The sequence below is a fragment of the Neomonachus schauinslandi genome, chromosome 6 (genome assembly GCF_002201575.2).
Source record: "Neomonachus schauinslandi chromosome 6, ASM220157v2, whole genome shotgun sequence".
Lineage (NCBI taxonomy): Eukaryota > Metazoa > Chordata > Mammalia > Carnivora > Phocidae > Neomonachus > Neomonachus schauinslandi.
In genome coordinates, this window is record NC_058408.1 from 32442308 (window position 1) to 32514396 (window position 72089).

General features: G+C 38.4%; 1 protein-coding gene across 2 annotated transcripts; it reads right to left on the reverse strand.

Annotated features, from left to right (window-relative positions):
* Nucleotides 1-324: 324 nt before the first annotated feature.
* On the reverse strand, nucleotides 325-28664 carry CFHR5 (complement factor H related 5). Of its 2 annotated transcripts, XM_021682503.1 has the most exons (11): nucleotides 28604-28664; nucleotides 25701-25892; nucleotides 24412-24588; nucleotides 24198-24203; nucleotides 17932-18102; nucleotides 16430-16612; nucleotides 16131-16310; nucleotides 9501-9677; nucleotides 5122-5304; nucleotides 2027-2209; nucleotides 325-695 (listed from the first exon to the last, which is right to left on the reverse strand). In XM_021682503.1, exons 1-11 carry the CDS (start codon nucleotides 28662-28664, stop codon nucleotides 499-501), a joined length of 1710 nt encoding a protein of 569 aa, XP_021538178.1. In that variant the 3' UTR covers nucleotides 325-498. The 2 variants fall into 2 exon arrangements, with proteins under 2 accessions (XP_021538178.1, XP_021538179.1); XM_021682504.1 differs by lacking the exons at nucleotides 5122-5304; nucleotides 9501-9677; nucleotides 16131-16310; ... (1 more) ...; nucleotides 17932-18102; nucleotides 24198-24203 and having other exon boundaries at nucleotides 499-695; nucleotides 25701-25898; nucleotides 28607-28664.
* Nucleotides 28665-72089: the final 43425 nt, after the last annotated feature.

Below are 72089 nucleotides of genomic sequence, written 5' to 3' on the forward strand. Positions count from 1 at the left end.
AGTACTGAGTTGAGGCCCATGCTCACTTTCTGTGGGTACTATGTGTATAGGAGACCTAGTGCTACGATTTGCCAGATAAAATGTAGTCCACTTAATCAGTGAAGCACTGCTCTCAGCTTATAAATTTGTGAAACTCTGAAAATCCAAGTTCAAAATAAAACTGAGATAAACAACACTTGAAAGAATAAGGAAAATAAGTATAGAATTGACTACATAATGCATACTTATACATATAGGATTACTTTTTTTTAGATTTTATTTATTCATTTGAGAGAGAGAGGGAGAGTGAGTGAGAGAGAGCACAAGCAGGTTGAAGGGCAGATGGAGAAGCAGACTCCCCGCTGAGCAGGGAGCCTGATGTGGGACTTGATCCTGGGACTTGATCCTGGGACTCCGGGATCATAACCTGAGCCGAAGGCAGTCGCTTAACAACTGAACCACCCAGGCACCCCATGTAGGATTACTTTTAAAATTATATTCAGCAAAACTATGCTGGTTTCATTCACACATGGGATATTCAAATTTCCCTTCATGACAGAGTACCCGAAGTGACTGCATTGATGTCTTTGCTCTATGTGGCCATTTACAGTCAAATTCAACAAAATCCCCCGTTTTCACATAAAGTTTTTTGATGTCTTTATTTCTTAACTGTATGTTATTTTTGTTCATGTTACCTTCAGAAATTATACAAGCATCTGAAAGAAGAAATAATAAAAAATAAATTATTAATAATATAACTTTTCCTTTCCAAGAATAGTGAAATTTCATCTAAGAATATTTTGGAATTAAATAAAATTATGAAAGAATATTAAAAGCTAATATTTATTGAGTTTGCCAGGTACCGTTCTTAGTACTTTGTATGCATTTTCTCTAAATACTGCACATCATTTCCCTGGGCTACATAAGAGGAGATGGGGACTCAGAGAGATGAGTAATTTTTCCAAGGTCACATAATTTAGTGAGTATTTTGAGCCAGAATATGGACCTGGCAGTTTGACTTCAGAGCCTATGCTCTTAATTACTATGCATTATATACCTATAATCCCAAATAGGATTAAATTAAAATGTTCTATTAGGATCAATGTTATTCACCCTCCTTTCCCAACTCAGGGTCCTCTTTTACATTGTTTCCAAAATATGCACAGTGTGAGCACATGAATATATTAACTTCTTACCAAATATTATAGTAAAAATAAGTTTATTTCCATCTAACAGATATATGGTACAGAAAGTGGGCTGAAGAAGACAACAATATATATAAAAACCAATCATCTCTTTAAGTATTCACTTAGCATATTCTTGAAGGTAACTATAAATGAGACCAAAAATTCTACTAGCTATTATATTGCTTGTTTAGAGCTCCTTTTCTACAAACTAATTATTGATGGTTCTTAACTTTTGTGAAACCTTGATTTCTGTAGAAAAGCAGTGTTACTTTCCGCCACCATCCCCCCCTCCCCGCCATGATCAGAGTCCACTCATTCTTTTTCAAATTCAGCATTCTGAGAGGTAGCATTCCCCTGCGTAAATAGCACACCCTGGTACTACTAAGCAGTATGTTCTCTACAGCCCATAATCTCTGATATAGGAATTATTCAAAGTTGCTGAAATAAGCCCAAGGTTAAATCTGAGGAGCCATCCTAGCAGTGGTAACCATAAGGAACTTCTTTTAGTACCTAGATTTGTCCAAGCCCAGGAGATTGTAAGATACATTACCAAGTGTTTTCCTGGTAACATATGATAGACTAGTCCTTATACTGTTAAGAAGAGGTTGACCTTTTTTCTCCCTGACTTTTCTGTAGACATGAGAGGCCACCAGAGCATCTGGCTTAAATACATGAAATTTGGAACCAGATTGCTGTGTCTGAATCCTAACTCCACCAAATACTCATCAAGTGGCTTGATCAATGTCAGACAGGTTTTCAGCTGAATTCAATTTAAGTAAAAGTCATCCTATGAAATTAGTCCATGAAAATTTTACTATGAATATCAAATATCAGACTCCAGGAGAATATGAAGAACTCACCTATGCATTTTGGTGGTTCTGACCACTGTCCATTTCTGCATATTACATCTATGGAGCCCCGAAGCTCATAGAAAGACTGGCAACGATACTGGACTGTTGATCCTGGAGGATATACTGATAATGGGAATGATGTGATGTCTCCATTGCTAATAGATGGAGGGGGACCACAGTATTGTGTAGACTCTGGAAAATAAATAACATTTATGTGTTGAGAGAAAACCAACATGTACTTTAAGTGAAGTAGTATAAATAAATCTCCTTATATCTTCAATGTCTTATATGATGTCTGAGAGCTCAAGTAACTCATAATTTCTGTGATACAACCTCATAACCAAAAAATACTATAATGCTTCCTTTTACCCTAAAGTAAAATACTCTTAAGTATTAAGTGTATCTGTATTATAAGGGCATGCAAGTATAAGTATTAAGAATAGTTTTTATTTAAAGCATGATGAAGAGATAAGTAAATCTGATCTGGTCTGTTGCCCACCATCTTCATAAAAATTTTTATTTAAAGAGGAAAGGTAAAAATAAATAACTCCCTTTCCATTTCTATTCTCTGGGACTACTGTTATTTTATGCAAATAGCATGTGCCTATCAGTACATGATCATAAACTTAGTTTTACTGAAATGAATTATTGACATACTACTTTCCATTTATTTTTCTGATTCCAAATAATAGCATCTTTCTCTGTCAATAAATGTTTCAATTTCATGTTAAGAATGGCTGGGATAGGGATGCCTGGGTGGCTCAGTCAGTTAAGTGTCTGCCTTCAGCTCAGGTCATGATGCCAGAGTCCACATTGGGCTCCCTGTTCAGTGGGGAGTCTCCTTCTCTTTCTGCCTCTCACCCCACTCTCATGCTCTCTCTCACTCTCTCTCTCTTTTAAATAAATAACATTTTTTAAAAAAATGAAAAAAGAATGGCTGGGATACAGGGGCGCCTGGGTGGCTCAATTGGTTAAGCGCCTGACTCCTGATTTCTGCTCAGGTCATGATCTCAGGCTCGTGAGATTGAGCCCCACATTGGGCTCCATGCTCAGTGAGGAGTCTGCCAGAGATTCTCTCTCCCTCTTCCTCTGCCCCTTCCTCTGCTCTCTCTCTCTCTCAAATAAATAAATAAATCTAAAAAAAAAAAAAAAGGAATGGCTGGGATACATTCCATTGTGTTGATTTGTCTTCCCATATTCACCAAAGATATAGATAAGAAATGACAAATACTCTTATCCCAAATAACTTCTTCTTCCTCTTGTTTCATTGAGTTACTACTCCTGCATTTTTCTCAGACCAACTCTTTCATGTGGGCACAAGATTCCTTCCCCTTTAAATTCAGCAAAGACCCTACTCCATGAATTGTCCCCTTTTGTCTGTATTATCAATTTCTCCTTACCTGCCAAATCACTCATCAATATACAAACATGCTGAAAACGTCACAACAGAGTAAGGTAAAATTTCCATTTATCCATACCCCCTATCTAGCTACTGCCTCATTTCCCTATTCCCATTAGAGCAAAACTACTTGTTCCCTATCCTCCCTGATCTGACTTTATAACCCCACATTCTCTCTTGAACACACCGCAATTAAGTATTCCCCCCTGCTGAAGTACCTCTAAGCAAAGTTACCAATTACTTCAGGTAGCTAAATTCATTGTTCAACTATCACTCACTTTGTCTAGCTCTAGGCAGTCTTTGACATGTTCGCTGTCCTGTTGAACGACATTTTGCAATATGTCCTTGGCATTGCTTCTGGGATACCAGCTCTGGTAATGTGATTTATGATAAATATTTGGTCTTTCTCCCCATTGCTGGCACAGAGATCCTAAAACCCTTGGGATTTCCTAAGTGATGAGAGTGGTACATGTGTCTTTTGTTATGTAATGAGATAAATTTTGGAAAACCCATAGGTAACCTGAGGATAGGCTGGTTGCTAGGACTAACCATGTGATTAGAAGGTGGAACTTTCAGCCCCATCCTGATGTGTGGGGAAGGGAGAGGGGCTGGAGGTTTGAATCAATCACCAATGGCCAAAGGTTTAATCAATCATGCCTATGTAATGAACCCCATAAAACCCCAAAAGGACAAGGTTCTGAGAGTTTCTGAGTTGATGAACTTTTGGAGATGTGGGTAAAGTGTGGGCTGGAGAGAGCATGGAAGCTCTGTGCCCTTTCCCCATACCTTGCCCTATACATCTCTTCCATTTGGCTGTTCCTGAGTTAAATCCTTTTATAATAAACCTGTAATCTAGTAAGTAAAATGTTTCTCTGAGTTCTGTGAGCTGCTTTAGCAAATTAATCAAACCCAAGGAGGGGGGTTGTGGGAACCTCCAATGTATAGCCAGTCAGTCAGAAGCACAGATGACAATCTAGACATGCGACTGGCCTCTGAAGTGGGGGTGCAAGGAGTAGTCTTCTAAGACTGTGTTCTTAACCTATGAAGTCTGATGCTATCTCTGGGTAGATAAGATAGTCTCCGAATTTAGGTGAATTGTAGGACACCCAGCAGGTGTCCTAGACTTGCTTGTTGGATGTGGGGGAATCCCCTATACACACACACACACACACACACACACACACACAATGTAATTGTGTCCTAGAATCATTTTATCAGCCTTCACTAGTTTTCTTCCACAACCCTATCTGGGTGCTCCTCATTTCCCAGAGCTCTAATAATGGAGAGTTTCCAAGGCTGTCCCTTTGACCTCCTCTCTTATTTGGCCATTTGAATTCTCTATGTGGTCCCATCCAGTTCTATAGCTTTAGATATCATCTGTATACTAGCAGTTGCCAAATTTACATCCTAGCCCTGACCATTTCCAAATTGCCCATTATACGTCTTAAGCTGCATATCAAGTAAATATACTTAATAGAAGTGGGTATCTCAAGTATAAACTTATTTCTTCTGTGGCCACTGTTGGAAGTACCCCATAGAGAAACAGTTTTTAAAAGTGAGAGAACTGGGTTACTAGATGACAATTTAATGCTTTAGAATACAGTGCAATAGATAAATCATAAGTTCTTTTTCCTGTTCTTTAGATAAAGCAAAGAAGATTAGTAAACACTTTTTTGTAGCACTATTTAGAAAAAAAACTACTAACCAATACACTGTGGTAATGACTGCCATTGTCCATTTTCACACACAATTTCTCTTGGTCCGTGAAGTAGATAATTTTCTTTGCAGAGAACAGCTACTTTTGCTTTATCCCAATAATTCACTGTGGTTAGCATATTCTGAGCATTAGGTATCTGAGGTGGAGGTGGGCAGAATTCTTTCCGTTTTTCTAAAAAAGTTTGGAATTAAATTATTTCATTAACAAAAGCTAAGGAAAGCAGCTCAACAACATAATGCTGTTATAATTTCAGTACAGTGGAACATCAAATAACTAGTAACTCCTTCTCTATGTGTGTGTGTGTGTGTGTGTGTTTGTGTATGTATACATATGATGGTATAGTAAAAATATAATTTACCTTAACATAGTTTATGGTTTGCAAAGCACTTCCATGTTATAACCACTGGATTAAAATTTGTATTTAAATAAAAATATTTGAACACATAACAAAAATTAATAAATGACACTACAAAATTCCTCAACAAAGAGGAAATGAGACACTGAAGTAGGAAAATTTCTGCATAATAAACTGCCCCATCTATCTACTGAATGTGCCTGGTCTTCTTTTCATGTGCTAACCATAGCTTGTCCTCTAGCCTGTGATTCAGACTTCACTAATTGAAAATGTACAATAACAGTAATATCAGGCTAATCTTTTTTTTTTTTTTTAAGATTTACTTATTTATTTGAGAGAGAGAGAGAGCACAAGTGGGAGGGGCAGAGGGAGAGGGAGAATCCCAAGCTGACTCTGTGCTGAGTGTGGAACAATAAAACAATAATTCCATTCTTTTTTTCCCAAGATTTTTTGTGTAGATTTTGCCAAGATGAAGAACCTGACCAAGAAATACTGTATGGAAAGGGAACTCAGGACTCCAAAGAGAATGCAAGGGGAAGAGAGGTGTGCGACCTGAAGTCATCTCAACACTGAGCGTGCGGTAGACAGACTTCCTGGATGCTTTATTTAGATTTTCTTGCCCTAACATCAGATGTTAGCAGGGCACTTGGAAAAGATAGACACGTTTTTTTTTGTTTCTGAGCTCTTAGAAATTTTAACAGTCATGCCGGCCTTCATTCCACCTGTAAATATTCTTTAAAAACTCTGCTATTTTATTTACGTTTAAGTTTCTGATGGCTATCTCACCCTCTCACCATTCTAGGAAGGATGAAAGCAGCAACGTGACTTTCTTTTTTCCTTGGAGAGAAATTTCTGGAATTTCATTTATTGGTTTCTTAGCTCTCTGATGGACTTTTTTTTTAATACTGTAATTTTATAGTTTATCTTGATTTTTCTTGTTTTCAGGGTATAAGTAACATTATCTTCTTCCTTTTCTTAATAAAAGAAACTAAATTCTACAGCTATAGTAAAGTTACTCTTGTGGCCCAGCTTGTTTCATCATTTTTCCTTTTATCCTACCACATATATGTAATTTCCAGTTTTTATTTTCTACTCTAAACACACACATATGAATCCACATTTAATATATTATTAGTGTCTGTGAATTTATTTTTTTAGCATTTATAAGGGCTATGCTATAGCATATTGTAAGGCAACCTGCTTTTTTCATGAACTATGATGTTTTAAGACCCATATATGTTTGTATATACAATACAGAGCATTAAAAGAATATTCTTATTTCTTTTGCCTAGTCTTCCAAATTCAATTATACCAAGATGTAAAGTGAGATGATAGGGGCGCCGGGATGGCTCAATCAGTTGGGTGGCTGACTCCTGATTTCAGCTCAGGTCATGATCTCAGGGTCCTGATATGGAGCCCCCTGTCAGGCTCTGCTCAGCACAGAGTCTGCATGGGATTCTCTCTCTCTCCTTCTGCCCCTCCCCCTCCCCCATCCCTGCTTGTGCTCTCTGTCTCCAAAAATAAAATAAAATAACATAACATAAAATAAAATATAAAATAAAAAAGTAACATGATAAACAACTTTTATAACACATGCCAAGAGATTATAAAATATACTCTGCCACCTTTAAACTAGTATTACAGACATGAGAAGCTAAAGAAATGAGTTTTAAAGAGCCAGTAGTGAAGGTTTCTTTAAGAAGTGCTGTCTGTATATCATGGGAGAGAGAAGGGAAAACTCCCATTGAACTTAAGCCAAGTGAAAGTAGAAAGCTTCTAAACAACTGTTATAGAATTAATGGTACAGGGAATAGTCTCTGACCCACATAAAATTTAAGATGAACTGAAGTGGTCTGTCTGATAAAACTCCTAAAGACATAGCCTCAGTGGCTAGAAGTGAACCCATGGGAAAAGGCCAGCTGTGGGTTGTCTTAAAAGGGCTCTCCCCGAAAAGTCAACTGTGGGGAGTAAAATAATTCCAATGGAGAAATGGACTCAAAATCCAGGGCTGGTAGAGTTTTGCCAAGGCAAATACTCCTGGATGAGGGAAATCTCCAGAAACATCATTCTCCCAAGATCTGTAAATGCCCTTTTCATGGTATTTTCCTTTTCAATTATGTTTTTAATTTATTTTCAAAATTGTATTCTTATATTATTTTTCTTATATTTGTATTCTTGTCTGCTTTTTGGTTATAGAAATGCATATTTGGACCTGTCCACGATTCTTCTTGACTAGAGTAGACTTGATTAGAAGGTCTATTTATTAATCTTTTCCAAAATTAGTATTATTTCATGGATCAGCTATAAGTAAAATATTCTATTTCATTCACACTGCTTTTACTTTTATTATCTTACCTCCTAATATCTGGAGTTAACTTTTCCTAACTTTTGGGGAGATAGATAGATATCTCCAAGGCTATGATGTCACCCCAAATTTTGGGTAGGTTGCATCTCATAGGTTTTACTATATGTTCTTACAACTATCATATAGTTCTTAGTATTGTAAACACTGTATTATCAAGTCATTTGGAAGTGCATTATTTCACAAATTGAAGGGTAGGGGAGTAGATAAATGTTATTATTTTAAATATTATTTCTTTGTGGTTATAGAAAGTGATCTATAGGGTATTAATATTTGAAACGTGTGAGAATTATTTAATGCACAGTAAGTGGTTGATTTAAGTAAACATTCCAGAGGCATAGAAAAGGTTTTAAAATTCTTGAAACTCTCAGAACAATATTTCTTCCTTACATAAAAATAAAAATATATTCAATAAAGAAATTTAATAAAAATAAAAACATTTTACTTCTTTTATTTTTTTAAAGATTTTATTTATTTATTTGACAGAGAGAGACACAGCGAGAGAGGGAACACAAGCAGGGGGAATGGGAGAGGGAGAAGCAGGCTCCCCGCAGAGCAGGGAGTCTGCTTCTCCCTCTGACCCTCCCCCCTCTCATGTGCTCTCTCTCATTCTCTCTCTCTCAAATAAATAAATAAAATCTTAAAAAAAAAAAAAGAATTAATACTTCATCTTGCTGATTGGTATATATTTTATATGATTTCTTTCAAAGGATGATTTCAAGTGGTAAATTCTCTTGGTCTTTCCTATGTTTAAAAATTTCTTTATAATCATCATAATCACATGTAATCATAAATAATTTGGTATAGAGAACATTTGGTTGCCAATTACTTTCTCTAAGCACTTTGGAGATATTACTGTGTTTATTCTGGCTTCTTATATTGCTGGTGAAAAGTCTGAAGTCTACTCTGTTTTTTCTATTTTATTGTCATTTCTCTGTAAGAACTCTATCTTCTCTATGTCTGGTTTATTTAATTTAACATGGTGCCCATTTTATAATTGTTTGTAATTTATAGTCCTGTTACTCAAATAATTTGAAAATAAGCCTTTGAGGAATGTGAGATTTAATCTTATGAAAATAATTTCTTAATCAGATCATTTTTCTTCCCTATTTTCTACTTTTGGTCCTTCACAATGTCATTGGGTTTTAGTTGTTTCCTAATGTCATTGAAGGTTGAGTTTTTGTTCTATTGTTACAGTTCTTTTTTTTTTTTCTTTTATAATTTCAAGAGTTTGTAATAGAGTAAAAATGGGCTTACTCTATCATCTTTACCAGAAGGCAAGGGTTTTTAAATGATAATATTTGTCTGAAAATAGTGTTATGAGTTGTCTCGAACTTCATCAACTTAAAAATTACATGTTGGAGCACCTGGGTGGCTCAGTTGAGCGTCTGCCTTCAGCTCAGGTCATGATCTCGGGGTCCTGGGATTGAGCCCCGTATCAGTCTCCCTGCTTGGCAGGGAGTCTGCTTCTCCATCTCCCTCTGCCTCTCCCTCCTACTTGTGCTCTCTCTCTCTCAAATAAATATATAAAATCTTTTTAAAAAATTACACATCACAATAAATAATTTAATTTAAAAACATACTGATTACAAGAGATATTTTCTGATAAAGATGTAACAAGGTCTACAAAATCTTTAAAACAAACCTTACCTCTGCAGTCTGGTTCAGGATACCATTTCCCATTTATGCAGACTGATTGCATGTATTTGACCTCCCCCAAACATCTGTAATTTATTCTGGCACTATGATTATATTCACTCATATATGGTTTCATCAGTACTCTTCTATGAAGCATTGGTCTTCTGCAACTCTTAAGTTGGTTTGTTGCTATAAAAAATTCATATATGATAAGAATATTGAGCAGAAACTAGCAATTATTTCAATAAAACATCTGAAATATTAATGGTATAATTAAATTATGTTTGATGCCTTCAAGCAATATCACATAAAGCTGTTCTTAATTTCATTGCATGGACTATGCTGTTGAAAAAGAAAAAAGGAAACAAAAACCTGTATTCCATCTTTGAATGACAGAAAAATATGTCGAAGTCTTTTTGGGAAATGGGAGTGCAAGATGGATTAGTCTGGTCCAGGGTCTTGACTAGTGGACAGTCCTTATAAACTTCATTCAGCCTATTTTTTAAAGGCCATGAAAAGGCATACGTATGTGATTGTTTTCCACTAAACTATGTTAAATAAATGTTCTCAAAACATTTCAATAATAAAAAGAGCTGATGCATGAGTAAGTCTGTGGGAAGTACAATCTCAGGAGAGAGAAATCTGGATGTCTGTTCAATTACTCCCACATTTCAGAAGCTTAGTAAAGACCCTGACTTAATAAGGCAGAGTAAGCTCAAAGGAAGACCACCCTGATGACAACACTCAGAACAAGCATTTACAATGGGCCACTTGCTTGTCTAGGTAGTTTTTATTGCCGTAATTCTTCCCTATTGTCCATAAATATATAGATCATTAATGGAAACTTTCCTGAGGGTGTCAAAGGATGGGATAATGAGACATAGATTGCTCTGCTACTTCTCTCCATTTATGTGTTTTTCTCCAATAATCCCTATTTTTACATTTACTCTATGTGATGCTAGTGATTGGATGTCTGTATTCCCCTTATATAAAAATTGTTGACCATGAACATACCTAATTTACACCTTCTTATAACAGAGCCCAGGCTCTTGGGGTTGGAGAACATTCCCTGCAGATCATCATGAGTGAACAGTGACCAGGTATCTGCAACAGCTATAGTTTTCATCCCCTGGAGTGGGGAGGCCGGTTGATAATCCAACCGGCCTCCCCACTAGATGGTGGGGAAGAGAGTGGTCCTGGGTTTTCTACTTTAGAATCTTGAAGAATAGCAACAGAGTCTGCTAGTCTTTAAAGCTTAAAATTAAAGGCTTGAATATATTGGGATTGCTGGACATAGGACAAAGGAGAACAGTAGCTGAGGACATCAGGAGAAAACTTGCAAACACTTATGCTTTATGTCTGAAAGCCCAAGGACTGCTAGAATGCAGGGTGAAAGAGCAGATCACACAGGCTGGTGGACTGATAGAAAAACCTGAAATGGATTTTACTACGTCTGTGGAAGAATCATGTAGACAAGCTAATCAGAAAATCTAGAATAGAGTTAAAAGAATTAGAGGAACAGGAAGAGCAAGGATCAGGTCTAGTTCCTAGATCATGTATCCAACTCTTTCTCTAAGAGGAGACTCCAAACACCCCAGAACATAATGGGACTTAGGCTACATGACTATTGTTTTGGCTGTTATTTCTGGACCAGGCAGAGGAATTTTTACGAGCTAAAGCAATAAAATAAAAGAGATTAAACTGTAATTATTTATAAAAATAAAACATCCAAATTAATTATTAGAACTAATATGGCAATTCAGCAAGAATTGGACCAATATACAAAATTAAATTATAATCTTGCATGTAGAAAGTATAACTCTTCATATATATAAATTAATAGAAGATCTCATTTGTTTTATCAATAGAATCCCAAAGGACTTAGGGAAAAAAATTATTTAGAAATAATTTTCATGAGGTTTGATATAAGACCTGAATAAATAGATTAAAGCATTATATTCATGAGAGGAAGAATCAATAATAAATAAAATTGATTACAGTTAGCTGAATTTATAAATTTCATACAACCCCAAACAAAATTAAACCAGAATTATCAGAGAACTTGGTTTTAAAATACAGATGGATTGGGATATTTTAAAGAATAGCCAAGATGATTCCAATAATTAAGTAATAAAGGTTGTTATAATAATAATGACTTTTCCATATTAGCATAAGAATAGACAAACAGGTTAAGGGAGCAGAATAGATAATCTAGAAATAGATATATTTATAAATAGGGTACTAGTAAATGACATATGGGGAAATAAATATTAGTAGAAAATAGAACAGACAATTCACTTAGTATTGATATAGTTTTCCACATAGAGACAAACAAAAGCACTCTAATATAATGTAAATATATCAGATAGATTAAAGAAATCTTAGTAATGAGATCATAATGCTTAGAAAAAAAGGGAGTGTCTTTATGCACCTAAAAAAGTAAGGGATTCTTCAATAAGATACATATACATATACAATTGAAGATAGGAAGATTGATAAATGAGTTTAAACAAAACCTTCCAATGAAAAAGACATCACAGAAACATTACAATAAAACAAAAATACTTTAAAACATTTATAATATAATTATGAGAATATTCAGTTCAGAACTCAAATAAATCTTAAATCAGTAAGAAAGTACAAAATAAAAGAAAAATGCTCATTGCACAGAAGAGAAAATCCTAGCCGCCAACAGATACTTGTATTGATGCTCAATATTACTATTATTCAGAAAAATAAAATTAAATATGAGATCATGATTTTGACCCATTGACCTAGAAACAATTAAAAAATATTAAAATATCAAGTGGTGACAAAGAGGAGTAAGGTCTCCGTATATATTTGGCAGTACCTTGTAAAGTCAAAAGTATCTACAACCCAAATCCATTAGCTCCACTTGTAGATGTATACTTAAGGAAACATTGAAGCATGTCTTTTATACCAGGACAAAAATAAATAATTTCCATTTCCAGTAGGGTAATGAAGTAATAAAACAAGGTACATTCTTAAGGTAGATTACAACACAGTAAAATTACAATGTTGAAGGAAAGAGCATTTTGCAAGTAGACAATAATTGTGTAAGTTTAGGAAAAAAACACAAAAATCTCATCCTACAGGTTTAAAAAAATAATATATATATTACTTATATATATTTATAAATAAGTACAAATTCTACTCAATTGGGATTTCCTTCAGGAGGATGATAGGATAATGGATACTTCCCTTTTTCTTCAATGCTTTTATTTAAATGATTTATTCTATTGCCAAGTATTTGAAGAAAATAATGTCAAAATGTAAATTCTGAATAGTGGAACATGAATTTTTTACAGCATTCTCTTTGTTTTTTCCCCATTTTTTTCAACTTTAAGCAAAAATTAAATCAAAGTACCTCAGCTATGTCTTCTCATCTAGAACCTCTCTGGGTCTACAACTTGTGTAGGCTGAGGAGGAGAGATATGAGGACGAGTTTTGAGACATTAAAAATGTCAAATAAAGCCTATACGGACTTCCTATGTGTATGAAAAAGTCTAGACCAACAGAAAGTAGAGTGTAGGCATGTGAGACGAGAAAAGAAAGCTGTACCAAATGGACCATGCCCCAGAGGAGGAACCTATGGAATAAAAACCCAAAATAATTATGAAATAAGTTACTGACGCAGAATCTTAATACTTTATGTAAACTTAAGTGAATGATTACTAAGGCAGTGAATTAGAGATTGGGTCCCTACAGACGGGCCCTGCCGTTCTGACACTATACAATCTAAGTGGGAAGACAAGTATCTAACAGGTACAAGACAATGTGACGTGATAAATGTACAGTCAGCACCATGGAGAGACTATCTCGTTCTACTAGAGTTTTGAGATCAGAGTGGGTAGTGGAAAATGAACCCAGAGAGGTTTCAGAAGTGAGTGAATTTTGAGTTGAATCTTGAAGGTGAATAGTTTTACATGTGATTAAACTGGAGAAAGATAGGAGGGTTCCCCTTTCTCTGCATCCCCGCCAACATCTGTCGTTTCCTGACTTGTTCATTTTCGCCATTCTGACTGGTGTGAGGTGGTATCTCATTGGGGTTTTGATTTGGATTTCCCTGATGCCGAGCGATGTTGAGCACTTTTTCATGTGTCTGTTGGCCATTTGGATGTCTTCTTTGGAAAAATGTCTGTTCATGGCTTCTGCCCATTTCTTGATTGGATCATTTGTTCTTTGGGTGTTGAGTTTGATAAGTTCTTTATAGATTTTGGATACTAGCCCTTTATCTGATATGTCATTTGCAAATATCTTCTCCCATTCTGTCGGTTGTCTTTTGGTTTTGTTGACTGTTTCTTTTGCTGTGCAAAAGCTTTTTATCTTGATGAAGTCCCAATAGTTCATTTTTGCCCTTGCTTCCCTTGCCTTTGGCAATGTTTCTAGGAAGAAGTTGCTGCGGCTGAAGTCAAAGAGGTTGCTGCCTGTGTTCTCCTTTAGGATTTTGATGGACTCCTGTCTCACATTGAGGTCTTTCAACCATTTGGAGTCTATTTTTGTGTGTGGTGTAAGGAAATGGTCCAGTTTCATTCTTCTGCATGTGGCTGTACAATTTTCCCAACACCATTTGTTGAAGAGACTGTCTTTATTCCATTGGACATTCTTTCCTGCTTTGTCGAAGATTAGTTGACCATAGAGTTGAGGGTCTATTTCTGTCTTGATGATGACAGCTTTGTAATAGAGCTTGAAGTCTGGAATTGTGATGCCACCAGTTTTGCTTTTCTTTTTCAACATTCCTCTGGCTATTCAGGGTCTTTTCTGGTTCCATACAAATTTTAGAATTATTTGTTCCATTTCTTTGAAAAAAGTAGATGGTATTTTGATAGGGATTGCATTGAATGTGTAGATTGCTCTAGGTAGCATTGACATCTTCACAATATTTGTTCTTCCAATCCATGAGCATAGAACGTTTTTCCATTTCTTTGTGTCTTCCTCACTGTTGGTGGGAATGCAAGCTGGTGCAGACACTCCGGAAAACAGTATGGAGGTTCCTCAAAAAGTTGAAAATAGAGCTACCATACAACCCAGCAATTGCACTACTGGGTATTTACCCCAAAGATACAAATGTAGGGATCCGAAGGGGTACGTGTACCCCGATGTTTATAGCAGCAATGTCCACAATAGCCAAACTACGGAAAGAGCCAAGATGTCCATTGACAGATGAATGGATAAAGAAGATGTGGTATATATATACAATGGAATAATACGGAGCCATCAAAAGGAATGAAATCTTGCCATTTGCAACGACGTGGATGGAACTGGAAGGTATTATGCTGAGCGAAGTAAGTCAATCAGAGAAAGACATGTATCATATGACCTCACTGATATGAGGAATTCTTAATCTCAGGAAACAAACTGAGGGTTGCTGGAGTGGTGGGGGGTGGAAGGGATGGGATGGCTGGGTGATAGACACTGGGGAGGGTATGTGCTATGGTGAGCTCTGTGAATTGTGTAAGACTGATGAATCACAGACCTGTACCTCTGAAACAAATAATACGTTATATGTTAAAAAAGAAGAAGAAGAAGAAGATAGCAGGAAGGGAAGAATGAAGGGGGGAAATCGGAGGGGGAGATGAACCATGAGAGACTATGGACTCTGAGAAACAAAGTGAGAGTTCTAGAGGGGAGGGGGTAGGGGATGGGTTAGCCTGGTGATGGGTATTAAAGAGGGCACATACTGGGCGCCTGGGTGGCTCAGTTGGTTAAGCGACTGCCTTCGGCTCAGGTCATGATCCTGGAGTCCCGGGATCGAGTCCCGCATCAGGCTCCCTGCTCGGCGGGGAGTCTGCTTCTCCCTCTGACCCTCCTCCCTCTCATGCTCTCTGTCTCTCATTCTCTCTCTCAAATAAATAAATAAAATCTTTAAAAAAAAAAAAGAGGGCACGTACTGAATGGAGCACTGGGTGTTATACACAAACAATGAATCATGGGACACTACATCACAAACTAATGATGTAAGGTATGGTGATTAACATAACATAATAACAGAAAAAAAAAAGCAGCTGTACCATTATACATCCCCACCAGAAATTTATGAGGTTTCTAATAGGTATCCTAGTGGGCGGGAAGTGATATCTCATTGTGGTTTTGATTTGTATTTTCCTAATGACTAATAATGTTGAGAATCTTTTTATGTGTTTGTTATAATTTTTATTATGTCTTCTTTGGAGAAATACATATTCAAATCCTTAAAAAAAATGGAGAAAGATATTTCAGGAAGAAAGCAAAGGCACAAATGAGGAACGGCATGGAGATTTAAAAGAACATGGCTTATCCAGAAGCTAAGGAAAATCAGTTTTGCATAGCTCCATCACATGGTGAAGATGAGATGCAACAGTAGATACCTGGAAAAAAGCAATCTGATATTATTCTGAAGCAGAAGTCCCAAACTCTCTTGGTTCACAGAGCCCTTAGCATCTCAGTAATTTTGCACAGTGTACATAAGTCAAAGAAAATCTTTAACAATTCATTTTTTAAATAATTAGGAGCAAAGAATTTAACATCTTATATCCTAATTATTTAATACCTTATGGGCACCAGCATGTGCTGGTCTAAATATATTTATTGATTTAAAAAATTATGAACAATCAAATACAAAAGTAAGAAATGTATTCTCACCAACACACTTAGGAAGTTCAGTCCATGTTCCATCAATACAGGTAATTACATTATTTCCAATCATTGTATGTGTATCTCTGCAATTCAGCTCCACAGAAACACCATGTTGAAAGGGAATAATAGAGAACCGGGCATAGCCATTCTTGAGGTGAGGTATGGAGCCACATGCTTTAACTTGTCCTAAGAAAATGTAATAAAAGATCTGCTTGCTTTTAAAATATTTTAAATCGTTTTATATATGTATTTATATATAAGTGCAAAGTTTAAACTGTTCTGTTTAAATATTAACATCTATTTACCAACGCAAGTGGGCAAATTTGTCCATTCTCCATCGATGCACTGTATTTTCTTAGGCCCTGTCATTAGAAAATAGGGAGGGCACTCATATTGCACCATCTCACCGTGTCCATATTCTTCTTTCCGTCTCTCTTTTATTGTACCATTGGGGAGTTGAGGTGGTTGACCACATGACTGTACTTTTCCTATCATTAAAAAAAAAAACTATTTAAATAATGCTTAAAGAGTCTAATGAATCTGGCAAAATGTGGAATTACTGTTTTGGTTGACCTAGAACTAAATTACATTTTTGCTAAATTCCTATTTTTTTTAGGTTTGCTTTTTACCATGTACATAGTGTAGTAACTATTCTTTTTCTCAAACATTGACTTTTTATTATAAATAATTCTGAACAAATTAAAGAAAAATGAACACATATACTGATCACCTAGATATATATTAATGTTACATTTTGCCCAATTTATTTAATTTTTTTTGCAAAGTAATTTATTTAAGATTTTACTTATTTGAGAGAGAGAGAGAGTGCACAGAGTGAGAGAGAGAGAGAGAGAGAGAGAGGGCACAAGCAGGGGGAGGGGCAGAGGGAGAAGCAGACTCTCCACTGAGCGGGGAGTCTGATGCCAGGCTTGATCCCAGGACCCTGGGATCATGACCTGAATGGAAACAGACACTTAACCGACTGAGCCACCCAGGTGCCCCAAAATAATTTAAAGTAAATGACAGACATAGTAAAATTTTACTTCTAAATTCTTCAGAATGCCTATCTAAGAAATAAGGACATTGACCTGCATATACAAAACACCTTGTTGCATTTCTTTAAATTAACAATAATTTTTAATGCCATCTTACATTTTTTTCTATATGTAACTATCCTGATTGCCCCAACCCCCAATATTTTGCAGGTTATTATAACCAGGATATTAATTGTGCCCTGAAGATTTTAAAGTAGTTCAATAATCTGGATATCGTATAAAAGTAAGTAGTTATTGAATATGTGGTATGATATATATATATGCAATTATATTTATCACATATGTTTTTATTAATTAATATCTATAAATATATAAAATAATTTTATCAAATATTTTTAAAAAGTAATGTCATCTGAAGCAAGTAACAAATCATTGGTTTATATTGAATAATTCATATGTTTATTTGATTACTTCTTGATTACTTAATAAAATATAACAAGACCCATACAATATTTTTTAAAGTATGATTTTTTATTGAATTTGGGGGGAAATCCCTAACACTTCCCCGTTCTGGCAATTATATTTTGATCTATAAAATTCCATTATACATTTCAAAACAGAAGTAGAATTACCCCTTGATAAAGGAAACATAAATAATCTACAGCCCAGCACCTCCTCTCCTTCTCAGTTAAAATACTACCTTTGCCATTTTTTTGCAATTTGTCAGATTATATATATAAGACCAATAAAATACATAGACATTAATATAAATTGATATAAGTTGTTTCATCAGTTCTAAAATAAATATTGACCTTTGCATGTTGGAAAATTAGGTGACCATCCAAAGTGATAGCATTGAACTGAATCTGGTCCAACTCTTCTGAGTCTTTCTCCACAGTAAAATTGCAACACATCTCCAGCATTGTATTTTGCTTTTCTTGGATAAACATCTAGATTTGCTTTTAAAACTGGAAGAAGACATTCTATATTGAAAATAAAATAAAAGTAAATAAATATATGTGAAATAATCACTGCAATATTAAATTTAATACATGCTATTAAATAGCAGGGGGCTTCATACCCAGAGGCACTTATATTCTTACCTTCAAAAAAACCCCTAATTATTTACACCCAACAAATATGTGTAAGCCCCTTTAGAGAAATTAGGGTTGAACAGCAAGGTAAAATTTTGTATGACAATCTCCTCAGGACTGTAATAAAATAAGTCCCGAGCAATCATATAAAGTAAATTATTTCATTTATTTATTTAACAATAAAAGTTTAATAACTTTTATTTGTCTATAAAACGGCATATGAATAGTTTTCACAGATCACATGAAAATCAGTTTTTCAAGTAGTAACAATTAAAGTGCAACATATTTAATTAAATGATAGGTATGTTTAAAAAGTTAGTACCTGGAATGGTCCAAACAAGAATTATGTCTAGTACATTTTAAGTAGGAGGGAACATTAAAAAGCAAATAATTCCTAACTTTACAAATGGGGAACTGTATTTAGTATATGGACTTTTTAAAAAACACATGGCCAAGTTGCTTCTAGGTGTTCGGAATCTTTCCATTATACCCAACCACATCTTTAATATCTTTCTAAAAACCAATGCATTATGAATACCTTCTGATTCAAGTAAAAATGGATATATAAATAGATAGATAGATGAATATATATGTATATTTTTCTCATTTAATCTGTTATTCATGGTTCATCTCTTAAAATTAGATATTGAAATTCACATGTGAAAATATAAATGACAGGGGTGCCTGGGTGGCTCAGTTGGTTAAGCGTCTGCCTTTGGCTCAGGTCATGATCCCAGAGTCTTGGGATCGAGTCCCACATCAGGCTCCCCCCTCAGTGGAGAGTCTGCTTCTCCCTTTCCCTCTGCCCCTCCCACTGCCCATTCTCTCTCTCTCAAATAAATAAATAAAATCTATTTAAAAAAAGAAAATATAAATGACATTCAAGACAAATACTCTCAATAAATCAAGCATATATCACAAAAATATGATGAAATATTTTCTAACTAAATCTCAGAAATATTATTTAAACTAGACAGTTTTATGCATTGTTATTGGCAATTGAATACTTTAATAACAGTTTGTTCATATCCCTCTGAAATGTGACTCACTCAGTTTTATGAAAAATTGCACCCCTGTATCTCTGTATTTTATTCCAGAATTTTGCATGACAATTCTTTTTTGGTTGTTTATATTCCCTTTCTAATCCAATTGCAAAAAAAAAAAAAAACTATTGAAAATAATTGATCTTGGCTGATGTAGGATTTTTTAGCTGATTTATTCAAGTATGGTTATTACATGGTATTATAGACAGAACCATGGCCTCCCCAAAATGTCCATGTCCTAATCCCTGAAACCTGCAAATATGTTACCTTCCTTGGCAAAACAGACTTTGTAGATACAATTAAGTTAAAGACCTTGAGATAGAGAGACTATTTTGAATTATTTGTATGATAGTGGACCCAATGTAATCAGAAGGGTGCTTACAAAAGGAAGCAGAGGTGTCAGAATCAAAGTAGGAGTTGTAGCAACAGAAGCAGAGATTGAAGTGATATGAGGAAGGGCAGTGAGCCAAGAAATGCAAAGGGCTTCGAGAAGCTGTAAAAGGCAGAAAACAAATTCTTTCCTAGGACCTCCAGAAGGAACTGTGATTCAACATCCTTGATTTCAGGACTTTTGACCTCCAGAACTGTAAGATAATAAGTTTGCATTGTTTTAAGTAATTAGGTTGTGGTAATTTGTTACAGCAGCAGGAGAAAACGAATATATATGGGAAAAAATGTACAGCCATATTTAAGGAAGGGTATGATTTGGCATGACCTGAAGCCATTCTGTCCTGCATTTAAGTCAAAGACTTCTGTGCCACACCAAGATTGAACTGTAATATAAACTATGGACTTTGGGTGATTATGGTGTGTCAAATTGTTCATCAATTGTACAAATAGAGTGCGCTGATCAGTCAAGCTGGTAATGGGACAGATTATATTGCATGTGTGGGGCAAGGGGTATATCTCTGTATCTCCCACTCAATTGTGCCATGAAACCCAAAAATGCTCTAAAATAAACAAAAAAACAAGTCTCTGACCATAGATTTCTTTTTAAGATTTTATTTATTTGAGAGAGACAAAGCACACACAGAGGGAAAGGGAGAGGGAGAAGCAGACTCCCCACTGAGCAGGGAGCCTGATGTGGGACTCCATCCCAGGACCCCGAGACCATGACCTGAGCTGAAGGCAGACACTTAACCGACTGAGCCAACCAGGTGCCCCAAGTCTTGACCATAAATTTTGAGTTTATAATCAAATGACAAGGAAAAGGATGAAAATCAAGGAGTAAAATATCTAAAGGTGCTGTAGCATGCATAGCAGACTATAACTTGGGTAATGTTTGCCTCGTTTTGAATTATTTGGCAGTTTGAATTCGAGGTAACTTCAAAACAGCGTTCATCTTGGTCGTAAATATTACAATGCATGTGGCATATAAACAACCTTCTTTTGGATGAGCTAAGTGCTTTTCAAAGATCTGTTATTAAATCAATATTTAACATTGGTCTCTTAAAGCTATGTGGAGTCACCTTAAATTTTGATGATTGTTCATTAGGAAACATCTTTCAGTAGAGTCTACTAAAAAGAAATACATTCAGAATTGCTTTTTATTTCCTAGAAGAAAAAGGACTTACCATCTTCACCACATCTTATGGAACCTGTGGTACTTTCATCTCTGTCTTAGATCCATCATGGCATTCACAGTCCAACTTGTCACTGAGTTTAAACCATATGCCCTTACCTTTGTTTCTGGCATTCACGAATACTGGCATATCATAAGACTCAAAGGTGTATTAAAAATCAGCGTCTTATTTCTAATGTTATCCCAAGCACACAACAAGCGGACAAAAACCTCTAATCATTATGTACTAGTGGATAAGTGACCTTTTAGGAAATTTTATTATGAATAATTTAGTAAAAAATGATTTTATGCACATTTTCCTTATACATCAACACCTAAATAAATTATACTATTTTTAAATATACATGGGTATTCACCATATAAATATATATATGTCTATGTATATATCTACCATGTATAGTATATTATATATTCTATTGGTGGTACAGTAAGTGCCTGATGTGTGTGTGTGTGTGTATATGTACATGCATATGGAAATGTATCCTCCTTACAGGAAACGTTAGTTCTCTAGACAGAGACTAAATAGGTTATTACTCACAAAGAGCTATATTGCCAGTTCTCTGAGCTCCAGTCTCTAATCTGTCAGATGCCAACTAATCAGATGCAGTGACAGCCCGAGGTGATCGTTGTGCTCAGGCTGTGGCTCTGCACCATAGGAAAGGAACCTCTGAAGTAAGAGACTTGGAGCTTTTACAGGGTAGCTGGCCCATTGGCCCATCCTCCCCACAAGACAGAAAGGGAAGGAGACCTTTGCTCTGGAACAGAGACAAATTTGTGGGGAGAGAGAGGAAGGTTTTTACTCCTCTGAAACGTAAGCAAATGGCTCCAGAAAGATGTCTCTCAATCTCACTTGAGGGGCATATACTCTAACGTCCAAGGCTTGTTTGCGAATCATTTTCTGGCCAAGTTTGCTAGCACTCTTCGTTCAGAAAGCCTGGACCATGCAGAAATGTGAAAACCTCATAGGAACTGTCTCCTAATAATGGGTGGTAATGAACTTATTAAAGCATAAAATGCATGTAGACGAGTATAAAAATCAGAAGTTCAGTAAGTTTTTACAAAATAAGCACACCTCTGTAACTGCCATCTAGCTAAAACAACAGAGTTATGACTCACATGTTCGAAGTTCCTCATGACCTGTCTAACCACTAACACTCTTCACTGCAAACACCATAGAATAATTTTGCCTGTTTTAAAATTTATGGAATTTTTTTAAATCTCATTTTCATATTGGTGAATGTCAGATTTGTTTTGTTTTGTCAGATCACATTATTTCATTATTTAAATAGATCAAATTTTTAAAGGTTAAGTACACATTTTAAAATCATCTAAAAGGACAAGTCAGTGGCAACATCCTTCTGATAGAATTACTAAAATTTAAAATTTAATTTACTTGCATATTACTTTCCTAAAGACATGAAGTTGCTTAAATATGAATAATATGGATGACTTCTTAAGACTGTAGCATTAAGAGTAAAGTCAATATATTTTTTTAAAACGTGTGATTTACAATGTTAACACTGCCACAAAATTTAAAAGCATATGTATATCATGATTGATTTAATGAAGTGATTAATGATTTTATCAGCATTCCCGCAGCTTATTTTGGGGAACAAAAGGTGTGCAAGCTTCCGAAAAAGTTTAGAACTCTTGTTCTAGATATTTATTTTTCTCTATTCTTTTTCTGTACTCCTATTTTTTCATCTTTCTGAATCTCTCTCCACCATTTCGTTATCCAGTCTTTATTTCTTCCTTTATCACTCTAATTCTTGTTAAAAGCCATTTCTCACTAAATATTTGTCCAGAAATATAACACAGTTGGTAGAAAATAAGAGCTTCCACCACACATGGAAACAATTTAGGGATTTAAAGAAAAATTGTTATGTTTTAATCATTGTTACCTAGAGAGTTTAACATAACTAATTTTGTGGATCAGTGACCTTAGCTCAAATAGGTGATCATTTACTCATGGACACAGAGGTGATTTTTCTCAGAACCCATGTTGGAATCCAGTTGCCTGAATGTCATTGACTTTCCATGGTGTTCTTGATCCAACACCTAACCCTGGATACACAGAATTTTTCAGAGGCTAATGAAGTCTCACAAAATGTACTCAGGAGCCAGCTTGTGTGGGTTACTACTGGTCAAACTGAGTTGTCAGGCCTCTAAAATACAATTGTTGGGCTGACAATTGCCATTATCCCACAAAATGAAGAGAGATGGTTCTCGAGATGGAGATGACAATGAAATATTTATACCATAACTGAAGCCTTATAAATCATGAACCCTGTTCAACCACTGGACATTTCAGGTAGGAAGTCAATAAATGTGTTCTTTTGTTATTTTTCTGTATTAGTCACTTGTAAGCCCCTTGTAATTGAAAGAGATTGTGGCCTAACTGGTAACTGAGTAAGCATTTTAATTCAAGCTGCTTTAAAAAGACTCTATTTTCTAGAAGTTTAAATTTAAATAATGAAGTTCTGGAATAACATTTTTTTTAAAAAGCGTATCATTAGGCTTCATTTCCTGATAAGATAGATTAGCTGGTAACAGCATACCCTCCTATCAGAAAAAACATTAGAAGACCGTACAAAACATATCTCTAAAAGACTGGAAACTATGCAGTGCAAGTCTGTGATGATAAAAAAAGGCGGGGGGGGGGGACACCCAAACCCAAACGCACAGTCTATGACTGTTTCAGCTTTCTACTAGGAGAGCACTTTCCAGACTGTGTTGTGGGGGCGAGGGGTGGGGGGAAGCTATGCAGAGTCCAGGGGTCTTCCTGAACTGAGAAGAGCAAGATCACAGTATTATTAGAGACCATGGTGGCTAGAATGGCTAGAATTTACAGGGCAGAGTAACAGAGAGAGGGTATTATGAGGAGAAAGAGCTAGAAAAGTTTTCTGAAGAGTGTTCTTGAGTCTTTGGTTGAGTACTAAGCTGTGCAAGCATAGGCTGGAATTCCATGAACGATCTTAAGAATGATTGCCAGAAGAGTTGTAAAGATGAGGAATTGCAAGTGTTCACCCAGGTCTGAGAGATGCCTTCATATTATACAGTATCTTAAGGAGTTGTTTTCCAAAGCCACTGACAAATAAGCATAATGCTCACAGGTACAAAATATTTTAAACATAGAAACTGATGGTTTATTGAATTAAGCCTATGAATTTAATATACACACATAAAATAACTATAAAAAACTGTCTTATTCATAAGACATTTTAACTAGGATTGGACTTACATTCACTTAAATAGTCTATTTTCAGTTTAATACTCCAGTTTTAAATAAAGTTGATTTCCAACTAACCTGATAATTTTCATGTAAGCAATAAATGGGTGTTCCTTTAACATAAAGGGACTGCCTTCTAATATTTCTATTTATTGCATGCACCAGATTCGTGTAGGCAGGCAAACTATGCTATTTGTATATCTATCAGACTCAACTGGAACTGAAAAACAAATGCATAATGATAAAAGCCAGTGGTGAAACCTACATTTAGCCCCTGACAATAGATATATTTTTTAAAAAATCACATCACATGTCAGGATGTGAAAGGACAGCATTTTACTTACTGGTGGAGCTGCATTTGGGAGGAGAAGACCAGCCATCTTCCAAACATGAAATGGTGTCACTATTACCAGGAAGGCTGTAGCCGACATCACAGATAATTTGTACAGTGTCACCTTCCAGGTGTGTTTGTCCTGAAGATGCAGAATGACCATTTTCCACAGAAGGAAAGAAACACAGTCCTAAGAACCAAAAATTGTTTAATGTACAAGATGGAAGTGGTAAAAAAAAAAAAAAAACCTAAATTTCCTTTTTACAGTATTTTAAGAAGAATGGCAAACTTTCAAAACTGAAATCAGGTATGAAAACAAAATTTCTAAAGAACTCTGATCATGCTACTATATATATGATATTACTTTACAGAAGTAATTTAGAAGAAGATATTTAATCTACAGAAGTAAATTAACATTTCATTCTGTTCTATGGTTTTTACAAAAAATATTTGATTTTTATAAACTTTTCTAGGTACAAAATTAGATTTTAATATATCCATTTCTCTCTTAATTCTCATAAATATTTCTTAAAGAAGGAGAAAGACCACTACTGTCTCCTTTGTTGGCTCATATTTTCTGCCTGCCATTGTTTTTTTCTTTTTTTTTAGATTTTATTTATTTATTTGAGATAGAGAGAGAGTGGGGGGTGGGGTGGGCAGAGGGAGAGGGACAAGTAGACTTCTCGATGAGCACAGAGCCCAGCACAGCGCTTGAGCTCATGACCCTAAGATCATGATCTGAGCCAAAATCAAGCATCGGATACCTAACCAACTGAGCCACCCAGGCACCCCCCATTGCTTTTTTGCTTAATATACCTATTTTCTCTTGAGTCTGCTCATCACATTCACTTAAGGATTAATATAGATATCACTGTAAGAACAAAAGACGTGTTTTACGGAAAATATGAAAGTGAAACTATTTACACTTACACAATCTTTTCAATACTCAAGAGAATGGTAAGTTTCAAAACAGAATGTGTATGTAAAAAGATTTGTTTTAAAGGAAAAATATGCCCAGGCTAATACCAAACAAATATTAGGGAATACATATTAATAGTCAAATACATAAATCATCAGTTTAAAATTAAAATGTGTAAAGCACTTCTAAGTAACACGAGAAAGTTCACATATCTATTCTTCATTTGGTTTTCATAAAGGGCTTCTCAAGAAAGGACTACATTTCTCATCTTTGCTGGCTAGTCCTGATCCTGTGATTGCCTGCCAAGGGCGTGACGTCACATCTGGTACATCTCTATTTACTGAATGATGCATCCACATCTACTGATCAGGGCATTTACTCACTGAGACACTTGGGTGTTGGTGACCATCCTTCTTCTGTGCAGATTATGCGAGTCCAAAAGGATCGTGAAGGAGATGTAAAATTATATTCACAAGAATAATAATAAATTTCCCCAACAGTAATTAGGGAAGGCTTCTCATCGTACTCTTTACCATATATAATTCCGTGGTTTATTTTTGGAAAAACACAATAGGAAAACGCTGGGAAAAATAAAACAAAACTGAAGAATTAACCTACATTAGTGAATCATTAAGTCATCTTTTAATCATCTCTTTGTTTTTTTTTTTCTTTCATCCAGCTCAAGTTCCTTTACCCTTACATGCCTTCCGGTGTTCTAATCAGTCGAGAACAAAAAACGGTCTCTAATTAAGAGTACAAGAGTATTTGAAAAGTCCGTTGTCAATGAACATGAAATTTATGTTTGAAGTCACGTGGAATAAACTCTCTTGCGCAGTAACTTCGAGAAGAAAATCCCACACAGCGATCTATGAGCGGCGGCCGAGGGGAGCTGGTCACGGGTCCACACCGCGAGCTGGCAGGCAGGGACAGAGTCGTGTGGGCTCCCCGGGCCTTTCCTTTTTCTACTCTGATTCAGTCTCTGTGCTGTCTGGTTTTTCCTGGTGCTGGGAGGATGAAGCAGTTTTGTTTTCTCCTTATGTGAATAAAGAAAACAACTTCCAGAAACTCAGCTCACCAACCAGTTACCTCGGGAAACTCTCTTTTGCATTTGTCTAGAGGTGACTTTCCGTGTGGCACAATATTTCACACTAGTGATTCCTGTGCTTTTTAACCTGCGAAACCTGGGGTTACTTATCTGTTTACAATTTGATAGGAGGCGGAGGAAAAGACCCGCCATTAAACATTGACAGTCACACCTCCCATAATTCTTTTTCCAGACATGCTTTACGCTCCCCTCAAATTACAGCGTTTGATTTCCATGCATTTCTACCTATGTATACTTTGCTATCCAGAATAACGTCCCTTCCATTCTCCAATTGTCCCCCTTCTACCTATCCTTCAACACTCATTCTGCAACATTTAGCAAAAATATTCATTGTGCGCACAGCGATGTGATACTTCTGAAAGTTAACTTCTCTTGGCAGACCTCCCTTAGCCAGTCACCCCCTCCAAAAGTAGGAGATGATGTCTGCTGTCTCTACATTCTGATAAAAGCTCATGACTACATTTCCAATGAAATCGAGACACACCCTCATATATATACACACATGTATCACACGTATCTACATAGACACACATAGTCTTGCAATCTATTTACTTATTGACACGTTTTGCTTTCCTCCAAGGACACTCAAAGCTGTAGTGAGGCACAGAGTTCTCATTTTCTTTTGAGCTTCTTTGCTGCAACATGCAGCATAATATAGTGCTCGATCAGTATTTCACTATGGAACGTATGCAGGGTTCTTATATAAGCGTGACTTTAACGCGCTGTTTTTGCTCTGGGACCAGAGCACCTCAACACGCACCTCAGCCTAACTGCAACACAAAATTAGAAGCCATTTAACAGCGACACAAATTCTGGATAGACCTTCACTGAGGGTTCTCCGGAGACTAGTTTGAAGTTTGAATATCTTTTTCTGGGTTCTGGGTTGTAAAAATTCTACATATTATTCTCATATTTTACACTTCCTTTCCCTGCTTTTTGCCCATTTAGAAATCCTCTCTTAATGCCATCACTAACAGATGTTTAAAACAATATTTATCAGACACACAGGTAAAAAAAAATCAAATACACCTATTTATACAGTTCTTCAGTGAGGCTGTTGTACAGTCTAATCAGAGAATTTGGTATTTTTAATTAATTTTAATTTAATTTTTAATTTTTAATTAAGCAATGCCTGTTGTACTTTTACCCCCATCAGCTAATTGCTCTCCTGTGAGTCTATCTCAATGTTAAAAGTAGTAACAAACAAAAGGAGTTTCCAGTCTATAGAAATAAGGTTTTATAACTTTTATGAGGGTGGCTCTTAAAAGTAAAGCATTTTTAATGTTCCTATTTTTCTCTTAAGTTAGGATTAAAGAGAAACTTTCCCCAAAGAACGTCCATTATATGCAAAAATTAGCAAGCAACACAATAGCAAAATAAATCCCTCCTGGAAATCAAACAATAAAAGGTAGGACTGAAACTCCACTTCCACATGTGGTCTAATCAGCGATCTGGGATCTTGTTAGAGGTTTCGTTTGCAATTATTTGGATATGATGATTTTTATTTCAACATGAAATAAGATGAGACAGTTTTTAAAATATTGTAAGATGTGGTTTATAGTTTTAATAAAGGATGGACAATTTCTTTTCACTTTTAACATTTGCTGAAGAGCTCAGAAAAGCAAGTAACAACCAAAAAAAAAAAAAAAGATAACAACTCATTGACATTTCACTGGCTTATTACACACAAAAATTAGTATATACTGCACTGTTTTAGTAAAAGAGATTCCCCTTTGTTGAATGATAATTAGATTGAAAAAGGAATTTCCTGGTTTAATAATATTTAAATCTTAAATTAACAAATCTATGAAAATGCAAATATTTTGAAGGTGTCCAGATTTTCTTGGGATGCTTTTTCTAGCCAGTGGCATTGCAGAGTTTATGGAGAATTACACTGGTACTTGACCCTTTTGACTTTATTATACGCAGCTTTTTCATCCTGTAATTCCTCTCCAAATGTTGTATTTGGTGGCTATTCACACGGACAGAGAAAATAATTTCATTCTATTTTCTCTTAATTTCATATTAGAAAACATTTTGATAAAATAGATTAAATTATAAGGCTTTATTTAAAATGTTCTTACCTATTTATTCATTTTAAAACATACACACTAATACACACCCAACACACACATATGAGAGAGGAACTAAATATTCAGGTCTGCTTTCGTGTTTTCAACTTACCTTGCACCCCAACAGTAGAAATCCAGAAGATTAGAATGGCATTAATTAAAAGCAGCATGCTAGATTCTCCTGAGCACATATGCTTCGAAATGGTCCAACAATGGTGGTGTTGCTCCAAATCTTGCTTTCATTTGGGGTGATACGCATGACTTTTGAATTTCAGTGCATTCAGTGCCAGGAAGCTGGGGTAGTGAAATACTTTCGGTAAATATCAAAGTTCACACAGGGTAGTGTGAAAAAACTAAATAATGTCTTATTCTGTTTTCACATCAAGACTCTAAATAGCTGGGCAACTTCCTGGCTGCAGTTACAAAGTTTCTAAGTTTGAAGCACTCAGAAATGGACCTCAGAGGAGGGGAAATGAAGCCCTCCCTTGCCTCTCTTCTTGCTAGCCATGAGGTCAGCATTTGAGAAGGCAACCAAGTGTAGGTCATTCTAATGTCATGTCCATCTTTAGTTATTATAAATTCCTCTTCAAACTGGCACTAGGAATCAGGCTCCCTCTTAATAATTGTTATACATTTGTAGATATTTTTTTAAATGTAGTCAAGAATAATTTTGTGAAATAACGCTTCCTGAAATTTTTGAACAAAGTATATTTCAAACTCCTTTAGGTGGGACTGGCAAGAATGGCTAGGACAGAAGTGTGGTAGATTCCCTTTCCAAAAGGCAGAAATAAAACTGGATAAAATTATTAAAAAAAATAACCATTTATAGTTTCTGTAAATTGGCCAAAGAGCATACTGTTGAGAAATGTTTATTAAAGAAAATCTCCATAAGTCTCACTAAAAAAAGAGTGGCTACTCCCATCCTTCTGTGGCTCACACGTTTGACTCAGATGGGCAGGCAGGCCTTGTGACTGGTGGCTTTGCTGCCCTTCTCGTGCAGGATGACTTTGTAGCAGATCTTGGAAAACATCCACACCCAATGACACTGTTGAATACAATAGAGATTATAGTGGGAAACAATCCAGGAAGGCTAATGTCTACATGATACTGTTGGGGCAAGTAACAAAATGGCAGGCTAGCTGGAAATTTAACAGGGAAATTTGGAGGAAAAAGGCAAAAAGGGCCCCACTAAGATAACACTTACTGCTGGTGGTCCAGAAGTCACTGGACATAGAACAACTGTGCCCAGAGAAATCAGAGAGGGCCCTGTGACCTGCTAGTCCCTGGTTAAATGTGGAGCAGGCTTGTACACTCCCTGAACATTGAAAGCATTTCCTAACCCACATAACAGTTTCAGAGACAAAAGGTAGGATGTTTAGTGGGTCGATGTGTTTAAGCATAACCTCTGACCCATTATGGGTTGGCTAACTCCAAGGCTTAACCGACACAAATGTGCATATTCCCATTAGGGGCAGAGCTGGAGGCATCAGGACTGTTTGGGCAGAGTGGGGCCAGGAGCGCTGACCAGGGCACTCTCAGATACCTGGGGGCCCTGGTTGCTGATGAACATCAGGACCCCATCAGACAGCCAGTCCAAATGGGGACACTGTTGTCAGGTTAGAGCTGGTGTCTCAGAAAGACTTTCCGTGGGTGGGCTCCTTCTACTCGGAGGGCACTGAGGTCATTGGGGTGCCCCGGCAGCCCAAGGCCGGGTGACAGGATACAAGTACACATGAGCAGGCCTGGAAGTTGAGGCAGGAAGGAGACCTGCAACAGGCAATGGTGGGCGAGGTGCATCACAGGGGAGAGCTAGTGGGGGTACGGGGTATCAGCCTAATGAACAAGGCCTACCTACACATTATGGAACATCCTCCCCAAAAGAAGAGCCGCAGGTTTTTCAACTGCCTTACTAGGAAATGGCCTGCCTGGCAGGACAGTGTATCCGCCGTATGGAGACCCAGGGGAGTCCTGATTCCTACAGAAGCCCTAGAGCCTGGCAGGCAGTAAGTCTGTATGCTGACTGCCTGTTGCCCTTTCGCACCTATTGGCTCAGAGCGATTTTCAAAAGGTGGGCTCCCTCCACACCAGGGATGATGCTGGTAGCGGAGGCCTGAATTCCACAGGTTTAGAGGGCAGGGTCTGCCCAAAGCCAGCTTTTAGGGTACATACTGGCCATGTGCAGGCCTCCCAGGTAAGGGTAGTCAGGGGCCTGGAAAAGAAGGCAAGCGTCCAGAGATCCCAAGTTCCAGGAGCATGCTCTTGGGGTACAAAGAATCTGCCTAATTCTAAGCCTCAACCTATGCAAATGTAAATATTCCCTCTGAAGGCATAGCTAAAGTAGTCTGGATTGCCTTGCCCTGCATGGACCATATAGAGGTCATGCTTCCTCCAGTAAGAGACCCCCCTTGGGAGCCCTGGTTGCTAGAGAAGCCAAATACCCCAACAGGCAGCTAGTCCAAATGGGGACTCATTGTCTCTAGTTTAAGCTGGAGCCTCAGGATGATTTTAGTAGGGGTGGCTGTCTCCACCCTGCAGGCCAGCAGGTGTTTCGGGACCCGCCTGATCTCCACAGGCAGAGAGGGCCCTGACAGCCAGAAGCCACCTAACAGAATATGGACCACTCAAGCACAGGCCATGCAAGTCCAAGTAGCCAGGGTATCCAGGGACCTGGAACTGGGCGATGTTGGCTGAGGCTGGGTCACAGGAGGGGGCAACTGGGATACCTGGCATCTGCCCGATACCAAGGCTTAACAGACAAAAAGGCACATATTCTCCCTGAAGGCAGAGCTGGAAGAATCTGCACTGCCCTGCCTCAGTGGGGTAAGAAGGGGGGTCAAGGAACCCCGTAATAAGAGACACCTGGGATCCTTAATTGCTGGAGAAGCCATTGGGCAGCCGCTTCCAATGGGAACGAACAGTCAGCAGTTAAAGCTGAAGCCTCAGAAAGAATTTCAGGCTCTCCCCACGCTGGCAGCTAGTGGGTATTTGAGGACTGGCTTGAGCTCCACAGGCCTCTGAGGGCCCCAAAAGCCAAGGGTTGGCTGACATTGCAGGTCAGGGCGGTAAGGGACCCTGACATGGGTGATGGCAGGTGTGGCGGGTCTCAGGAGGGGGCTATTAGGGAACCTGGCATCCATCTAATTCCAAGGCTTAGCCTCCACAAATGCATATATTCCCCCTGTAGGCGGAGCTGCAGAAATAAGGTTGGCCTTGCCTGGGCAAGGCTAGGCTAGATGACCCGAGGATCCTCCAATAAGAAATACCTGATGAGCCCTGATGGCTAGAGCAGCCTGATACCCCATCAGGAAGCCAATGCAAATGGAAGCAACGCGGACTGTTTTAAGCTGCTGCCTCAGAAAGATTTTCAGGGGGTGGGGCTCCCTCCACCCTGAGGTCATTCAGGTGCCTGGGTTCCGGCTGGAGTTCCACAGGCCTGGAGTGCCCCCTGCAGCCCAAGGCCAACTGTAGTGTGCCAACTGCGCATGCGCGGGTCTCCCAGGTTAATTTGGCCTGGGATCTGGAACAGAGCGGAACTGGAGGATTTTCAACAGCCTCGCTGGGGAGGGACCAGGCCCACAGGACAGGGTATCTTCCATTTGGAGACATCAGGGTGTCCTGGTTCCTAAAGAAGCTCAAGACCCCATCCAGAAGCACGTCCACATGGGGACCATCTCCCATTAGTAGGGGTCAACTAGAAGCGATTTTCCTAAGGTAGGCTCCCTTCTCACGGGACGCTATGTAAGTGGTGAGGGCCTAGCCAGGGTTTCACAGGCTTTGAGGGCTGGGTCTGCCCAAGATTGGCTTACAGGATATGCATGTGCCTGCATGGGGGTGTAGGTCAGGGGAGCCAGGGACCTGGAACAGGCCAAGCATCTGGAGATGCCAGGTCAGGGGAGCAGGCTCTTGAAGTTACAAAGCATCTGCCTAATTCCAAGCCCTACCCTACAGAATTGTGCATATTCTCACTGAAGGCAGTCCTTGAGAAATCTGCAGTTTCCCCCAATAAGAGACACCTGGGAAGGGTGATTGATGCAGAAGCCCAGACCTCAGGACAGTAAGGCCACATGGGATTGACCGTCGCTCATTTCAGCAGCTCAGAGTGATTTCCAATTTTCAGGTAGTGATTGGGATACAAACATGCATATTCCAGGTGAAGGCAGACTTTGAATAGTCTGGACTCCCTTGCAGGGCTAGATCAATGGGATGGTAGGGGTATCCTGCAATAAGAGACTCCTGGGAACTTTGATGGATGCAGAAGCCCAGGACTTCAGCATGCAGTAAGTCAACGTGAGGACTGACTGTTGCCCTTCTCCATGGCTGTTACAGAGCAATTTTCGGGAGGTGGGTTTGGTGCCCCCCACTGTTGAGGCACAAGAGCAGGCTATCAGAAGTACCTGGCATCTACCTGTTTCCAAGACTTAAGCTACCCAGATGTGCACATTGCCCTGGAAGGCAGAGCTGGGGAAATCCGGTTGGCCTTGCCTGGGCTATGCCTGATGGCCAGTTCACCCTCCAATAAGAGACACTTGGAGCCTTGATTGTTGGAGAAGCCAGGTACCCCACCAGGCAGCCAATCCAAATGGGGGCCATTATCAATTTAAAGCTGCTGCCTTAGAAAGATTTTCAGGGTTGGGCTCCTTTGCCCTGGAGGCTATGCAGGTGGTTGGATACTGGCCCCGGCTGGAGGACCTATGCTGCCCCCAAACTGACTACCTGAGTGCATACTGCACAGTGCAAGTCACACAAGTCAGGGAAGCTGGGGACCCGCAGCAGGACAAGTGTCTGGAGAGGCCTGGTTTCAAGAATGAACTCTAGGGTGTCCATGACATCTGCCTAGGGCATATTCCCCCTGCAAGTAAATCTGGAGGATACTGCCCTCCTTTCTTAGGGCAACGCTGAGCAGGCCAGCTTGGGTATCTGTCATCTAATAAGAGATACCCGGGAGTCCTGCTTGATGACAAACCCTGGAACCCTTACAGTCAGCAAGTTCAAATCAAGACTGACAGTGGCCAATTTGTGGCTTCTGCCTCCAGGTGATTTAGGGGCTGGGCCCTGCCCCATTAGCCTGGAGGGGCCCAGTTGCCTCAGGCTATGAACAGCATGAAAGCCCGTGCATGGTCAAAGCAGTTCAAGGTAGCCAGGAACCTGCAGAAGGGTATGGATCCAGGTAGGCCATGTCAAGGAATAGGATGGTGTGGACAAAAGGCATGTGCCTCAACTCAAACTGTAACCCATGCAAATACACAGGCTTCCTTTGAAAACAGAGCTGGAGGATACTGGTCTGCCTTGTCTGGGCGGGGCTGGGTTTTCTCATTGGGGTGTTATCTAGTAAGAGACACCTGGAATCCTGGTTGCTGAAGAAGCCCAGGACCCCTTCAGGCAGGAAGTCCAAATGGAGACTGTTAGTGGCCAATTTGCCGCTGCAGCCCCCGGGGTGATATTTGGTGGGGGGCACACTCCACACTGTAGCCTAAGCAGGTAATGGTGTCTGGTACAACTTCCATTCCTTGGAGGTTCCCAGCTGTCTCGGGGATGAACTGCATGTGTAGCAGTGTTCAGGGTAGCCAGGGACCTGGAACGGAGCGCTGGTCTTGGGAGGCTGGATTAGAGGAGTGGCTCTTAGGGACAAGATGTATGGGTACTTGCAATCCCTATCTTTCCCCACAGGCACTATCCCCTCTGAGGCAGAGCTCGAGGTTACTGGACTGCTGTGGTTGGTTGTACAGGGCCAGGAGCTCTTTCCAGGTATTATCTAATAAGAGACTCTTGAGAGCCTTGTGGGAAGGAAAAGCCCTGGACCCACTCAGGCAGCAAGTTCAAATGTGGACGGACTGCCCCCAGGTTGTACCTGCTACATCACGGTGATGTTTGGGGCTGGTCCCACCCACACTAAACCTATGCAGGTGTTTGGCTGCAGGGCCCCAGCAACCCCACGAGGCTGAAGTGGTACTTACTGTACACACACGGGCCAAGATGAGAGGTCAGGTTAGCCAGGAACCTGGGACAGGGCAAATGTCAGGAGAGGCCATGTCACAGGTGTGGACTCAGTGGTGCAAAGGGTCAGGTTAATTGTAAGGCTACTCATCATCCATCATATAATACTCCCCCTGAAGACAGAACTGGACATTTTCCAACTGCTTTGCCAGGAATGGGCAGGGTATGTAGGACAAGGTATGTTCCATTAGGAGACACCTGGGAGTATTGATTCATAAAACAGCCCTGGACCCCATCAGGCAGCAGGTCCACATGGGGACTGACTGTTGCCCATTTGCAGCTGCCGCTTCAGAGCATTTTTCAGAAGGTGGGCTCTCTCCATGTCAGAGGCTATGGAGGTGGGTGGTGGCCTGGCTAGAGAGCCAGGTTTGCCCAAGGCCAGCTTACAGGTATATTCTGTGCATGTGCAGTATGCACAGGCCAGGGTAGCCAAAGATCTGTTACAGGATCAGGCTGTTGGGGTTACAAGTCACCTGCCTCGTTTCAAGCCCTAACCTAAACAAATGCACTTATTTCCCCTGAAGGCAGATCAGGAAGAAGTTGGACTGGGCAGGGTGTTGCTGGGCAGAATGGCCAGGGCATCCTCCAATAAGACACCTCAGAGGCTTGATTTCAGGAAAAGATTTGTGACCTCATTAGGCAGCCAGTCCAAGTAAGGACTGCCTCTCACCCATTTAAAGCTGTCACGTAAGAAAGATTTTCAGGGAAGGGATCCCTCTACCCAAGAGGCTATGTAGGTGGTTGGGGACCCTCTTGAGCTGGAGGGCCCATGGGCACAAGATGTGGTGCATACAGCATATATGTTGGCTGTGAAGGTCAGGGTAGACAGGAACCTGGAATGGTGACCTTTTGTGGGTCAAAGACATCTCCCTAATCCTAAACCCTAACCTTCATAAATGCACCTATTTCCTCCAAAGGTAAGACTTGGGGAAACTGGATACCTTGCCAGGGTGGGCAGTCTGATTGGAGTATCCTTTAATAAGAGAGACCTGGGAGTCTTGATTGCTAGAGAAGTCCAGGACCCCATCCGGCAGACAGGCAGTCAAATGGGGACTGTTTCAAGTTTAAAGGTGATACCTCAGAAGGATTTCGGGGGTGAGCTCCCTTCATCCTGGAAGCTCTGCCAGTAATTATGGACCAGCCCAGCTCCACATGCCTGAAGGTCATTGGCTGCCAAGTTCAGCTATTGGGGCACATACTGCACATTTGTTGGCCATGTAGATTTGGAAAGCCAGAGACCTAGAACCTGCAATGTATGGAGAATCCAGGTCTCAAGAGTAGTCTCTTGGGGTTCCATGGCATCCTCTTTATTCCAAGCCCTAACCAACCCAGATGCACATGTGAGGGCCAAGGCAGCCCACCCAAAATGTGCCACTTTGGCATATTAATAATTTTGAATTAAAGTTATGTAAGAAACAGTGCAAGAAAGACACCCAGATTGCCCCCCTTTGTCTCCAGAAAGCAGGAAATAAATTTTGCTTTTTTCTCCTGTTAGTCTATCTTATGTCAATTTAATTCTTAGGCCAGCTAGAAGAATGTTGAAGAGTACAGAAATATTTTGCCTCCACAACACTTGGTGTAATCGGCAGGATAAACTTCCCTGACTGAACACAACTGCAGCTGAGAGATCCTGAGACACCTGACAAAAGCAGGAAGTAGGTAGGAATTTTTGCCACATCAGCCCCTAGCTCTCTGCCTGGGGCGGGGGGTCTAATGTACCTGCAAGTGGTAAGAGTCCTTTTTCTCTCTCTTTCTAAATTTAGATCAGCTGGAGAAAATATTTGTGGAATCAGTTGCTTGGATTTGGCAAATCTAGTAAATTTGGTAGAATAGTCTTGGTTTGACTGATCATTTCCTCCCTGAGGTGGTCACTGTTTTCCCTTATCTTTATGTCATCTGTCATAAATAGGAATTACTATGGGGAAAGAATGCAGGCATGGGCTCTATCAGCCTGCTGTTTAAGTTGGGCTCATAGACTGGTGGGTTCACAGTTCTCCCCAGACTGGTGTCTGTTTGGACAAACTTTGCTGTGGGCTCCCTTTGTAAAAACCAGATGAAGTTTTTCCTTTCATCTTATTCTACGTCCTGAGAGCTTGACTTTGTGACCAACAAGAATATTCTGTTTGTCTCTACCATTCAGAGGGTACACCTTGGTGGTCAGTTGAATAGACTGGTTATATAAGGTTATAAGCAGCACTCTGTCCAGTAATGCCAGGGGTTTGTCATAAGAGGTTGCCACCCAAAGGGACCTTTGTCATCTCGAACTTTGTTGCTTCGTAACCCTGGAAAAGTCACGTTCCAGTAGTACCTGCCTGATGAAATAGCTTAGGGGGTCTGAGACTGGAAACATCTTACATTTTCATGGGGGACCAGAGACACTGTCTTCACTACACTATCCTTTTTTTATTGGACAAGGGCCCATTGCTCAATGTACAGCAAGCCAAACACTGATGTTGGTTTTGTGGTAGAGAAAAAGGGTTTTATTGCAGGGTGCCAAGCAAGAAGATGGGAGAAAATTTCTCAAATCTGCCTCCCCAAAGGGTTTAAGTTGAGTGTATTTAAGGATAAGGGGTCAGGATGACAGGGTATGTAGGTTGAATGGAATATGCTGATTGGTTATATGGGAAAAGGGAGGTGTGCTCCTTTCTGAGTATGGGAATTCAGGAATCCCGTCTTTTCATGGGACACATGTTCATGAAATAGCAGGGTAAGCATGACAACTGGGGGGTATCTCAGAGTATGTCATAACAGAAGTTACTTTCGTTCACTCTTGGTCCCTTCTGTGCAACTGCAAGAATTCTTCCTGGTTTGCTCCAGTCTCAGCTAGTCTTGCTGGTGGTCAGTCAACTTTTGCAAAACAAGCTCATAGATCAATCAGGTTAACCAGAGTTTCCCTAGAGTAGAACAGCCAAGCATTTTTTAACTCAGCATATCGGTTTTAGTCCCCTCTATCATTAGATCATTCCCCAGTCTTGAGGGAATGGGATGATGACCACTCTGGCTACTTCCTGCTGGTCTTAGGGGTACAGTTTGGGGCTTGAGGAATGAAATTATTTTGCACTTACTTGGAAGTATTTTCTTATTCCTGGCTCTGCATGTACATTTTGCATAACTCAGATATTAGTTCCTTCTTTGACCATCTTGGAACAATACTGTGCACACATTTTGTCATTCCAGATCTAATAATTAGTACGATGCATATGGACATGTCCATTTTTATTAGTCCCTGTAACATCAATGCCTTAGAGGATCCATGAAAATAAACCTGAAAACCAGTCTGATCCCAGAATCCCCATGTCACTATATCCAATTTTTTGAAACATAGGCAACTGGTCTTCTCATGTTACCAAGAGTCTATGTTAACACTCTTAAGACTCACCCTCTGTCTTTCATGAATGGACGAGTCAAAGGACTTTCTTATATCTGGAAGTCCCAATGCTGGTGCCTTTAACAAATTTTTTTTATAACGAGGAATGCCTGGTGACATTCTCCTGTCTAATTACAGAGTTTATTGTTTCCTCAGTTGAGGGCTTCATGGAAGGGCTTAGCTGTGAACCCAAAGTTGGGAATCTAGATATGGCAGAATTCTGCCAATCTCCACAGTTGCCTCTAGGTAGTGGGTACCACAACCCTGGCTAATGCCTCTTCCCTATTAGGGAGGAAACTTCTTTGCCTCTGAGACCATTCAAACAGCAAATATTTCACAGAGGGTTGAGAAATTTGTCCCTCTTTTTTGGATACCTCATCCCCTGTCAGCTAGAAATTTCTTTTTTTAAAAAAATTTTTATTTTATTTTATTATGTTACATTAATCACCATACATTACATCATTAGTTTTTTTTTTTTATTACACTCTGGAATACATCATTAGTTTTTGATGTAGTGTTCCATGATTCATTGTTTGTGTATAACACCCAGTGCTCCATTCATTACATGCCCTCTTTAATACCCATCACCAGGCTAACCCATCCCCCCACCCCCTCCCTTCTAGAACCCTCAGTTTGTTTCTCAGAGTCCAGAGTCTCTCAAGGTTCATCTCCCCCCTCCGATTTCCCCCCCTTCATTTCTCTCTTCCTACTATCTTCCTTTTTTTTTTTAACATACAATGTATTATTTTTTTCAGAGGTACAGTTCTGTGATTCATCAGTCTTATACAATTCACAGCGCTCACCATAGCACATACCCTCCCCAATGTCTATCACCCACCCCATCCCTCCCACCCCCCACCACGCCAGCAACCCTCAGTTTGTTTCCTAAGATTAAGAATTCCTCATATCAGTGAGATCATATGATACATATGATCTCAGCTAGAAATTTCTGAGTCAAAATAGTCTTTAGTCTCTGGTCTTACTGGCTATCAAAATGTCATCCACATATTGAAGATAAACACATACTTTAAGTTGAGCACAGTGAACCAGTGAAAATCTCCACACAAGGTGATAAGCAAGGTATAAGGATTAGGTACCACCAGGAGACCATATTCCATTATTTGTTTAATTGCTCTGAGGTCTTGGACAAATTGATATTCTTTTGTGCAGTCTTCTGAACCAGCAAGATTGGAGTGTTGGAGGTGAGTGGCAGGACTGAATTAGTCCTGTTCCAAAAAGGCAATCACCAGAGGCTGCAAACCTCATTTAAGATATTCCCTTAGGGAACACAATTTTAGATTTGGAATCCTTGCCTTAGGACAAAACCTCACCTGGATAGGTGCTATGGTTTTTGCCCATCCAGTCCTCCCATCTGTCCAGATGTTGGGGTTTACCTTTTGTAGACCCTTCTGACAAGTCCTTCAGCTCTTCCTCTCCTTATTGTAATATTTCCTGGAATGCACAGGTTTCTCTGGTAGTACTTTGGTATCTATTCACCCAGACAAAAAACTGACTTGAGTATTGAGCTTATTCCACAAGTCCCTTCTGAAGAGTGGACTGGGGCACTGAGGCATATACAAAAAACTATGTTTCAAAGAAGTTTTTCGAATTTGACAACCTAGGGGTTGGAAGAACAGTCTTTGCAAAGGTTCTCCTGATACTCCTGTTACTTTCATGGAGGATAATTTTATTAAGCAAGTATTTAATACAGAATAGGTGGTGCCTATGTCAATCAAAAACTCAGTCATCCATTTTCCCACTTTCAATTGTGCCGGGGCTCCTTGTGAGAAAGGTTAATGGAGCCTGTGGGTTGTAATAGAGTGAGGGCTTCATCACTCTTGATCAGTCTCAGTAGGCTGGGACATTTCAAAAGTAATGAGATCTTGCTCCCTTTTTTCCCCAGGAGCTTTATTTAATCTAGGGGCAATTCTTTTTTCCAATGGCTCTCTTGTTTACAATAGGCACATTGCCAAGGCCCTATTGTAGTGTGCCCCTTCTGATTCTGCTTGCCAGGAATTCTTACCTTGGGTCTGTTACCTCTTCTTTGTCCTTCCTGTGTGAGGGCAGTAGCAAGCAAGGTCACGTGTTTCATCTTGCATTGCTCCTTTTTCTCCTGTTCGTGATCTCTGCCATTAAAGACCTTAAAGGCAATTTCACCCAGTTGTGACATAGACATCTCTATGGCCCCTTCCAAACTCTGTCGTTTCTTTTGAATATCTAGGACACCAGCATAATTCCCCCTGTCATTTGTATCTCAGTTGGGGTCAGCCGCCAGCACCACCATGGCAGCTGCAGCCCGTATCAAATTGCCTGGAGCGTCAGCCTGGAGCTTATCAGCTTCTTCTAACATCATTCTCCACTCTTCTGACATAAGGAGAGTGGTGAGTAAACTGTGTACATTTGCCCGGATGAGGTTATGGTGGCAAAATTGGGGAGAACAAGTTTTCCATTCCTTTGGGGTCATCTCTATATGTTGGCGTATTATTTTTCCAATTAAGCAAGTTGGAAGTAGAGAAAAAGGGAATGTACCCAAATCATTTCAGTCGGTTGATCACCATTATTTGTTTCCCCAATGGGCACTTGCCTTAAAGGGAATTGCCCTGCCTGAATTTGAGTGGCTCCCTGGCCAAATTTTGCTCCCTGCCCTGTTGGGTATGAGAAGGAAAGGCTATCCCTTTTTGTTCTGATTCCTATGAGCCTGGGACCCTAGAGCCCATGGCTCTGAGGTTTGCGCAGCTGAAGCCCCTGCTGCACCTCCCTATAGAGGTCAAACTGGAGCCTTTGGTAAATTCAGCTATATTAGTTGAGGGGTCATCCTGTCACTCATTAGACTCTGGTAAAACCTTTGAGGGTTTATCCCCCTGTTGGACCATATAGTTTCTTCTGTACCAGCTTGTTCTGCTATAACAGCATGAAAGATAGTACATACAGAATGTCATCCATCTCGTTTCTCCTCTCTTTTACAGAACAATTCTAACTGGAGAATAGTATTATAATCCAAAGGCCCATTTTCAGGTCATATTTCTCCTAAGTCCAGGGAGCATTGTGGCCAAGCAATATTACAGAAAAATATCATCTTGTTTTTCATGGGATCATAACTACTAGCTGCCCAGTTTTTAAGTATGCATACCAAAGGGCTGCATGAAGAGATCAAATTACTATTACCCATGCTTTGGTTTTAATTTACTTCCTTTATCCTAATCAAGATATTGCCTAATACAATGCTAGCAAAACTAGAAGCACATTATCAAAAATTCAAGAAACAAGAAAACAAGAGAACTTCTATGGGTAGGGTCCCTAACTCTTCCTTGGTGTCAGGGTTTCCCCCAACAAAGGCTTCCTTTCAGAAGTCAAAGCTTCCTTGTGGAACTCTATCAAGTTGGCCCCTAGAAGAGGATCAAGGAGAAGAAAAACTTGTCCTGTGCTGTCACACATGAAGTATTCAACAACAGACTTTTTCCAAATCAAGTCCTGTTTTTCCACCACAAAAATGAAACTAAAATGCGGAAGGGTGACACAATCCCACCATGCGGGAATCCCTAGACACCTCCCTGGATCAATGGCCCAGGCAGCTCTGGACCCTTTCACAGAATCCTGGGCAAGCAAGGGGCAGTGAACCATAGACAGGTGTCCAGAGAGGACTCAGAGTCCCTTCTTGGTCACCAATTTTGTTACTGAACACGAGTCCATTGCTCAGTGCTCAGCAAGGCAAATAACACTGAAGCTGCTTTTGTGGTAGAGAAAAAGGGTTTTATTGCAGGGCACCAAGCAAGGAAATGGGAGAAAATTTCTCAAATCTGCCTCTGCAAAGGGTTGCAGTTGGGTGTATTTAAGGATAAGGGGTCAGGATATCACAGGTATGTGTGTTGAATGGACTATGTTGATTAGATATAGGGGGAAAGAGAGGTGTACTCCTCTTTGAGTATGGGAATTCAGGAATCCTGTCTTTTCATGGGACACATGTTCATTAAATGGCAGGATAAGCATGATGATGGGGGAGATCTCAGGGTGTGTCATCACAGAAGTTACTTTCATTCAGTCTTGGTCCCTTCTGTGCAACTGCAAGAATTCTTCCTGGTTTGCTCCAGTCTCAGCTGGTGGTCAGTCAACTTCTGCAAAATAAGCTCATAAGTCAATCAGGTTAACTAGAGTTTCCTTAGGGTAGAACAGTCAAGCATTTGTTAATTCAGGGTTTTGGTTTCACTACCTGTTGAATGAAGATCTTTGCTTTCTTAGACTATTTTTGGGAGTAAACTTTTGGATCATGGGGGCTGTGTTATCTATGCCCTCTCCAGGGACGCTTCTTGTGTCCATGGTCTAAACCTGGAGAGTGGCTCCAGTCTTTTTTTAATTAATTAATTAAAATTTTAATTCCAGTGTAGTTAACATACAGTGTTACATTAGATTCGGGTGTACAATATAGTGATTCAAGAGTTCCATATATTACTTAGTGCCCTTCAAGGTAAGTGTACTCCTACATCCTACCAACAGTGCACAAAGGTTCTTTTTTCTCCATATCCTCAGCAACACTTGTTGTTTCTTGTGTTTGTGATTTTAGACATTCTGACAGGTATAAGGTAATATCTCATTGTAGTTTTGATTTGCATTTCCATGATGATGTTGAACATCTTTTCATGTGTCTGTTGGCCATCTGGATGTCTTCTTAGGAGAAATGTCTGTACATGTTTTCTGGCTATTTTTAATTGGGTTATTTGGTTTTTGGGTGTTGAGTTATAGAAGTTCTTTATATATTTTGGATACCCTTTATCATATATGTCATTTGCAAATATCTTCTCCCATTCCATAGTTGCCTTTTAGTTTTGTTGTTTCCTTTGCTATGCAGAAGCTTTTTATTTTGATGTAGTCTCAGTAGTTTATTTTTGCTTTTATTTCCCTTGCCTTCATATCTAGACATATCCAGAAAAATGTTGCTATGACCAACATCAGAGAAATTACTGCCTGTGCTCTCTTCTAGGATTTTTATGATTTCAGATCTCACATTTAGGTCCTTAATCCGTTTTGAGTTTGTTTGTGTATGATGTTAGAAAGTGGTCTAGTTTCATTCTTTTGCATGTAGCTCTCCAGTTTTCCCAACACCATTTGCTGAAGAGACTTTTTCCTATTGCATATTTTTGCCTCCTTTGTCAACTAGATTATATATTTGGGGGTTTATGTCTGAGTCTTCTATCCTGTTCCATTGATCTATGTTTCTATTTTTATGCCAGTACCATACTGTTTTGATTACTACAGCTTTGTAATATAACTTAAAGTCTGGAATTATGATACCTCCAGCTTTGCTTTTCTTTTCAAAGATCACTTTGGCAATTTGAGGTCTTTTGTGGTTCCATATAAATTTTAGGATTGTTTGTTCTAGTTCTGTGAAAAATGCTGTTGGTATTTTGATAGGGATTGCATTGAGTATGTAGATTGCTTTGACTAGTATAGACATTTTAACAATATTTTTCCAATCCATGAGCATGGAATGTTTTTCCATTTCTTTATGTCATCTTCAATTTCTTTCACCAATGTTTTATAGTTCAGAGTATAGCTCTTTTACCTCTTTGGTTAGCTTATTCCTAGGTATCTTATTATTTTTGGTGCAATTGTAAATGGGATTTTTTTCCTTAATTTCTCTTTCTGCTGCTTCATTTTTAGTGTATAGAAACAACAGATTTCTGCACATTGATTTTTGTATCCTGTGACTTCATGGAACTCATTTATTAGCTTCAGTAGTTTTTTGGTGGAGTCTTCTGGGTTTTCTGTATATAGTATCATATCATCTGTAAATAAAAGTTTTACTTCCTCCTTACCAATTTATATGCATTTTATTTCTTATCTGATTGCTATAACTAGGACTTCCAGTACTATGATGAATAAAAGTGGTGAGACGGTCCTTGTCTTGCTCCTGACTTTAGGGGGAAAGCGCTCAATTTTTCCCCATTGAGTATGATGTTTGCTGTGGCTTTTTCATAGATGACCTTTCTTATGTTGGGGTGTAGTCCCTCTAAACCTACTTTGTCAAGGGTTTTATCATGAATGGATGTTGTATTTTGTAAAATGCTTTTTCTGCATCTATTGAGATGATCATACGGGTTTTTATCCTTTCTCTTATTGATGTGATGTATCACATTGATTGATTTGCAAATATTGAACCACCCTGTATCCCAGGAATAAATACCATTTTATTGATTTTTTTTTTCATTTTATTTTTGGATTGTATTTGCTAGTATTTTGTTGAGGATTTTTGCTTCTGTGTTCATCAGAGTTGCTGGCCTATAGTTCTCCTTTTTTGTGGTCTTTATCTGGTTTTGGTATCAGGGTAATGCTGACCTCAATGAATTTGGGAGCTTCCTTATATTTTTGGGAATAGTTTGAGTACAATAGATACTAAGTCTTCTTTATATGTTTGGTAGAATTTGCCTGTAAAACTGTTTGGTCCTGGACTTTTGCTTGTTGAGAGTTTTTTGACTATTGATTCAATCTCCTTGCTGGTAATTGGTCTGCTCAAATTTTTTTATGTCTTCCTGCAGTTTTGGTAATTTAGGTTTCTAGGAACTCATCCATTTATTCTATGTTGTTTAGTTTGTTGGCATATAGCTTTTCATAATTTTTTCTGACAATTGTTTGTGTTTCTGTGATGTTGGTTGGTATTTCTCCTCTTTCATTGGTGATTTTGTTTATTCAGGTCCTTTTTTTTTAGGAGTCTGGCTAGAGGTTTATCCATTTTGTTGATGTTTTCAAAGAACCAACTGCTGGTTTCATTAATCTATTCTGTTTTTTTAGTTTCTATTTTGTTTATTTCTGCTCTGATCTTTATTATTTCCATCCTTCTGCTGGTTTTAGGTTGTTCTTTTCTAGTTCCTTTAGGTGTAAGGTAAGTTTCTTTGAGATTTTTCTTGCTTCTTGAGGTATGCCTGTGTTGCTATAAATTTCCCTCTTAGAACTGCTTTTGCTGCATCCCAAAGATTTTGGATGACTGTGTTTTCATTTGTCTCCATTTATTTCCTCTTTGATTTCTTGGTTGACCCATTCATTGTTCAGTAGAATGTTATTTAATCTACATGTAAATGCATTCTTTCCAGATTTTTTCTTGTCATTGATATCTAATTTCATAGCATAGTGGTCAGAAAAGATGCATGGTATGACTTTGATATTTTTGACTTTGTCAAGACTTGTTTTATGGCCTCATATGTGATCTATTTTGGAGAATGTTCCATGTGCACTTGAAAAGAATGTGTATGCTGGTCTTCTAGTATGGAATGTTCTGAAAATATCTTTTAGATGTATCTGGTCCAATATGTCACTCAAAGTCACTGTTTCCTTGTTGACTTTCTGTCTGGATGATCTTTCCATTGATGTAAATGGGGTGTTAAAGTCCACTACTATTATTGTATTACTATAAATTGCTTCCTTTGTTTGTTAGTAGCTGCTTTATGTATTGGGGTACTCCCATGTTGGGTACATAAATATTTACAATTGTTGTATTTCTTGTTGGATTGTTCCTTTTATGATTATGTAGTGTTATTCTTTGTCTCTTGTTATAGTCTTTTTTTTTTTAAAGATTTATTTATTTATTTGAGAGAGCGAGAATGAGAGAGAGTACATGAGAGGGGGGAGGGTCAGAGGGAGAAGCAGGCTCCTCGCTGAGCACGGAGCCCGATGCGGGACTCGATCCCGGGACTCCAGGATCATGACCTGAGCTGAAGGCAGTCGCCCAACCAACTGAGCCACCCAGGCGCCCTATAGTCTTTGTTTTAAAGTCTTTTTTGTCCAGTTTAGTCTTAATAGTGTTGTCAGTGCAAACAACTAACCCTGAGGATTGAGGATGATGTTCATAATGAAAGTGTTGTAAAATCAGCCAAACAGCACAGATGTGTCAAAGCACCTGACCAGTACAATGGGTTTCTTAATCACTATGAAGTTTGAGAGAGGTATCCCAAGTAAGGATAATCTTTTCTAACATAATTTTAGCCACAGAAGAGACATTGGAAAGCTTCCGTCCAGTGAGAAAACATACAAACCATTACTAGAACATTTTACCCATGAGTTGGAGGGAGCTGTATGAAATCCATTTGCTAAGCCTCAAATTGTTCATTTGGCAATTTAACATGCCCAGGGCCAGTATGGATAGGTTTCCCAGTATTGTAATTTGGACAAGAGGAACAACCAAGGAAGGCACTTTTTGTGGTATGGTTAATATTTCCCCACCAATACTGGTTCATGAACACTACCATTTTATCAGTAGAACAGTAGTTTAATGCATAAACAGTTGAAAGTAGTAGGAATTTTAGAATTTCTGGAATAGCTGGAAAGTTATTTGGTCCAAACCAGAGTTATTTTTATCAAACCAACAATTATTACATTTCTAATATTGTTTCTTCTTTTCTGGGGCCAATTGTTGGCATCTCTAATCAGTTTTTCTCAATTGTCATTTGAGAGAATATCCCTTTGAAACATGACACTGGTTTAACTATTGGTCTCTGTGAGAGCTGCATATTTGGAAATATCAGCAAGGTAGTTTCTTTTGATATGCTGAGAGTCAAGTCTGGAATGTCTGAGAAGCTTAATAATAGCTAGAGTCCCTGGCAAAAGTTTGGTATCAAATATCATTTTGGACATAGGAGCCATTTTTAAATGTATTCCCATTGGAGGTAAGGAGACCTCATTGTTTCCATAGCATTCCAAAATTATTAGAGACCCCAAAGGCATCAGTATAAATATTTTTAGTTTACCCTTGGCTAAAGTACACACTCAGATAAGGGCATATAACTCAGCCTGTTGGGCTGAAGTAGCCAAAGATAAAGGTGCTGCCTCAATGAATTCAAAAGGAGTTGTAATGGCATGCCTGGCATAATATTTACCATTTTTATTCTTTAATAACCATCAGTAAACCATGAAAAGGCGTTGGTTAGAGGCGTTTCCTGTAAATTGTCACAAGGAGTCAAAAAATGCAAATCTCCATCCTCAGCCATTAGGTTTTTCCACAAGTAAAAAAGGAGTGTTACAGGGACTAGTGTAGCAGATAATGAGACCCTGAGCCTTGTAATCTCCTGTAATGGGCTTGATACTTTGAAGGTGTTCTCCATTTGTAGGGAATTAATTCTAGGGAGAGGTTTTGAGTGATCTATTTGAATCTTGATGGGAGGTACACTGTGGACTCTGCCAATATCATTGAAGATTTTGCCCATAAGGAGGACGGTAGTTGATCTAATAGGAACAAATGATCAGTGTCCTCAGATTCAGCTATAGCGCCCTCAGAGACTAAGGATAGAAAAAATGCCAAAGCATCATTTATTTTCCCTGCTTGACTCTTTTAGTTACTACTGTCAAATTCTAGAAGTATTTTCCCCTTTAGAGAAAAAGAAACTCCTGCATGGTATTTTTCTAAGAAATCACGAAATAAATACGGGTGGAGGAACTAAAGAGAAAAGTGTGTATCTCTCAAAGGGCCTAGACAAAAGGGAATAGGTTCAGAGACAGGAACTTGTTGGAGTTTATTAGAGCCCCTCACTGTTTGAACTGGTTTAGTACTCCAAGACAGGGGCTGCTTTATAGCAATGGGGTTGAGCACCAAGAATGTAACTCTGGTGTCAGTAGGAGCAGGGAGAGATTCATTCCCAATCTGAAGAGTGGTTTCTCTGATCTGATTGAGAGAGAGGATTGGGAAGGGCCCCTGTAGCTCCTTGGAGCCCCACAGTGGAAATTAGGAGGACATTAAAAAGGTTGGCCAGAGGGTCGAAGGCACCTGAAGCACTTAAATTTGTAACAGTCTTTTCTTCCAATGTCCTAGTTCTTTGCAGTAATAAGCAGAAACTAAGCTTCCAGTTTTGTTTAGAGGCCTTCATTCCCTGGAGTTGAACATTGAAGATCTTAGTAGTCTTTCCTTTAAATAATTCATCTAGGGTGCAAATGAGCTGGTTTGCCAAATTAACTAAATCTGGAGTGGATATAATTTCCCATTCCATCATGGTCTTTTTAACCTTTTAAAAGGGAAAGATCTCAGATCTGCCCATTAATAAAGTGCTAAATGCTACCCAAGGGGATTCAACATCTAACAGAGGACCAGGATTTTTTTTTTTTTTAAAGATAGTTTGGAATCAAGTGTAATAATCATGAACAGATGCATCAGGCTTTTGTGTTCAAGCCTGAATTTTCTTCCAATCAACAGACTTTTTTAAAAAGCTACTATAGAAGTGCCTGGGTGGCTCAGTCAATTAAGAATCTGTGTTCAGTCAGGGCATGATCCCGGGGTCCTGGGATGGAGCCTGGCATCTGGGTTCCCTGCTCAGCGGGAAGCCTGCTTCTCTCACTCCCTCTGCCTTCTGCTCCCCCTGCTTGTGCTCTCTCAAATAAGTAAAATCTTTTAAAAAATAAAATAAAATAAAATAAAAATCTACTATAATTCCTCAGTGGAGATCTCCAGCAAGAGTTCTAGCATCTTGCCAAAAGTTAGGGCTCTGTTTCTCTAAATCCCTTTCAAGCTGTTCCCATCAGGCTAGTTTCATCTAACATTTGAACTGATCTTCCTCAGCAAGCATGTGGACTAATTGATATAAATCTGAGAAATCAGGTTGGCAAGTTTGAAAAACTATGTTAAATTCTTCAGCAAACATATAAGCGTCCTCAGTCACTATAGGAATCTCTATATGGCTCACAATTCAGCCTTAGTCCAGGAACACAAGAAACTTGGAATTTATTTAGATCCTCAGAAGACTTAACTTTAAAGGGGCAGGTTTTAATAGGCTCAGGAGAGGAGGGGGTGGAGGAAGTTTCGAAGGAAAACAGAAATTCAGCAAAAAGATTAGAATGAGGGATCAGAGGGTATAGAGGAGATGTGAAAGGTGCAGAGAGAATAGAGGAAGGTAATACCAGAGGTGGGGCCTGAGCATAAGACACCTGTCAAGAAGATGAGGGAGGGGGAAAAAAAGCCTCAGAAGCCTTTTTCCCTTTTTTTTTTTTTTTAATTTTTTGCCTCCATTAATAGATTGTATTTTGCAGAGGTGATTTTAGATTCCTAATGAGGTTTGGAAGCTTCAAAATACCAATTCAAATGGGAAACTCATTCAGCTTTGTCAATTTTAGATCATGGCTGTCCAACTCAGTTTTGAGAAAATTAAGTTTGGGGAGACTGAAAGTTCCCCATAATGGCTACTGAAGTTCTAAATTACTTTTGGTTAAGTCAGTCCACTTAGTTATAAATGTCCATGCAGAGGGATGATAGTTTTTAAACATAAAACTGACTGAAGTCCCAGAAGTTGGGGTGGGCACCTTCAAAGTATTTGGATGACTGGGATCCCATTTCTTAGAGGTTTTGTTTTGTTTTTCTCTAGAGCAAAAAGAAAATTTCTAAAGACCACTGTTTTGACAGGAACAGCCTGGTTCCAGAAAGAATCAGAACAAAGGCCAGCACAGTTCCAGTAAGAACAGCTTGGTTGCAAACAGGAGTCAGACCAAAGGCCAGCACAGTTCCAACAGGCACCATTCCAACTGGAACAGTCCAGTCTCAAAGAGGAGTCAGACCAAAGGCCAGAACAGTTCCATTAGGAACAGTCCAATTCCAAAAAAGAGTTGGACCAAAGGCCAAAAGACTACTCTCAGAGATGTTTTTAGAAACGGGGAGGCAGGGCTGAAAACATATCCCAAATAAAGCCTGGAGAGATTGAACACAAAGTATAGAGCTCAAAATCTAGGAGAAAACTTACCCTCAAACTCTAAGGTCAGGGAGAAAGTGGTGAGCCCAATCAGCTCTGTGTGTACCAGCACCTGTTTGCTCACTAGCCTTGGAGTTCTTGGGGGGGGTCTTCTCTGGATCCCCCTTCTGATCACCAAGTAATGTTAAACTTAAACTGCTAGTCATTTTGCCAGCAAAATATAGGTTTATTAGGAATAGCAGAGAATTGCAATCCAGGACAAGCAAGCACTGGCAAAACCATAGGCAAATCTGGAGAACAAAGGGGGGGGGGGGTGGTGGTTATGCTCTTTTATAGAGGAAAGGGGAAGTCGGGAAGGCGATTATAAACAAAAAGTCTACTGGAGTAAACTGGGAGTTTGAAGTATAGTGGCTTCTCATTGGCTAAGTTGTGCCTGTCTGTCATTGGCTGGGCTGTTGGTGGGGGAGGGGGAAAGGCTTTCTTCCTCGCGCTGGAATAGCATGAGAGCGTCTCCTGCTGAACCTCCCAATTCCATTGGGGTTTCCCTTTATTAATTTTCACAGTATTAGAGTTAATTTAAGGTTACTGTTTAATTAAAATAGGCATGTCTTTAGAGTTAACAGCATTCAATATAACACTTTTATCCTACATGACTTCACTAATCAAAAACTTCATTGTTATCCCTGTTACAAAATGTGTCAGCAAAAATAAATTAGAAATGATAATTGACTGTCTAATATCTCATGAAATGTTCATTGGTAATCTAAACATAACTCTTGGGAGCAAATGATTTACATATATGTAAGAGGAATAAGAGTTTATACATAAACGTTTTAGCAATAATTATATTTTATAGCATGCATAATTAAAATTAACTCCCAAAATGTTTTTGGTAACCTGAAACCTTTAAGTTTTCTTAAGGGATAAATTAAATTCATTGACTATCTAGATCATTTCCAAATAGGACAAAATAATGAAACATTAATTACTGAACATAGATTTATCTACTTTTGGCTTCCCTATTTCAAAGAAACTAAAGATAAAATTCTGGTCTGTTAGTAAACATGTTTCATGCTTTATTGGAAGTTTGCACTACGAAGAAGCGTGTTTCTAGAAATTATAAAATGTGTTCATAGATCTGCCAATCGAAACAAAAATGCTGGTGTAACAACAGTTCACAATTGCTTACTACTTATATTTCATTAGAAATTTAGGTTTCTATGGGTTAAGAATTCTAATTAATATATGTGGTTAAAGCTACTACAAATAAGAAAAACATTTTCATATGCAAACAAAGTAAAACATATGCCTTCAGTAAAAGAAGGTATGAGGAACAGAAATGCATTTTTTTTTTTGAGGGAAAAGAAAGTAATTTTGTCCTAAAGAGAGGCTGGAAAAGAGGAAAAATATAGGACAAAACCTGAACGTAAAGAAAAAAAAAGTGTAAAGGTTTATGGAAAAGGAGTCTTTGAAAAGGAATTGTATGTGACGTCAGGACTGCCTAAGATTCAAATAAAGTATATAAATTAAGTAAATGAGCTTTAGTATCAAAAGTACACTGGTACAAAATTAAAATTAGGTTTTCACTTTGGTAAAAGGACAAAGTTTTCTTGAACTGTTGGTTTGCTCTCGGTAAGAGATTATAAAAGGTCTCAGCTTTTCTGCCTAGAAAAGAAGATTTTATGTTTTATCAAAATCTGTGTTTTATGATATCTTTATCATTAGATCTTTGATTCCTGAATAAAACTGAGTCTTCTTAATACTGTTTTGCTCACAACTATGTCACCTTCTGCATTTGCCTTTGAAATCTTTTTTTTTTTTAAGTTTTTTTATTTATTCATTCGAGACACAGAGATACAGAGAGAGAAAGAATATGAGCAGGGGGAGAAGCAGAGGAAGGGGGAGAAGCAGGCCCCCCGCTGAGCAGGGAGCCCGATGCGGGGCTCGATCCTCAGATGGTTAAGCGATCAGACGCTTAACCATCTGAGCCACCCAGGCGCCCCATGCCTTTGAAATCTTTCATTGTCACTTTGTTTAAACAGATAAATATTGTTTCATAATGATTTGTGATCCTATTTAATCAAATGTTGAATCCTTTTTATATTCTTTGACAAACTTCCCAATATCAAATTCTAAAATGAAGTCTTTTGACCATAAACTAACTTTCTAGAGGGTCCCTGGAACATTTGGAAGGATTTGTTCTTCTAATATAAGAGAGATATTAAACTAATTAGGTGTATTTGGTGTGCTAAATAACATGAGAAGCATTGTCAAATAAGTGATACCCTCTTTGATTATATTTGTGTAGATATATTGTTAAAATAAGTGTTTTAGAAATTGTATGAAGTTCCTAAAAATCTGATATGTCCTCTTACCAGTTGTAATTCTAGTTATTATCTTAAAATGTGTGTCACAGTAATAACCAAATTTCCTTCTCAACTGCATTGTAATAAACTCTGATTAGATCTTTAATCATTGCCACTTTTAAGTCTTTTATCATTTACAGATAATTATACTTTCCCTCAGATGCTTTTATAAAAGTGTTCCTGCAAAAATTCTTCCTCAAGAAGATTCATGAAAATGACTCTAGAACACAGGTTTTTTATGACTTTAAGATCAAAAACTGAACTGGGTAAGCAATTTCCAGGACTAATGGAAAAACCAGATTTAAGCAAACCAAGAATTAATTACATGGGACTGAATATTGAGGAAGATGATTATTATATTACGACTGTTTGTTAGAAATATTGATTTTTTGGTGTTTTGTTCCAGATTTCAGGAAACATTTTCTCTTAAGTTAACTGATTTACAGCAATTGTTGAATTGCACCTTTTAAAGCAATATTGAAATATTTATCTTTTTCTCCTTACCTGATCCCTCCAGAATTCAGAAACACTCAGTGAGCATTCTTTTATTTTCTTGGCAATGTATCCATTTGCATAAGTTCAATAAGAATCTGTTCTCCTTATAACAGGACACAATTGGAAATATAGGTAATATTACCAAGGCTTTCACTATAATGTCATATTTGAGAGAAAAATGCATAGACTTAGATATAACTAAATACTTTCAAGGAACTAAGATTGACTTTATAGAGCTAATAAAGCCTCCTGGAAAATCAGCCTCCTACGTTGCTTACAGGGCTCCCAAAAGCCTTACCAGCTAAGTAAAAAAGGTCACTTCGTGGCAGGTGCCAGAACCTCAGGATATTTTGAGGACCTTGAGAAGAGAAGTAACCCAAACCTATAGGTATTACAGGCAAAGTCTGATGGTGAGTATTTGGGTTGGCTTCTTAGCCTTGAGAAGCTGTTAAAAACTCAATCTGAGGATTCTTTATAAAAAGTTCCAGCAAAGCAGATTTAAAAGAACCTATACGATTAATCACTATTCTTACTACACCTATGTCAATAATCAGGCCAAGTTTATAAAAACTAAAATTATTTTACAAATAATTTGGTCCTAACTTGGCTAACTTTGAAAATGAGGGTAACTTCAGAGAAAAAAAAAAAAAAAAGGTTGTTTCAGTAACACACCTTTGTGGATAGTAGATTCTAGTTCTGTTCATTGTTTTTGAGGTTTTGTTTCCTACCTATAAACTAGACTAAATCCTGAATTCTTCTACTTCCTTCTAACATCTGTCTACAACTCTCCAAAATAGCATTTCGAATTTTTTCCCACCTATTTGACTTAGAATTACTAAGAAGTAAAATGCCATTTTTCCTGAAGCCCTACAAACTGAATATGAATGACATTATGTAAGCTTCAGGGAAATCACTATAACAGCTCATATGTAGACAGTCTTCATACCTGTTGCTCTATGGACCACTCAAAAAGATCACTAGAAACACTCAAGCTACAAATCAGGAAAACCAGTCTGATTGCCACTGCCCGCCCTCACTCTTTGAAGATGCTTCGAGCCTGACATCTATACAGGTGGTTGTGGACAGGCTTGAGTTCCAGGCCTGGAGGACCCCAGCTCCCCAAGGCCGGCAAATGGGGTGTACCCTGCCACACAGTGTGGGCCACACAGGTCAGGTTAGACAGAGACCTGGAACAGGGCAAATGTCAGGAGGGGCTGGGTCGTGGGAACAGGGTCTTGAGGGTCCATGGCATCTAATTAATTCCGAGTGCTAACCTACACAAATGTGCACATTCCCCAGAGAAATTTATCCACTATTGTGGTGGTATTCACTATTGAGCAAATGCCTTTTTGTTCAGTGAGTAGATAAACAAGAGCTATGCAATTATTCAATGAATTAAGTGATCATTGTATGGGCTATTGTGGTCAGCTAGTTCTCCTAACATTAGGGAGAGATTTTTCATCATGTATTTATTGGCATATACTTCAATCCATGGGAGAAAGTCTCTCCCTACGGAGGCAAATTCAGAATCATGTATGTCTCCTGGAAGTTTCCATTTAAGGCAGCCATGGAGGCTTACTGGCGTGGACCAGTGGGAGGCTTATGACTTGTTATGGATTTTTTTTTTTTAAGTAGTTTTCATACCCCATGTGGAGCCCAACGCAGGGCTTGAATTCTTGACCCTGAGATCCGGAGTTCGATGCTTAATGGACTGAGCCACTCAGGTGCCCCTGATTTGTTACGGATTTTAACAGGAATAGTTAAATGTCCCAATAAACATTGGCTTCTGATTCATCAGCTATCTAAACATTCATTTGCCCATGGGAAGTACTGTCCATCTCAAAGAAAAATAACTAGGTAGAGTGTAGAGGACTCCAGCTAAGGTATAATTATTGACAGATTTATTAGGTGGTATTTTGATTGACCCATTCAATCCACGAATCAAGGAGTTGGAATGACATTATGTGAAAGCCTATCCCTTCTTAAAGGAGTCTTTTCTAAAATCCTTACAAAGAGGTATAAGCCCATTTGGTGCAGAGAAACAGGTAGTAAGGAAAAGAATGTGCAGGAGCAAGGGTTGTCCAATTGACAAAGGTGGAGATGTTTAGTTTAGTTAGTAGGTATGACTGGGGAAAGGTTGAAGCAAGGTATAGGAACACTGGTCATAACAGCTTAATTCAGAAGGTAATACCCATAGACGGGCAGGTATAAATGATGGTTACATTTGGGACTAAAGAGAAGTTAGGTCCAAGTAAGATCAAAAGTCTCCAATATTGTGAACAGATCAGAGTTTCTGGTGTCAGATCCAACAGTCAGAGAGGTTTCCCCTTTTGCCATAGACTGAGGAATGCAGATAAGAGTCTTGTTTCTCTGAAAGAGGAAAAGAAGAAAACAAGGTAAGAAGCAGCAGTGACAAAAGTGTATACAGGCCTAGTCTGGTCATCTTGGGAAAGCTTCAATTCCTGGAAATCTTTATGTTAAGGTAACCAGTCGGGGTGCAGATCCAGTCAGGGTTTGGTGCTTTCTTTAGCTATAGGATGTGAATCTAAGAGTCTATTCCATGGAGTTTGGCAGCACAAGGATTGGTTAACAGTACTTGATTTGGGTTTTTCTCATGGGGTTGAAGAGACTCTTTCTGGAGCTGCCTTTTTCAATAGACGAATTCCCCAGGTTGTAAGGTATGATGTTTAAGGTCTTCATCCCTTGGGAGTACACTGAAAAGATTGCTATACAAAGTGTGGTTATTTTTAATAGAGGCAATTAGTTCTTTACAATATTGAAGTATATCTCCTTTTATAAACTATAAGTCAAAGAAGCAGGGGTTAGGTATATTGAGTGTCCTGTTACAAAGAGAACAGATTCTTACTGAATTTATGTAAATACATACATTGTCATGAAAACTAAGAATGTTTAATAAGAGTTTCAGAATTCTGGAGGGATCAAATAGAAAAGGATAAATGCTTTAACCTTTGTTGTAAAGATACATTTTACCAAATTGCTGTTAAGTTATAGGCAGTTTAAAGAAAAAGGAGTCCATTAAATCTGGAAAAATATATTAAAGCAATCAGTTTTCCATTAGAGTTTTGGAAATTCTATCAAGTTCAGTGTTATGATCTTAAATTTACCAAAACCTGTTTCTACAGTACTCGTCAAATCTTTTTCATGAATCTCTTTGAAGATGAAATGCTTAAACAATAACTGTCCATAAATGACAAAGACATAAAAATAGGAATGATTAGAGATCTGATGAGAGTTCATTATGATTGACAAGGAAATTGGGTTATTTTGTAGTAGACAACACTTCAAGATAGTAACATACCAGGACATATCAGATTTCTAAGAGTTTCATACCATTTCCAAAACACTTAACAATATCTATACAAATATCTATACAAATCAAAGAAATTTTAGCATCACTTATTTGACAATGCTTCCTATATAATTTAACATACCAAATAAGCCTAATTAGTGTAACAGCTCCCTTTTTACAAGGAGAGGGAACAAATCTAGAGGGTCTCTGGAAATTCTCAGTTACTTTTAGGTAAAAAAAAAAATGACTTAGAATTTGATTTGGGGAAGTTTGTCAAAAATGTCAAAATGTTTTTTTGGGGTGCCTAGGTGGCTCAGTCATTTGGGCATCTGACTCTTGATTTTGGCTTGAGTCATGATTTCAGGATTGTGAGATCAAGCCCCATGTGAAGTTCTGTGCTCAGCACGGTCTGCTTGAGATTCTCTCTCGCTCTGCTCCTCCCCCTGCTCATACTCCCTCCCCACCCTCTCTCTCTCTCTAAAAAAAAAAAAAAAGATAAATAAAATCTCAAATATATAAAAATGTTTTGGACACTTGACTGAATAGAATCATAGACCATTATGAAGTGATATTTAATTATATATTTGATCAAAGTGACAAAGATTTCAAAGTCAAATACAATGGTCACATACTTATAAGCAAAACTTACCTCTTTTAATATTCAGAAGACCTCAGTTTCCTTGAGTAATCAAAAATCTGATGAAGACCAACCATAGAAATTTTGTTTTCTAGGCAGATTACATTAAAGACAAAGAAAAGTCTTTGTTTACAATTTCTTGAGAGTGGACCAATAATCTAAAACTTTATTCTTTTAACAGAAAACCAAATTCTAATTATGCACCAGTGTATTTTGATGTTGAAACCACCTTTTTTTTTAAAGATTTATTTATTTATTTGAGAGAGTGAGAATGAGAGAGAGAGAGAGAGAGAGAGTACATGAGAGGGGGGAGGGTCTGAGGGAGAAGCAGGCTCCTCGCTGAGCAGGGAGCCTGATGCGGGACTTGATCCTGGGACTCCGGGATCATGACCTGAGCCGAAGGCAGTCGCTTAACCAACTGAGCCACCCAGGTGCCCTAAAACCACCTTTTTAAAAAAACTTAAATCTATTCTAATTTTGACTACATATAAAATTCCTTTCTTAATACTCCTTTTACCTTCTACAACTTTCAAGATCCATTTAGGCTTTGTCCTTTTTAAAAAAATTCAGGAACAGGGGCACCTGGGTGGCTCAGTCGGTTGGGCGTTTGTCTTAGGCTCGGGTCGTGATCCCAGGGTGCTGGGATCGGGCCCCGCATCGGGCTCCCTGCTCGGCGGGAGGCCTGCTTCTCCCTCTGCCTCTGTCATTCCCCTGCTTGTGTTCCCTCTTGCTCTCTCTCTCTCTCTCTCTGACAAATAAATGAACAAAATCTTAAAAAAAAAATTCAGGAACAATAATTTTGCTTTAGAACAAAATTACTTTTCCTTACAAAACAAAAAAGTACATACCTTTCCTTATCAAAAAACATTCTATTTTTTAGCCTATTATTCATGTATAGTCATTTTATTTTGCTCTTACTATTTCTAATAGTTTTGTAAAAAAAAAAAGTTGCTAACAATTTTCATCAGTTCAAATGTCATTTTTCAATTTAAAAAATGTATAAAGCTTATCTAGAAAAGGGATGATACAGGACTGTTACAGAATAATTACAGAGTCACTCTTTTTTAAAAATTTTTTATTGTTATGTTAATCACCATACATCATTAGTTTTTGATGTAGTGTTCCATGATTCATTGTTTGTGCATAACACCCAGTGCTCCATGCAGAACATGCCCTCTTAAATACCCATCGCCAGGCTAACCCATTCTCCCACACCCCTCCCCTCTAGAACCCTCAGTTTGTTTTGCAGAGTCCATCATCTCTCATGGTTCGTCTCCCCCTCCAATTTCCCCCCCTTCATTCTTCCCCTCCTGCTATCTTCTTTTTTTTTTTCTTAACATATATTGCATTATTTGTTTCAGAGGTACAGATCTGTGATTCAACAGTCTTGCACAATTCACAGCGCTCACCATAGCACATACCCTCCCCAATGTCTATCACCCAGCCACCCCATCCCTCCCATGCCCCCCCAACTCCAGCAACCCTCAGTTTGTTTCCTGAGATTAAGAATTCCTCATATCTGTGAGAGCATATGATACATGTCTTTCTCTGTTTGACTTACTTCGCTCAGCATAATACCCTCCAGTTCCATCTACGTCGTTGCAAATGGCAAGATCTCATTCCTTTTGATGGCTGCATAATATTCCATTGTGTGTGTGTATATATATATATATTATATATATAATATATATTATATATATAATATATATTATATATATAATATATATATATATATATAATATACACACACACATATATACACCACATCATCTTTATCCATTCGTCTGTCGATGGACATCTTGGCTCTTTCCACAGTTTGGCTATTGTGGACTTTGCTGCTATAAACATCGGGGTGCACGTACCCCTTCAGATCCCTACATTTGTATCTTTGGGGTAAATACCCAGTAGTGCAATTGCTGGATCGTATGGTAGCTCTATTTTCAACTTTTTGAGGAACCTCTATACTGTTTTCCAGAGTGGCACCAGCTTGCATTCCCACCAACAGTGTAGGAGGGTTCCCCTTTCTCCGCATCCTCGCCGACATCTGTTGTTTCCTGACTTTTTAATTTTAGCCATTCTGACTGATGAGAGGTGGTATCTCAATGAGGTTTTGATTTGTATTTCCCTGATGCTGAGTGATGTTGAGCACTTTCAGGTGATCAGTATTGACCCAAGATTATAGCTGTCCTAAGAGTACTCCACATATCAACCAATTGTACATTGATAATCTACAGTTAGAGAAACATTTTTATGTTGTTTAGTATTTTATTTTTCAGCATTTTCTTCAGCTGCTTTATGTTGAATTTTTACCACCATGTGGAACTTGTTTTGTAATGTTGCTAATTGTATCCATCTGTGTAACCAATGATGACAAAACTGTCATTGCACGTGTGTTAAATTGAGCTTTTTTATTTCAAAATTTTAAAATTTGATGTGATTTGATTTGGAATTGAGAAAAAGTGGCTGCCATTGTTCCTCCAGTTAAACCTCCTACCAGTCCAACAAGGAACTTTAAGGTTTTCCTTCCTTTGAGCAAATCTGTTTTTGGCATATGTTGTAAATTGGGTATAAATGAGATGGTTAACTCAAGCATAATTTGAGGATTTGTACTTAGAAAGTTCTATGTATTAAATTTTAATGTATAAGCTACAATTATAAGTTGCATTATGACTGGCATGGATTTATTAGTATAGATTTCTATATTCTTGGGGTAGAAATCTGATATGAGACAGAAGCCTGATGCATACCACTAAGGATATTGATACATGTTATATGCTAGGTTTCCTAGGTGTTCTCTATACACCATACTTGATGCCCCTGTTCTTTTAAAGTCTGGACATAATGTCCATAGATCTATTGCTCACTTTCTAGTAGGTGAATATGGATTAAAAAGTATAAATTGGGAGTGTAGTAAATGATCAATTTTGGCCTGTTTATATTTAAAGATATGATTGCCCATTCTGCATATTCATCAACTGCTCTTTTACAATAAAATGCTAGCATACAAATCAGGAATTAAATCAGGATTATTTGCACAGAGTTTGTCATGTGTCCAAAACTATACTCAGTTCAGTAAGATAAGGGAAAAGAACAAAATTCAGCACCTGGTTGCGTTGGTATATATGCTGGGTTATAATACCAAGAGCCAGTTAGTATTCGGGCCAATCTTCATCCTCCAAGTCAGTGTCTAATAGAGTTGTTGCTCAGGATTCTTGTTGATTCCTATGTAGATTAAAATGGAGGTGTCCACTGCTTCATCAGCTTCTCTAAATATTTAGTGTCTCTACTGATGGAAGCTTTCCTAGTGAGTAGATGGTGCTGACAGTGAAGGAAGGGGTGGAGAGCCTGGATTTGGTGATGCTGGTGATGTCGATGAGTCCTCCGTTGCGGTGAGGTGACCAGGATAGTGATCCCTGGATAAGGCAGAGGATGTCAGAGACAGTTGTACGGGACCAGAAGGCGGCATTCCAATTCAGAACGCTGGCACAACCGCTGCTGCTGGAGCTGGCGGAAGAGGATCCATAGCTGCAATGAGTATGGTCTCCAACAGCGAGCAACAGGCAACAGAGTGCGGCCAGCGGGCAGCATGCGGCACTGACCCGCTGAGTAATCTTCATAGGGTTAAAGATGCACAGTGGATTCCTGCCTGCAAGATAAGGCTAGTATCCTAGACATTTTTAATTCTTTCTTGTTGTTCTTGCCACTCAAGGATATCTATCATTATTATGTCCATTTTTGCCAACATTTCCCCAAGCACAGTCACCCTGCATCATGCTAGGCTAAATATTAGGCATCTAGTGTTAATACAATAAAGATGCTGTTCTTCATGCCTGACATTTTTATAGAGGCATCATATTATCGTCTTTAATTTGATGTAATATGGTTTTTTCTTCAGTCAGCTAGTAGGTTTTATTGGTGGCAGGTGCTATAATTTCCCCAGTACTATATATATACCATTATGGCTTCTCTTAATGAATATTTTTCCTTCTAATTGAGATTCTGGGGCATTGTTAGTACCCTTATCTGTGTGGGTGCTTGCAATATTAATTCAATGGGCATTGTTCCATTCTTTCTATATTTATGGTTTAGAGATCTTGCCACCTCCCAGATTGCTTTAGTCCAAGCTTTTATATCAGGATTAGTAAGTTCCTGCTTGAGTAAGCCATTACACCTTTCATTTGACCCAGATGTGGTTGGCTTGTAGGTTTAAGTGGAGGTTCCACATTATGCTTTGTTCCTTAGCCCATTCTTGTATTTGCTTTCCTTTGAAGTGGGTGCCCTGATCTGAGTCTATGATGGTTGGGATACCATAACAAGCAATCCAGATTTCTAATGCTCTGATGGTGGATTTTTGATAATTTTTCCTGCAAGAATAAGAGTAATCCTATTCCAGACCATGTGTCTACAATGGTGCATGAATATAGTTGATTCTCTGATCTAGGCAAGGGTTCTATACAATTATTTGTATAATTTGGAAGGGTCTGTCAGCTTTGACCTTACATGGAGTATTCGTTAGTGACCTCCAACCTTTAAACTTTCAGCAATTCCCACATTCCTTAATTTGAAATTGGAAGTATTTGGTAAGTATGTATGTTTTTATTTCAAGTTTTTATTTAAATTCTAGTTAACATATATTAAAATTGGTTTCACATGTAGAATTAAGTGATTCATCACTTATGTATAACACTCAGTGCTCATCACAAGTGCCCTCCTTAATACCCATCACCCATTTAGCCCATCCCCTACTCACCTCCTTCTATCAACCCTCAGTTTATTCTCTGTAGTTAAGTCTCATGGTTTTTTTCCCTCTTTTTCCCCCCTTCCCCCATGTTCATCTGTTTTGTTTCTTAAATGTCACATATGAGTGAAATCATATGGTATTTGTCTTTCTCTGACTTATTTTGCTTAGCATAATACACTCTAGTTCCACTCATGTCATTGCAAATGGCAAGATTTCATTCTTTTTGATGGCTGAGTAATGTTCCATTGTATATATACACCACATCTTTATCCATTCATCAGTCGATGGACATTTGGGCTCTTTCCATAATTTGGCTATTATTGATAATGCTGCTATAAACATCGGGGTGCAGGTGCTCCTCTGAATCAGTATCTTTGTATCCTTTTGGTAAATACCCAGGAGTATTGCTGGGTCATAGGGTAGTTCTATTTTTAACTTATTTAGGAATCTCCAAACTGTTTTCCAGAGTGGCTACACCAGTTTACATTCCCACCAACAGTGTAAGAGGGTTCCCTTTTCTCCATATCCTCACCAACATCTGTTGTTTCCTGTGTTGTTAATTTAGCCATTCTGACAGGTGTGCGGTGGTATCTCATTGTGGTTTTGATTTGTATTTCCCTGATGTTGAGTGATGTCGAGGATCTTTTCATGTGTCTGTTAACCATTTATAGGTCTTCTTTGGAAAAATGTCTGTTCATGTTTTCTGCCCATTTCTTAACTGGGCATGACAGTGAGTGATGTTGAGCATCCTTCTGTATGTCTGTTGGCTATCTGGATGTCATCTTTGAAGGAATGCCTATCATTTCTTCTGACCATTTTTTAATTGGATTATTTGGTTTTGGGGTGTTGAGTTGTATAAATTCTTTATATATTTTGGATACTAACCTTTTATTAGCTATGTCATTTGCAAATATCTTCTTTCAGTAGGTTGCCCTTTCATTTTATTGTTTCGTGCACTGTGCAGAAGCTTTTTATTTTGATGTAGTCCCAACAGTTTATTTTTACTTTTATTTCCCTTGCCTTCATATCTAGACATATCCAGAAAAATGTTGCTGTGACTAATGTCACAGACATTACTGCCTGTGCTCTTTTCTGAGATTTTTATGATTTCAGGTCTCACACTTAGGTCTTTAATTCATTTTTGAATTTATTTTTGTGTATGGTGTTATAAAGTGGTCCAGTTTCATTCTTTTGCATGTAACTCTCCAGTTTTTCCAACACCATTTGTTGAAGAGATGGTCTTTTTCTCATTGTATATTCTTGCCTCCTTTGTCAAAGATTAATTGACCATATAATTGTGGGTTTATTTCTGGATTTTCTATTCTGTTCCATTGATCTGTCTATTTTTGTGCCAGTACCATACTGTTTTGATTACTACAGCTTTGTAATATAACTTGAAGTCTGAAATTATGATACCTCCAGCTTTGCATTTCTTTTTCAAAATTGCTTTTGCAATTTGGAGTCTTTTGTGGTTCCATATAAATTTTAGGATTGTTTGTCCTAGTTCTGTTAGTATTTTGATAGGGGTTGCATTAAAGCTAGATTGCTTTGGGTAGTATAGACATTTTAACAATATTTGTTCTTCTATGCCATTAGCATGGAATGTCTTTCCATTTCTTTGTGTCATCTTCAATTTCTTTCATCAATGTTTTATAGTTTAGAGTATAAGTCTTTCACATCTTTGGTTAGGTTTATGCTTACATATTATTATTTTTGGTGCAATTGTAAATGGGATTTTTTTTTTCTTGATTTTCTGCTCGTTCATTATTACTGTATAGAAACACAAAAGATTTCTGCACGTTGATTTTGTGTCCTGTGACTTTATGGAATTCATTTATTCTAGTAGTTTTTTTGGTGGAGTCTTCTGGGTTTTCTATATATAGTATCATGTCATCTGAAAAAAGTGCAAGTTTTACTTCTTCCTTACCAATTTATATGCATTTTAGTTCTCCTTGTCTAATTACTATGACTAGGACTTCCAGTACTATATTGAATAAAAGTAGTGAGAATGAACATCCCTGTTGTCTTTTTCCTGACCTTATGGGAAAAACTCTTAATTTTTCCCCAATGAGTATGATGTTCACTGTGGGTTTTCCATAGATGACCTTTATTATGTTGAGGTATATTCCTTCTTAACTTACTTTGTTGAGGGCTTTTATCGTGAATGGATGTTGTATTTTGTCAAATGCTTTTTCTGCATCTATTGAAATGATTATATGGTTTTTATCCTTTCATTAATGTGATGTAACATGCTGACTGATTTGCAAATATTTTTTCCTATATATTTTGCCAGTCCTTACATTTTATTTATTACTATGTTCAGTTAGCCAGCAAATAGTACATTAGTTTTTGATGTAGTGCTCAATGATTCATTAGTTGCATATAATTGGACCACCCTTGTATCCCAGGGATAAATCCCACTTGATCGAGGTGAGTGTTTAATGCATTGTCGGTTCTCTTTACTAGTATCTGTTGAGAAAATTTTGCATCTGTGTTTGTCAGAGATATTGACCTGTAGTTTTCTTTTTTTGTAGTGTCTTAATCTGGTTTTGGTTTCAGGGTAATGATAACCTCATAGAATGAATCTGGAAGCTTTCCTTCCTCTTCTTTTTTTGGAATACTTTGAGAATAGGTATTAACTCATCTTTAAATGTTTGGTAGAATTCACCTGTGAAGCCATGTGGCCCTGGACTTTTGTTTGTTGGGAGTTTTTTTTATTATTGATGTAATCTCCTTGCTGGTAACTGATCTATTCAAATTTTCTATTTCTTCCTGGTTCGGTTTTGGTAAGCTATATGTTTCTAGGAATTTATCTATTTCTTCTAAGTTGTCCAATTTGTTGGCATATAGTTTTTCATAATAATCTCTTAGAACTGTTTGTATTTCTGTGATGTTGGTTGTTATTTCTTCTCTTTCATTTGTAATTTTGAGTTCTCTCTCTCTCTCTCTCAAGAAGTCTGGCTAGAGGTTTATGAATTGTATCTTTTCAAAGAACCAGCTCCTGGTTTCATTTATCTGTTCTGTTTTTTAGTTTCTATATCATGTATTTCTGCCTTAATCATTATTATTTCCGGGGCGACTGGGTGGCTCAGTCGTTAAGCGTCTGTCTTCGGCTCAGGTCATGATCCCAGGATCCTGGGATCGAATCCCGCATCGGGCTCCCTGCGCTGCAGGAAGCCTCCTTCTACCTCTCCCACTCCCCCTGCTTGTGTTCCCTCTCTCCCTGCCTCTCTCTGTCTGTCAGATAAATAAATAAAATCTTTAAAAAAATCATTATTATTTCCTTCCTCCTGCCAGTTTTAGGTTTTGTTTGCTTCTTTAGCTATAAGGTTAGGTTGTTTGAGATTTTTCTTGCTTCTTGACGTATGCCTGTATTGTTATAAACTTCCCTCTTAGGAGGGAAATGTTTTAGAACATTTTGTTTTCATTTTCATTTGTTTCCATGTACTTTTGGATTTGTTTTTTGATTTCATGGTTGACCCATTCATTGTTTAGTAGCATATTACTTAACCTCCGTATATATGTGGTCTTTCCAGATTTTTTCTCGTGGTTGACTTCTAGTTTCATAATGTTGGTCAGAAAAGATGCATGGTATGACTTTGATCTTTTTGAATTTGTTGAGACTTGTTAATATGTGATCTATTCTGGAGAACATTTCATATGTACCTGAAAAGACTGTGTAATCTGTTTTAGGATGGAATGTTCTAAATATACCTGCTAAATCCATCTGGTGCAGTGTGTCATTCAAAGCCATTGTTTCCTTACTGATTTTCTGATTGGATGATCTGTCCATTGATATAAGTGGGGTGTCAAGTCCCCTACTATTATTGTATTACTATTGATCAGTTCCTTTATGTTTGCTATTGACTGTTTTATGTATTTGGATACTTCCTATGTTGGGTGCATATTTACAATTATGTCTTCTTGTTGAATTGTCCTCTTTATGATTATGTAGTGTCCTTCATTGTCTCTTGTTACAGTCTTTGTTTTATAGTAGAAGGGTTTTTTTTTTTTAAGATTTTATGTAATTATTTGACAGAGAGCGATCATGAGCAGAAGTAGGCTGAGTGGCAGGCAGAGGGAGAGGGAGAAGCAGGCTCCCTGCTGAGCAGAGAGCCTGATGCAGGGCTCAATCCCAGGACTCTGGGATCATGATCTGAGCCCAAGGCAGACACTTAACCAACTGAGCCACCCAGGTGCCCCTACAGTCTTTGTTTTAAAATCTGTTTTGTCTGATAAAAGTATTGCCACTCCAGTTTTCTTTTGAAATCCATTTGTATGATACATATTTACCATCCCCTCACTTTCAATTTGCAGGTGTCTTTAGGTCTAAAGTTAGTCTCCTGTAGGCAACATAGAGATGGGTCTCATTTTTTTTTTTTTTAATTTTATGTTATGTTAGTCACCATACAATACATCATTAGTTTTTGATGTGGTGATCCACGATCCATTGTTCTGGGTCTCATTTTTATATATATTTTGTTACCCTATGTGTTTTAATTGGAGCATTTGGTCCATTTAAATTCAAAGTAATTATTGATAGATATGTATTTATTGTCATTTTATTACTTGTTTTGTGGTTGTTTCTTAAGTTTTTCTTGGTTCTTTGTCTTTCATAGTTTGCTCATTTGTTTTAGTGGTATATTTGGATTTTTAAAATATTTTTATTTTATGGGGCGCCTCGGTGGCTCAGTTGGTTAAGCGACTGCCTTCGGCTGAGGTCATGATCCTGGAGTCTCAGGATCGAGTCCCACATCGGGCTCCCGGCTCAGCGGGGAGCCTGCTTCTCCCTCTGACCCTATCCCCTCTCATGCTGTTTCTCTCTCTCTCTCTCTCTCTCTCAAATAAATAAATAAATAATCTTTAAAAAATATATTTTTATTTTTTCACATGTGTGAGAGAGAGAGAGAGCGTGCGCACATGAGCAGATGGGAGGGGCAGAGAGAGAAGCAGCCTCCCTAATAAGTGGAGAGCCCAATGCGGGACTTGATCCCAGGACTCTGGGATCATAACCCAAGCTGAAGGCAGATGCTTAACCAACTGAGCCACCCAGGCACCCTGGATTTCTTTCTCCTTATTCTTTGCTATTAGTGGTTTTTGATATGGTTACCATTAGGTTTGCATGTAACATCTTCTGCATATCAGTCTATATTAAGTTTATGGTTGTTTAAGTTTGAACCCATTCTTTACTCCTCTCCTCCCCACGTTTTTTTTCTTTTTTTAAAGATTTTATTTATTTTTTGACAGAGAGAGAGCGAGAGCAGGAACACAAGCAGGGGGAGTGGGAGAGGGAAAAGCAGGCTTCCTTCTGAGCAGGGAGCCTGATGTGGGACTTGATCCCAGGACCCTGGGATCATGACCTGTGCCAAAGGCAGACGCTTAATGACTGAGCCACCCAGGCGTCCCCTCCTCCCCACGTTTTAGGTGTATGGTGTCATGTTTTACATCCTTTTATTTTGTGAGTTTCCTGACTGATTTTTTACAGAAATATTCATTTTTCTGTTTTTGTATTTCCTACTTTCATACTGTCACTTTTGGTCTTTCCTTTCCACTCAAACAGTCCTCTTTAATATTTCTTGCAGGGCTGGTTAGTGGTCATGAACTCCTTTAGTTTTTGTCTGAGAAACTCTTTCTCTTTCTATTCTGAATGATAGCCTTCCTGGATAGAGTATTCTTGGCTGCAATTTTTCCTATTTGGCACTTCAAATATGCCACTCCCTTCTGGCTTGCAAAGTTCCTCCTGAAAAATCCACTGATAGCTTTATGGGGTTTCCCTTGTATGTAATTGTCTTTCTTTGTCTTTCTGCTTTTAAATTTTTTTATCACTACATTTTGCCATTTTAATTACAATATGTCTTGGTGTGGATCCGCTTTTGTTGATTTTGTTGGGGGTTCTCTGTGCCCCCTGGATCTGAATATCTGTTTCCTTCCCCAGATCAGGGAAGTTTTTGGCTATTATTTCTTCAAATAGGTTTTCAGCCCCCTTTTTTCTGACTATAATACGAGTGTTATTATGTTTGATGGAATCACCGAGTTCCCTATGTCTATTCTCATTTTGCATAATTCTTTTGTCTTTCTTTTGTTTGGCTTGATTACTTTCCATTACTCTGTCTTCTAGGTCATTAATTTGTTCTTCTACTTCTTCCAGGCTGCTGTTCATTCCATCAGCATGTTTCTCATTTGATTTATTGAAACTTTCTCTCTGCTATATCACTCCTTATCTCTGTATTAAAGGTCTCACTCATGTCTTCCACTCTTCTCTCAAGTTCAGGGAGTATCTTTATGATCATTACTTTAAATTCTCTATCAGGCATTTTACTCTTATGTTTCACTTAAATATCTGACCATGGCCTTGTTCTGTTCCTTCATTTAAGGCAAATTCTTGTGTTATTTTCTCTAAGTCTCTGTGTGTTTGGAAAGTCAGCTGTGTGTCCTGTTCTTAAGTATAATGGCCTTATGAAGAAGAGGTCCTATAGTGCCCTGCAGTGTAGTGTCTCCTTTTTCCCAGGGCCTGGCACTTCTGGGAGTGTCTGCAGTGTGTGCTGCATGCACTCTGCTGTTGTGTCCTGGCCACTTTATCCTTCAGACCAGTCATCTGGAGAGGCTCTCTTTGCCTGTTGTGGGCCATGTTTGGTCCCTGACCTGAGTGTGGCAAGTTTTAACTAGGTATGCTCTAGTCTGCTTGTAGAATGAGACCTGTCACCACTGCCACCAGAACTGAGGCCCTGCAAAACTCCTAGGTTGGGAGGTGCAGTGTTGGCAGGCGGTTGGGCCAATCTTTTGGGGGAGGGGGCCCGTAGCACTGGGTCTGAGGCAAGCATGATTAGGAAGGGTGGTTCTACCAGAGCAGGGGAATGGTGCTTGGTGTAAGTTAGGTAGTGAGTGTTGGTGCTGTGCTGGTTCCCATAGGTGGCCCTGTGCTTATGTGAAGGACAGAGGGGAGGGACATGGGACCTGCCAGTTCCTTTGTTCCTGTCTCTCTATGAAAGCTGCCTCTCTGGGACATGCTTTGAGCTGAGCAAATAACCTCCCCACTGTGTGCCCCAGGCACTCTTCATATCACGGGGGTCCCATGTGTGTTACACCATTTCTCACCCTTCTCTGGAATCAGCTCCCTCCCCATTGCAGCAGCCATGATCCATTGCTCTCCCAAACTGTGTCTCCACACTTCCTACCTTCTTCGATGTGGCCTCTTCTCTACCTTTAGTTGTGGAGTTTGTTCTACCGGGCTTCAGGTTGATTTCTGGGGTATTTGGGATGATTTGATAGTTTTCTAGTTGTATTCATGGGACAAGGCAAGCCTAGGTCCTCCTACTCTGCTACCATCTTCCCCTAACCCTTAGTTGCTCTTTCTCTTTCTTTAAAGATTTTATTTTTTTTAAGTAATCTCTATACCCAATGTGGGGCTCAAACCTACAACCCCAAGATCAAGAGCCTCATGCTCTAGTGAGACAGGCACCCCCTCCCTTAGTTATTCTTTTTAATACAAGATATAACAAACTGAGTTGATCAGGCCAACTTCTGGAATTTCCTTAATTTTAAGTTTTATCCAAACTAAGTCCTCAGTAGGTCTCAGTAGGAATCCTCAGAAGTTAATATATAATCTATTTTACCCTTAAACCACCTCTTGAGTAATTTTGATAGGGTTAGCTACCAAGGCATATTTGCTATTTTCCTCCTGTCTTTCACAACTGTGTTCAAAATGCAGCTAATGAATCATTGAACACTCCATCAAAAATTAATGATGTACGGTATGGTGGCTAACTTAACATAATAAAAAAAAATGTTTTATCATAAAACCATTTGGAATGCTCTATTAAGTATCTATAATATGGTAAAACAGCATTAATTGTGGCCGATGTGGCACCGAATTATAACAGCTGTCAATTTTGTCCATTCAGAGGCTGTTTATAATTTCAGTAGGATGTTATAGATGTAAGTAGTATACTAAGTTTGAAATTTCTCAATCTGAAAATGGGCTTAACCAGATTTTAGTCAATTATAAATTTAATATAATGTATCAACCTATATTTCAAATTTGGCATAGAGTATGATATATTCCAGAGCACTGACCAATATTAATTATTATTACTTTGCTTTGGATGGTAGACTACCCAGTTATTTTGGTAGGGGGAGACAAATACTCAGTGATGGTCTTTGGCAACAGTTTGTTTCACACAGGTTCACTCTGGAATTTTACAAGTCAATAGCACATAGAATCATGTCTTTAATAGGCCAATAAAGAAATAGCATACTCTAAATCAATTGTCGACCAACAAAAGACAAAACTGCAAGCTGCAAAATAAAATACATGCATTTAGTTGGAGTCTTAGGGATTGCAATCTGGGAGACACAGATTCAACCAAAATCAAAAGTGTATTCTGGGGGAGAGATAAAATTAGAGGGTTTTTTTTTCCTTATGTTCAATTAGCCAACATATCATCATTAGTTTTTGATGTAGTATTCAATGATTCATTAGTTGCATATAACACCAAATTAGAGTTTTTAAAGAGGGAATTTACCTAAGTTATTTTGAATGAAATGTGATTGGTGCTGGTATAGCTACTGTAACACTAATCTATATGCGATTGGTTCCTAGGGCTAGTGTTAATTGGAAAGTCCATTTATGTTTATTTTAACATGCAGCAGATAACTTTTAGGTGAGTTCCAGAATTCTGAGAATTTGAGACAGAAGATGTGCATAAGGCCCACTTCCTGTGTCCTCCAAGCTCCATTTTAAATAACCCTCTTAGCAAAGCTTTATTTGATTCTCTCCATTATCATTGCCCCCTTTTGACTGAGATATTCCTATACAGAAAACATCAATGATCAACCTTTGGTTTTGTAATCTCATTGCAATGCTGGAGTGGCCAACAACCTGCTCCAGGTCCATCAAGTCCCTAAGGGGGACAGTCTCATGGTTAGTCAATATTCATCATGTTTAACAAGCTTGCTATGCAAAAGTCTTAAGGCCACATTTGAGCAACAAGGAGGTTTAAGGAAGTGGACCTTAGACTATGTCAGTTGAAGTTTCACTTGTTGGTTGTCACTGGGTAAGTTTGATGAATATTTTTAAATCTTTAAGCCACTATTATTTTGAGTAGCAAAACAGTAAGTACAACTTAAAACAGTAATTAATAATACAGTTTGTAGGCTCAAAATGCAAAAATCCCAAGTCCTGAGAAAAATCAATTAAAAATATTAGAGAATTGAAAATCAAACCATTCTAGTATAATGCTTGAATTTCTCTTTAAAGACTTAATTTAAATAGTATAGTGGGCTCCAGTTTCACTTACTGAGAAGTGTTTAAGTACAGCATGAGGTTTTAACTATGGCACAAACCCCTACTTAGACTGCAATAATCTAATGCTAGTCTATTATCAAGAACCACTCAGGCTAGGGAATCTAAAGATTTTCCTTGAACCTTAATAGCTCAGGCCATCAAGCTAGCAATTTGAATAACTATTTTAGTTAAATTTTGTAACATGTTACATTGGAAGGTACCAACCCCCAGCCAGGAAAATAAACCTTGAAAGATAGTTACTGATATCACCAGAAAAGCCCACAGAGAGATCACATCCTTTGGAATGTACATAGCTATTATCTTCACAAACAAAAAGATTCTCAGGATAATTCTCTTATGAACAGGCCCTTTTCTTCATTTGATGGGAGATTAATTGGGATCTAAGAATGGTGAGGGGGGAAGAAGGTGACCCCAAAGGCACTGGCCAGTAATTCAGCTATCTAAACAATCAAATGCCTAAGGTGTGGTAACATATGTGCAAAGATGTATCCTTTAGGGGTGCATAGAATGCCAGATAGTGTTTGGTTATTTAAATTTTCATTTTGGGAAAGGAGAAGGAGGATAGTATCTAGCCAAGAGATCAGAGGGCTTTGGTTAAATTTCTTATAAAAGGGCAATCTTGAGGTGTCAAATGATAGTATCAGAAGGCTTGGTGCATAATGAGTCAGTACTTTCAAATAGAAATATCTAAAGAGCTTGGCCTAATGGAAATGGACAGTTGGAAAATTTTCTATTGGAACAGGTGAAAGAAACAATTTGTATAAAGGTAATTCTAGGAAAAGGAGGGAGTGGATTTCCATTTTTTGCTAATTAAAGTTCTGTTAACATAGGAGGTGGTCTCTAATTTTTTCTAAGTAAGTTTTTATTTTAGTTTCAGGTATACAATATAGTGAGTCAGCAATTCCATACATCACCCAGTCCTTTCATGACAAGTGCACCCTTTAATTCTCATCACCTATTTCACCAATCCCCACCCCCGTAACTGTCAGTTTGTTCTCTATAGTTAAGTCTGTTTCTTGGTTTGTCTTTTTCCCCTTTGTTTCTTAAATTCCACATGAGTGAAATCATGTGGCATTTGTCTTTCTCTGACTTATTTCCCTTAGCATTATACTTTTTAGTTCTATCCATGTCATTGCAAATGGCAAGATTGTGTGTGTGTGGCATCTTCTTTATCCATTCGTCAATCAGTGGATACCTGGGCTGCTTCCGTAGTTTGGCTATTATAAATAATGCTACTATAAACATAGGGGTGCATAATTCCCTTTGAATTAGTGTTTTTGTATCCCTTGGATAAATACGTAGTAGTGCAATTGCTGGGTCGTAGAATAGTTCTTTTTAACTTTTTGAGGAACCTCCATACTGTTTTCCACAGTGACTGTACACAGCAGTTTGCATTTGAGGTGGTCTCTAATTTAGGGGGAAATGAGCATAAAACATGGAGGCTTTTCTTGAGGCAAGACTATCCTGACACAATAAGTGTTAGAGGCGGGTGTTTGCAGTAACTAATGGAAATATTTGGGACCATGGAGAAGTTGTATATAGGTAACATTATGGAGTCATCATTATCAATAAACGACCCTGTAGGTGTACAGTCAGAAAAATTTTCAGAAGTAGCAAGGGACTGAGACATCTGAATTATAGCACTGTTCTTCCAATTGAAAGTGGTAATGAGGGGGAAGAGAAATACTAATAAACTCATAAGCCTCATGAGAATTGGTGTGAGGACTCCT

Bases quoted from the DNA above. Each gene is read 5' to 3' on its own strand.
- CFHR5 (XM_021682503.1), bottom strand. From the start codon at position 28,664: ATGCTGCTTTTAATTAATGCCATTCTAATCTTCTGGATTTCTACTGTT. The intron at 9,678-16,130 runs GTGAGAATACAT...AATTTTTTATAG, and splicing joins TGAACTTCCTAAGTGTGTTG to CAACAAACCAACTTAAGAGT. The intron at 2,210-5,121 runs GTTAGTAGTTTT...TTTATTTTCCAG, and splicing joins GTCATTACCACAGTGTATTG to AGTCTACACAATACTGTGGT.